Raw genomic sequence first — 69,650 nt, forward strand, 5'->3', positions numbered from 1 at the left:
GCTGACCATTTGAGGGAGGACTCTCGAGTAGTTTACTGAGGACCCCTTGGGTGCAGGGTGCTGGCATTTGACCTGCCAGACATTCTCCCTTCCCTGGTGGAACTTACAGTCTGGAGGGGAGAGACACATGAAATAAATTGCAGGTGGGCAGTGAGCTACTAAAAAGGAAGAATAGGGCATAATGGGTTAGGGAAAGCCAACCCAGTTGCGGGAACTAGTCGGGGGTGGGCGTTATGGTTCTTAAAGGGCTCCATTAGGACAGAGCATTTTAGTGGAGATTGCAAGGACTAGAAAAGTCACCTAGGGGAAGAAGGGAGGGAGAGGATTCCCGAGAGGAAAACACTGTTCAAGGCCATCGTGAGAAAGCAGTACATCTGTGCTGGAAGGAGGCCAGTGTGGCTGCAGCACAGGGCGCAGGGGAGAAGGGGAGGCCAGGTGGGGAGAGAGAAGGCTGCAGGGCTGCACAGGGTGCGGGCCAAGTGTGGACTTAATTTTGAGGGCAGCGCAGAGCCACTGAAAGGGTCCAGGCAGGGCATTGCTCCCTCTGCCCCAAACGCCCTCCCCACCATCTGAGTGTTTCCAGTACTCTTTTGACTGCCTGTCACTGGCCCGGCTCCCCTGCCAGTAGGCTGTGAGGTCAGCCCAAGGCAGACCCTTGGTCTTCAACTCAGTATTTCCACGCCCGACCTGGAAGGCGCTCAATGCACGTTTGTTGCATGGAAGGTAGACTGTGGAGTGGTGGGTGTGGTGCAGGGGGAGGCATCAGCTCAGGGGCCTGTGTGGACAGGGCTGGTGGATGGGTGGATGGGTATCCGTGGAAGCCTGGGGTCGGCGGCTCACCGATGTCCCAAAGCAGCGGGTCATTGGCCTCCATCTCCCGGCGCCCGATGACGTACCAGACGCAGGCCATCCAGTGAGCGAGGAGAGCGAAGACGGACATGAGCAGTGTGAGCACCACCGCGCTGCACTGAGAGTAGCGTTCCAGCTTCTGCAGCAGCCGCAGCAGCCGCAGCAGCCGCACGGTCTTCAGCAGGTGCACCAGCGAAGTCTGCGGGAGTGTGGCGGGGGAGGCTGTCAGCAGGCACACCTCCTCAGAGCCCCACGGCCCCTCCCAGAGCCTTGTCACCAGATGCCCTGGAGCCAGGAAGCTGCAGCAGGAAAAATGGCCCTGCTGTCCTGAGAAAGTGGCCAGGGAATGCAGCGGGGAGAGAGTAATACTAAAGCTCATAAAGGCTAATACATAACTATGTGCGTACTTATATATGTACTTGCCCTATGTGTCAGGCACTGGGCTAAACATTTATAATCCTCATGAAAAACTCGTGCCTTCAGTTCAATTATCATCATCGTTCCCAGTTTGCAGATGAGGAAACTAAGGCTCAGAGAAGCTAGTGATTTGCTTAAGGTCAGACACCAAGGAAATGATAGAGCTGGGACTGCCATCTGAGCGGCTACCCAAGTCCATTTTGTGCTGTGCTGCCTCTAGCACCGTGCATGGGCTGGTGAAAAAGCAAGTCCTGGTCAGAGGTAGAGAATGAGCTCTGGCCCTGCTGGACACCCCCGGAGTCCTAGGCGCAATCAGCTGTGGACAAGAGCTGGTTGTCGGCGATGCCAGCATCTGTGAAGGGAGCCATCCCTTGAGACACAGAGAAGCAAGGGAGAGTGGGAACAGGCAGGGCCCTGGGGACCGGGGAAAGTTAGGGGCTGTTCCCAGGCTGGATCAGCTGCAAATGAGAGGGGCATGCTGGAATGTTGAGGAAAGGAGACCAGGAATTGAGGGAGCCTCGGCTTTGGGCTTGAGGTCTTAGCCCTTGTGGAGCTGGGTTGGGGGGTGATTACTCGTGGCACTAATAAACAGCTTGTAAGTGTTACCAATATTACCACTATGACTGTTTTCACTGTGGTCTTTAATGCTTCAATTAGCCCTCCAAATTTTAGAGATGAGGAGCAGGTACTCTGGGTGGGGGCAACTTGGAAGCAAGGGCTGGGGGCTCTAGGGCAGCACCTGGGGAACTTAGTATGAAGGCCCTTCCAGAAGCCTCTAGCAACGTCCCCCTAGTCTTGGCCCTACCCGGCTCCTGAGCCACCTCCTGTCCTTTTCTCTAATTTTAGGTGAAGGAGCTGGGAAGGAGGTGGCCCTGCTTCCCCCACATGGACCGTCTCCAGGGCTTAACGCCTGCCCCCAGCTCCCAGAGCTTCTGCCTCCAGACTTGAATCCTTCAGGGCTGCATCTAGTCACCTGGCCCTGCGCCTCACTCTCCTGGGGCCCTCGTCTCCTTTTCCTTGTGTCCCGGGCTCGGCTCCTTCCAGTCCACAGCTCTGCCCACTCATCCTCTCTCTTCGCCCTACCTCCCCCCAGCCCAGCACTGCTCCTGATCTCCCCTTATGCTACATCATCCACTCGGGGGCCTTGTGTTCCTGGGAAGCGGGGCGGTGTCATGGAACAAGGAATAGACTAGGAGTCTGGAGACCTGGTTCCAGTCTCCTGCCTGCTACTGCTAGCTGTGTGGCCTGTGGCAAGCTGCTTAACCTCTCTGAGCCTTCGTGTCTACCTCTGAAAAAGAGAATCTGCCCTGAGGGGTTACTGGGAGACACCTATGAGATGATGTGCGAGAAAGGACTTAGTACATGAAAAGTGTTCCTGAAGGTACCAGAGGAGGGGGACTGCCGGGGAAGAGGGACAGGAGCCCATCTGCTGCTCTCCCACTCCCCAGAGACAGTTGTTTGCCTGCTGACACAGCCTCGTGGGCATGGGATGGGAGAGTGCGCTCCTAGGGAGGGGTGGGTTGCTCTGCTCCGAGTGGCCGGAGTCCCGGGGCAGACACACACACATGCACGTGTGTGGGAGCGTGCACACACGTGTACACAGCCAGGAGAAGAGGCCCACAGCCCGTTGGCGGCTAGTTAAATCCGGCTGCGTGTAGGTGGTTTCCTGCTATAGCTGAGTGTGGCAGAGAGAGGAGCGCACAGGGAAACTGCTTTCCACCTCCCCACCCAACAGCCAAGGGAGTCTGGGGACACAGGGTGGGACTCCCTCACCCTGGACTTGAGATCACCTACGATCTACCGGCTGAGGGCAGAGCTGACCACCCAAGGTACCTCCAGACAGTCCCCGGGGAGATGGGAGGACCCAGGTCCTGGCACTCTCTGCCTCCAAACCCACCCCACAGCCTCTACCTCCTTGTCTTGGCTTGCTATGTTCCCCCCAGATGCTCTCTCCCCATCCCCTGCCAGCCAAATCCTGCTCTCTGTCTAGGGTCTAGCCCTGATCTATCTCCCGCAGGAACACTTCCCAGATCACCTGAGCCTTTTTTCCAGCTGGAGTGCTTTGGACTCCCAGGTGCTGGAGCATCAGATCACTTTCACGCATGCCCACTTTCCTGCCTGGAACTCCAAGATCAGCTAGCTCCATGCCCAGCCCCCAGCAATACCTGGGCCGCGTCTTCCTCTCCATTCACCTCTTCTGTTCCTGCTGTCCCCTCCAACAGTCCTGCCCCCTCACCAGCTTAGCTGCCTGGAGGCTGAATCCTTGTCCCTTTTCCGCACAGTGACCATGCTCCACACAGTGCTTTGCAGACAGCTAAATGCTCATCAGTTGTTTGTTAAATAAAAATGTGAAAAGTACCACTCATTTGGCATCAGACCAACGCCGCCCTGGTAGCCCTAGTTAGCTTTTCATTTGTCTCAGCTTCCCTCAGTGATTGTGAGCTGAGCTCCCTGAGAGCACAGACCCTCCCAGCTTCTTCTGAGCAGCTAGCACGGGGCTTGGCCCACAGCAGGTGCCTGACAACTATTTGCAGCTGGACGGATGGGTAGGGCTGAGTCTTGGTTGGAGTTGGTCCCTTAGTGGGAGATGCTGTGCTGAATTTGGGAGGCTGGGCTGCAGGGTGGGACAGGGGTCACTCACCACGGTGATGTTGAAGACATAAAGCAGGTCAAATGGCAGAGCAGCAATAAGGTCAACAAAGAACCAGGTGGCCAGGTAGTGAAGACCAATGGAACGAGGAGCAGAGACCACCTGGCCGGACTGGGACACATAGGTGGTGCGGAAGTTCAGGATGATATCTGGGGGTACAAGAGGCTGTTACTAAGGGGCTTTGAGTAAGCTGAGAATAATCCTGAGACCCAGAATGGAGTTGGAGGCAGAAATGGGGAAGGCAGATTGGGTTTCTGGCTGCTCCTCAGGAAGGAGTGGTCTAAAGGCTGAAGGGGTCGGGGCTCAAGGGATATGGACCATTAGGACTTAAAGACCCAGAAGAGGTTGGGCTCTGAATACCAGGGTCCTGCAGGCTCAGGATGGAGCAAAGCTTAGATGAGTGGGTTCCCCCAGCCCACCCGCCAGGGTATGCAGGGCAGAGGATCTGACCCAGGATGAAGAGCATCTCCACGGCGATGTCGCTGACAAGGGTGTGTCGGGAAGTGATGGGGGTGTCGTCGTCGCCCAAGAAGCAGACATTGTAGGGGACGGTGATCGCGACGTAGAAGGTGGCGAGGAGGATGAGGCCGTCCCACACGGCCTTGGGGACGCTGTAGTGGAGGAGGAGGCAGCGGGACCCCCCCACGGAGGCCACCTTGTACTCGGGCACTGATGGCTTTGGCTCAAACACGTTCTAGGGGGAGAGGGGTGGCGGTTGGGGACATTTAAGGGAAAGGGGAACCAAAGCTTAGGGAAGGAAGAGGCAGGGAAGGGGGCAGGGGGGAGGGGGTGCTCCAGGCATGATCACGAGAGGAGATGGAAAGTGTGGGAGAGGGGTTCAGGGGCTGGCACCTGACACTTCCTTCTGCCAACCTACTGCTTGGGCCCCCTTTGGATCAATCATGTTTTGTGGTGGGTATTTATAAGGCTTAACCTTCACCCTGCTTAAGAAGGAGATTATGACAAGTCAGACACATGCTTTAGACCTCCCTAGGGGTCATTAACTTCTCCCTCAAGTTTCACTTGGAATCTAGGGTCCCTGTGGAGGATAAGGATATCCCAGAGATGAAGGGAGGCTGACACAGCACATCCCATCCCCTGTTGCCCCCACAAACTACACAGAGGATGGGAGAATTGATCCCGTGGCTTTATCAGGGTCTTAGGGCTAGATACCAGGACCCCAATGGGGGCTCTCTCCCTAGAATTACAATTTGTGATTTCACCCCCACCGTGAGATAACACTGTCACTCAGAGGTAGCTAATATATTTGAGCCTAGATCCCTGCCCTTATGACATCATCAGAGTAAAGTAATATCAATCATAAGGAAGCAAGGGAGATGGGGTTGGAAGATGTGAGAGCACATGGAACACAGCAGAAAGTCATACATGAGAAATGCATGGACAGAGGAATAAGTCTACTGGAGGGATATCAGAGAGACAGGGAGACATTAGCAAGGATGCCTCAGAATCACAGCTGGGAGATGTTGGGATGGAGATGTTGGGACTCACATTATTGGTTTTCATGCCTCCCTGGCGCCGGCGGCCAAAGTGGCCAGCCAGGCGGTGTAGGACAGTGCGGCTTTGCCTCCTGGCAGATCGAAGTCTCGAGCCAGCTCCCCTCCTGCCAAGGGAGTTTTCTGTTGGAAAGAAGGGTGCAGAGATAAGTGGGGGCACCTCCCATGAAGCCAGATTGAGAGACATCTTGTGTGACCCTCAGCAAGGACCTCTGACCATTCATGCCTCCTTCCCAGACCTGCAGTTACCATGATTACTGTCCCCATGGCCTCCTGGGGAGCCAAGTCCTGGGCCTCCACTCTGAGTGATGTCCTTGAAGGAAAAGAGGAAAAGCACGACTTCTCCCATCTCATTCTTGATTGGCATCATGTCCAAGAGGCACCAAAAGGCCGAGCCTGTAGATGTGAAGAGATGGAGGGGAAGGGTGAGCGGCCCATTGCACCCCTTCCCTTTATCACCCAAGGTTCCTGGGCATGATCAAAGGGCTTGATGGAAAGAACCCCAGAGATTATGTCAGACTCTTTCCCTTCCTGATAGGAGAAGCAAGGCCTAGAGAGGACCAGGGATGCACTCAGGATCACATAGTCAGCTTGTGGCAGTATGGGGCCAGCATCCAGTCTTCCACTGTGCCAAGTGGACTCTGTGTATGGCCCAGGATCTGCGCAGGCCTGCAGGGCGGGCCACGACCCCTTACCATCCTTTCGGTAGAAGCAGATTTCAGCCCGGTGCTCTTGATGGCCCTCCAGGGCCTTGTGCAGCCTCTGCAGGGCTGGTTCACTAGTCTCTGGACCATAGAGGAAACGGCAGCTGCAGGTTTTCTGCATGACCTCAGTGCGGCCGTAGCCTGTGAGCTCGCAGAATCCGTCAGAGCAGTAGACAATGGGAAAGCCCCGTGGGCCCTGTGCGTTGGCCAGCAGGAAGTTGCTGTCTGTGAGAAGAAGAGGTCAAGGTTAGGTCAAGGCCAGGAGGGGATCTTAGCTTCAAGGTGAGTAGTACCTCCCCCAAGCTGTGGTCAGAGGTCACAGAGCCAGAAGTTTCCCAGACTTCCTTGTGATTCCTGGATCCCCTTTGGGATATTCTGAAATGAGAGTAAAAAGAGGTAGAGGAAAAGGACAAGGGCTTAAGGATGGCTTGGAACCAGGACAGGGACTACTCGAAGGGTTGAAGGTCACACTGTCCTTCCCTCTCCTTTCAATCTGGTGAGCTATTACAAGGGAGCTGGGCATGGGCTCCAGCACGACACCTCTGCCACTTTCCGACTGTAACCTAGGACACTGGTTAATGAACTCTTCTGTGCCTCAACTTTCTTATCTGCAAAGTGGGACATAATACATCTTCCCTATATGGCTGTTGTGAAAGTTACATTAGTTACCATAGGGAAAAAGTTACCTAGGGAGAACAAATCCTAGCATATACTAAGTGCTACACTGAGAAGGTAAAATGACTCCCCCACGTTCCCACAGCTTTCAAAACACATGCATAGCCGCTATCCTGTCCTCCTATTAGAAAGTAGACAGGGCACAGATTCTGGTGATATAACACCCATTTTGTTGATCGAAAACCAGAAGATGGAGATTATCCAAACTCACGAATCTCCTTTGGTGGGGGAGGGAGACAGTGATGAGTAGTGTCCTTATTCCCTGCCTTCCAGGAAAGGTCTTCTTTTTAGCATCTCTTTAGGTAATTTCAGGGGGTCTGTCCCAGTGCTCAAAGTCTGACAGCATATTGAGCAAGGAAGTTTTTAGTTCAGCAACCCCAGGACCAGAACCTGATCTGGCTTCCTCTGGCTCCAATGGGTGGAAGCCACAGGGGGATTCTGTGTGCCATCAAGGGGCAGAATCTCAGCTGAGGGAAGGGGTCTGGGACACAACCAGTGCTTGATGCTAAGGGGGTGAGTGTGTAGGAGTGGAGAGGCTGATGGGGACTGAAGGTACCTGGGAGGCTCTGGGCCCTGGGCAGCAGCCTCCTTCTTCCATCCCAGGGCCCGTTGCCCCGGTGATGGGAGCTATGGAAACAAGGGAGGTGTCTGTGGGGGGTTGGGGGGGGGAGGCGGCTAGGGCCCGGGCGGCTCGATTTCCGCCCGCGGGTATCGCTCCCCCCACTTTCCAGATACTGACCAGGGAGCCCAAAGGGGGCAAAGGGAGATTGCTCTGCTCCAAAGTAGGGAAAGGGAAAGGCGGAAGAGACTGGGAGCGAGGAGTGTGGCTGTCCAAGGTGCTGAACCTGGAATCCAAACGGGGGGTGGGCGAGCAGAGAGTTCCCTCCGTCACACGGACCACCCCCTTCCGCCTGCCTCACCTCCCTCAGACTCAGACGCGCCAAGATTTGGGGGCGAGTGACCTTAATCCAAGCTAGGTGCTGCTGAAGTCTGATCTTTTTCTTTTTTTCTTTTTCTTTCTTTCTTTTCTTTTCTTTTCTTTTTTTTTTTTTTCTTCTGAGGGAAGGAGATGCTGGAGCCTTCTGGAAGTAGACTCCAGAGCGCCTGACCACTTCGTTCCACCTCTGCGTCTCAGATACCCACACACTCCCCCAGCAGAGCTCTGCCCGGGAGCGGGCAGCTGACAAGGCCTCTCCTCCGTTTTGCGGCACAAAGAGCCTTTCCTGACTCAAGTCACACCCCCAACCTTAGCCCCCCGCACTCTTAGCCCTTTCCCCGCCCCCCTTCGCAGTGCACTCCCAGTCCTGTTCCTTTCCCGCGGCTTCGGGAGTTCCTAGACCATCAACTCCACTCTCGCCGCCTCGGGTCTCAACACATCCAGTAGACCCGCGCCGGTGCCGAAGCTGACTTGGCCCCAGCTCGAACACCCAGCCCCAGCCTCTCCCCACTCACGCGTGCCGTCGAAGCGGGTGGCGATGGTGTCCAAAAAGGTGTTTTGCGGGGCCAGCAACCCCTTCATGACCGGCATGGCCTCGGGGCTGGGGTTCGAGGAGCGGCGCTGGGGGGCGTTCAGCGCGGCGGGGCGGGAGGGGGCGCGCTGCCGGCGGGGCCGGGGCGCCCCATGCGCCCGCCTGCCTCCTCCCCTCCTCTCGGCGCGGCCGCCGCCGCTGCCTCTCTGCTCTGAACCCCGCAGCTCTCGGCTCAGCTTGGCGCCGCCTCGGTCCCCCCACCTCCCCACGGGCCAAGTTCTTTCCCCCGGGCTCGGCCCGCGCCCGCCACGTGGCCCGCACGGGGAGGGGCCGCCAGCGACACCCTCACCCTTCTCAGCTGCCCTCCTCCCAGAGGGGAGCGGCCCACGCGTGTCTCTCCCAGAGAGAATTCGGGACACGCCCACCTGGAGCCGAGACCCAAGAGGTAGGGCGGGGCTTGGGTGGCAGGCACGCCCTCCTCCCGGGTGGCCACGCCCCCACGAGTGGTTCCCGGGCGACTCCTTTGTGGCTCCGCCCCACGGGTTTCCCCGCGCGCCGCCCACGCTGGAAATGGTGTTTGGATCACAGTGCCGCCTGCTGGAGTTGAGATATTTCGCAGCATCCCAGTTTCCTGCGCTCCAGTATGTGACAGCAAGGGTTAAAGAGACTAGTTTCGTTGGTGGAGGATCGGCAGGAAGGCTGAGAACTCAACTTCTAGAGTGGCTTAACCCTCCATCGTGTCGCATTTTGGATAGTGCACCCTGGCGAGTTTTGCCTCTGAGTGCAGCTGAATGGATGAAAAGAGCTTTGGAGTACATGGGGTAAAAATGCCAGTTCGGCTACTCACTGCTTGTGTGACTTAGCCTCTTCAAGCTTCACTTTCCTTATCTGTAAAATGGAGCTAATAATTTTCACCTCATGCGGTTGTGAGAATTTAATATAATCAAACATGTTTTTGGTACACAGTGAGTGTGTTGGAGAGCAATTTCTCTTCCTGTAGTCTTGATTTAACCCCCCTTCTCTCTGCTGCCATTAAAGAGGGGGAAAGAGGCTGGAGGCAAAATCGAAGACAAGAAAGATAGTTTCAAGGTGGGCAGAAGCAGTTTGCAAATCTCCAAAGGAGTAATGATGGTCTTTGATCTCCATTATCTCCCAGAGGGAACCAGTGCAGCAGCAAGAAGGACCCATGTGAGACCAGCCATGGGACTTTTTCACTACAAAAGCAGAAAATGACAGGGACAAATGAGTGTGGTGGCTTAGAGGGGCTGCTTCTCAGGGCGAAGGAGCTGGAGCCAGTGAGAATGGGAAGATAGTCGAAACTCATCTCGGGCCAGTGCTCCTCACCCTCACCCCCAGAGTCTGAGCTGGGTATTATCTGGGCTGTTACATTGCTTAAAAGTGCTACATCCTTCTGTGTCTCTATTTTGGTGTTATAATTGTTTCCTAGGGCTACTATAACAAAGTACCACAAACCGACTTAAACAAGATAAATTTATTGTCTCAGTTCTGGAGGATAGAAGTCCAATATCAAGAGAAGGTAGGGTTGGTTTCCTCTGAAGGCTGTGAAGGAGAATCTGTTCCATACCTCTCTCGTAGCTTCTGGTGGTTGCTGATAATCTCTGGTGTTCCTTGGCTCATAGATGCATCACCCCACCTCTGTCTTTATGTTCACATTGTTTCTCCCTGTGTGCGTTTTTGTGCATCCAAATCCCCCTTTTTATAAGAACACTAGTCATATCAGATTAGAGGTCCACTCTCCCCCAGGATGACGTCATCTTACTTACATATACAATGACTCTATTTCTACATAAGGTCATCTTATGAAGTGCGGTGGAGGGAGTTAGGACTTCAACCTGTGAATTGGGGGTGGAGGGTGCATTCAGCTAAAGTTGCAGGAAAATCTTACCCCATCTCTAATTAAGAACTTCTCCTGACTCCCAGGTACCTACAGAATGAAATGTAAAACCTGATGATTTGCGAAGGCCTTCACAACCCAGGCTGCAGGAACCTGACAGCCTCCCCTCCGGCGCTTCCCCGTTCCCCACACCATCAACTCTCATGCAGCAGCCATTCTGGAAGATTCATGTTGAACCTTATATTCTTGGCCTTTGCGGCAAGCTCCGCTCCTATCCCTTCCCAGGCCAGACTCCGCTCCTCTGTGCAACCTTCCTTGCTCTCCCTCCCTTCCCTGTCTGTAAAGGCACAGATACAGAGACCAGCAGAGCGTCGAGAGCCATGTCTGTTCCCCATCCTCCCCTCCAAGTATGCACATGTCCTCTCCGTGCCACGCAGCTTCCTTCCACGATTCCTTGCAGTATTTAGAGCTCCAAAACGCCAGAGCAGAGGTGCCCCAGCTCGAGGCTTCTAGGCCCTCGGGCTCTTTATAGTTCGAAGTACTCTCACGCCCCCTGCAGGACGGGATGCGACCATACAGAACAGAGACTAGCCACACTAAGAGATTCGTCTTTATTGCCCTTTTTTGGGGGCTGACACCCGGCGGGCAACGAGGAGAGGGTAGGGCCAGGACAGGGCACGGCCAGGACAGGGCACTGTCAGGAGCTCAGACCCCGGACCGCCCTCCAGGCGCTGTAGAAGGGGCGGCGCCGGCCGCGGAACAGCGGCGCCCCGGGCAGGGGCGCGGCGCTGGCTCTGCGCCTGCGCGGCGGCCCATGGTCAGGATGCCGGCCGCATGATTGCCGCTGGCCTGCAGGAGGCGCTGCAGCCGGCCCTGGAGGCCGGGGGGCCCGGGCCGCCGCTTGCCCAGCGTGAGTATACCCGCCGCGTGGTTGCCCGCGCCGTGCAGCAGCTCGTAGAGGCGGCAGGAACACGTCTTCTGGCGGCAGCAGTCGGGCAGGGGCTGCGCGGCCGCCCCGGGCGACAGCAGCGCGGGCGGCAGCAACAGCAGCAGCAGCAGCGTCACGGCGGCCCAGGGGACCTAGGTAGATCCGAGGCCAGGCGCTGGGGGTCTTCCCGCCGCGCCCGCCTCCAGCCCCTACGCCCAGGCCCGGCCCATCTGGCTCGGCGCCCCTCCCCGCCTGCGCTCCTACTGTGTTCGCTGGTTTCTCCGCCGCTGAGCAAGGCTGCCTGCCGGGGGCGGAGGGGGGCTCCTCTCTGGCTGCTTTACCTGCTCATCTCTCAAGCCCCCACACGGCATCTCTTCCAGGAAGCCCTTTGAGACCCCCTGAGCAGAGTGAATCCCTCTTTTCTGGGTACTCTTAGTCCCGCGTACCCCCATTAAAGCGCTTACCACTATACCTGAAAACAAGATGTGTAAGTCTGTCTGCACCAGAACTTTGTTCATAAGGGGAGACAGAGGCCCTGTATAGTCCCTCCCTGGACAAACACGTGCAAGTCAACGACTGGCAGGTTCCACGTGGCGTTGCCACGTCTGCCTCCTCCCTTTCCGGGGAAACTGCACTCTGTCTCTTCGCACTTGTTCCCTAAGGGGGCACAACTTCCTCCCTTGTGAACCGGTATTAAATCATTTCTACAGTGCAGGCTTCGGGAGGGGGACATGAGACAGGTGCAAACAGCCTGGGAGGCACGAGCTCTCAGACCCCTGCTAGCACCCGGCTCTCCGCTGAGACCACCCAGTCCCCTGCCTCAGAGCCCTCAGTCTTCTTTCCAGCCCCCTGAATAAGCATTCTCATTGCCCATCTGGTATGATGAGTCACCCCTCTCTCCCTCGGTCTTTACCTTCGTAGAGGGAGGGTTCATGGTGTCTGGAGCTCAGAGTGGGGTAGCCAGGAGAGGTGGTGTCAGCAGTGGTCCGAATAGCCAGTAACTTTGAGGCCGTTGACTGTGACCCCTGATCAAGGGCCTAGGGTTTATAGTGCTCTGAGGTGGTGGGGGACAGACGGGTACTTGCGTCCACTCTGGGGCCAGACAAAGGCATGTCTAAGATTAGCCTCCTGCAGGGGGGCCGTCTCCAGGTTGGACCCAAAGAATGGCTGCCAAGGTTCTCAGAAGCGGGAGTTTGATCACTGTTCCCCTGGCACCCCCCTTGTCTGTCCGCCTGCTCCCTGGAGATGGGGCGGTCTCCGGGCACTAATGAGGCCACCTTGCACCCAGGAATCTGGGAGCACAAAAGAGGCCTTGCCTGGGGCAGTGGCCTGGGACAATGAGGGGGGTGCTGGGCAGCTGCTAATTAGGGCAGGAGAAAAGGCAGCTGTGAGCCCCGCAATCCACGTGGCATGTGTATGGGGGTGGGCAGCCAGGCAGCTAGCCTCCCCCTTCTGCTCCTTGTTGCTGTCCCTGGGGTCTATCAGGCTCCTTGGCCCTCTTCCTTCATGGAAAAGACTTCTTACCCGCCTCTCCCTTCTCTCCAGCTTTCTTCTTCCCTCTACCCCTTCCACCAACCTCCAAGGTGGAAAATCTTGGAAACTAAACCTGGGCAGGGGAAGGACAGCAGCCAAACCTGGTGCTGTCCTCTGACCTGCCCAGTTTCCTTCCTGGTCAGGCTGCTTGGAGTCGAAGATGGGTCCCATCTCACTATCAGCCAGGAGTGAGCCACCCTGGGGAAGGACCATGCCAGCTCCGAAGTAGAGTCTCTCTTTGATAAGGGGCATGTCTGTTGAAGACCTGCTCCCTGCCAGGCCCTGCACTGGGCGCTGGAGGGGCAGTGTGCATTGGACATGACCCAGTTTTCCTGGAGCTCCAAAGTTCAGGTGGCGAGGCAACCCAGCGTAGTGATAGCTCAGTGGAAGAAAAGGCCCCAGAAAGGCCTGGCATGCAAAGTGGATTTCCATCAGGGAAGGTTGGGAGAAGGCATTGCACGGGAGGCACAAGTTGAGCAAAGAATTAGAGGTGATGGTGCTTAGCTCATGCGGGATAGTAGGGTGTGGTTGTTAGAGCTGCAGCTTCAGTCCTGGGCGGGGGAGGGGGCTGGACAGGTGAGTGAGGCCCAGGGTGGGTCAAAGAGTCTTACAGGCTTGGCTGTTTGGTCTCAGTCCTGTGGACACTAGGAAGCTATGGGAAGTTTTAGTAGGAAGGAGTCGTGGGGCTGATGGGGGTGCATGGAATCCAGAAATAATTCAGAGGCAGGGCTGAAGACTTAGCAACTGAGGCCATGTTAATTAGGAGGTGCTGCGGGCCCTTGGGCCAGCTTCATTCACAGCCTCAGGAAGCTTCAGTTTCCCCACAGGTTATGATGCACAGTTAAGCCCCATGGTCTTTGGGACTGCTTCTTGGTGGGATCCTTCATGATCTATAGTACAGCCCCCAGCCAGGGAAGTGATTTGTGGGTGTGGGGCCAGACAGGACCTGTGCTAAGCCAGGGCAAGGGAAGTTGGGGAGCAGTCCCTCCACATTTCAGATCAGCTTGGAGTGGAAAGAGGTGCACACACACCGGGGCCTACCCCAACCTGCAGTGGGGAGTGGGAGGAGAGCCCTGGTGTCCAGAGCAGAAGGTGGGCGGGGGTGCAGGGAGCCAGGCGGCCGCAGAAACAGAGCCAAGAGGACTCTTACAGTTTCTCCATAAGCAGACCCTGAGTCAAGAATAGGGTGTGAGCCGTTTATTTGGGAGGTGATCTTAGAAAGCAGATAAGGGAGTGGGGATGGAAGGGATGGAAGGAAACCAGGAGGAGCTGTGTTACTGAGAGGGTTATCAGGGTAGGCAACCCGAGCAGAATACACTTCAGAATTGTCGCATAAGGGACAATGATGCTGGGCTCTTTTCTCCCACTCCTGTTTCTTGCAGAGGGCCGCTCCCAGGGGTCTGAACTGCCAACACTTGTGGCCTGCACAGTGCACTGGGCTGGAGACACGGGAGCGTGGTGTGTGCGGGACTTCTAGCAGTGTCCTCTGGAGGGGGTCTCCAGGCTCCGGGCATCCCCCTGCAGGCATCCGCTGACGTCAGCTGCTCAGCACAGGCTGACTAGGTCGCACATCCCTAAGGCCTGGCAGCTCTGATGAGCCACTGTCAGGTGACACAGTGTCGAAGACCCTGTCGGAGGGTTCCCATCCAGAGAGGCCGCAGAGGAAGGAGCGAGGTGGCTTATGAAGGGGGATGGGCCAGCAGGAGGCCTCAGCTCAGGACAACACCCTCCTCTGCAGACACTCAGCCAGATGCCTGTGCCTGAGGACCCGGGGCATCTCGGGAGGAAAGCGGGATGAGGGGCAGGCTGCAAGGGCGGCCCGGAGTTCTCTGAAGGCCTCGCGCCCCACCAAGTGAACTCTGGCAGGGCCCACGCTGCCCCGGAACCGCAGGGACTTGTATCGGGGAGAGACTTCTTGAAGGCAGTGGTCAAGCTGGGAACAGAAGGGCCTGAGTGAGGCTGGTGCGTGGCTCTGTGGCCCGTGGCTGAGGGGTGCCTGATGGTGGCCGCAGCTGAGTGGCAGGCGTTTCATGCGTACACATGTGTCCGAGGACCTCATCCCTTCCCTCCCCGAGTCCCCAGGGAGGTTCTCCTGCCCAGCTCCCTTGTCCCCCTCATCCCCCTCCCTGCACTGTGCCCAGGGCACCTGTGGGCATGCAGAGTGAAAGGGACACGCAGTTCCGTCCCATCCCTGTGTCGTTTACCTTGTCTCGATTTTCCTCTGACAGGTTCCTTAGCCCCCTTAGCGCCACAAACACCTCATAGTGGGGAGCAGAGCCCTGGGAGGAATCTGAGGACAAAGTCCCACGCACACACACTTTAGTGAACGGGGCAGCTTCCAACACCAATGCCTGCGCCCCCAATCTGTTGTACCCCACTCTGAGGCTCATGGGAGAAAAGGACTTTCTTGGCCGAGAAGGAGGTAAATGGAGAGGAACCCTAAGCCTAATCGTAACGATGAAAGAGGTCAGGAGGGATGGGAGTCAGACATGAGGGAAGGACCTTTGTTAGGAGCAGCAAAAGAGGCTGGGTCTTACCTCTTTCCTAGAGCTCTTCCTTCAGGATGGGTATGGTATTGGGGGGGGCAGCCAACTCAAGAATGGGGGGCAGGGGCTGACGAAGCAGCTTACCCAGAATGCTGCTCTCCACACAGCTGTGGTCTAACAGTTTGGCCCCCGGCCACTGCCCTACAGCCCGGCCCAGGGCCTCAGTGAACACGTCCTCTTGAATGTCTTCTCCTCGCACATTCAGGGCCTGGCCCAGCCTAGGGAGGTGGAAGGGGGAGGCAGAGGAGCCTAGGGCACAAGGATGGCCCCTCAGCTCCCCTAGGGAGTCGCCTACCTGCGGACGAACCTGATGACCGGGCACTGATTGTAGGCCCCGACCACCTGCACCACGTCGCCCAGGCGGCACCTGACAGGGTAGCGGTGGTGGTGAGCTCATGTCCCTGGCCCTCGGTAAGGTCGCAGAGGGCTTGAGGTGACCTGGGGGAGGCAGGTGATCACCTGGCAAGGCCAGCGTGGTTGGTCAGCACCAGCTCGTACTCCTTGCCCTTCTGGGCCTCGGCCAGCAGGACGGTGGAGGCTGCCTCTTCCTGGGCTCCTTCCTTGACTGGGAGCAGCTCAATAAAAGGAGCTCCAGGGGGCAGAAGGTAGCGTCCATGGGCTTGCTCCGGCCACAAGTTTAGGCCCACTACCCCTGTGGGGAGCAAGCAGCCCTCTTGCTGGGGGTGCTGTGGCCGTCTGCTAGGGAATAGCCCCTCGGCCTAGACCCCAGCCCCGATTCTCTGAGCAACTGAGCCCACTGCTGCCCTTCCACCCCTCCTTCCTGGCTCCCGCAGGCTAGGTGGCCTGCCTCTGAGGCCCTGATTGCGAAGGGGAAGTGGCTCTGGGGGAGGAGGACCCTTGGGTAAGTGCTGATGCTGGGGCCATCTGTGCAAGTCTCCTGACCTCCCCAAGCCCCGGTTTCTGCACCTGTAAAATGGAGCTGCTGGGGTTGGGGGTGTTAAATGAGGTGACCATGCAGGGCTCACTACTTGGCAGCTAGCCATGCGGCCTCTGCCCCCTGCCCCGCAGCTCACTAGCCCTGACTCCTGCTGACCTCCAGAGGTGGCATAAGCAGGCGAGAAGAAGGCGAGCCCGTGGCACCACAAGGCCTCCAGGGCAGCCACTGCCTCGGTCTGGCCTCCTGCGTCTAAAGTCACCACCACCTGTAGTTTTGGCCAGAGTCGGAGGGCCAGTCCTCGGGGCCCCAGGTCTAGGGCCTCCCGCAGCTCCGCTGCCCGGCTGGGAAGAGGAGACCCCGGGTTCCCAGCAGCCATTGCCTCAGCCAGCTCTTCACCATTGGCCTCCAGGCCGGAAAAGACATCCAGGAGTTCGGTGGCCGTCCCAGCTTCCAGTGCCCGAAGCCCTGGGGACCTCAGTGCCTCTAGCAGTAGGGCCCCAGGGTGCTTGGCCCCAGGAGCACTAACAACCTGGTCCAGGATGCGCCAAGGCCAGGGGAGAGGACGAGGCCAGGGAGATGTAGGGGTCACACAGGCAATGCCTCCTGGAGTCAGCACTTCTGGGAAGGCCTTGCTTAGGGCTGCCAGACCCAGCAAGGTAGCCTGAGGGGGAGACAAAGGAGGGTGTTGGCCTCTGAGCCCCCAGGTTGGGGGTTCTTTGCCCACACTGATGGGAAGGTTTGGCTGCAAGTAGGGGTCTCTGGCGGAGCTAGGCTCCAGCCTTCTGTTTACCTGCAAGGATGCTTCCCCGTAGCACTGGGTTGACGTAGGGGGCAGCAGCTGCCCCCCACTTTCCTCCTCCTGGGCCTGGGTGGCCTTGATCAGAGGGAGATGGTTCCGGAAGGTGCTTGTATCTGTAGCTCCAAAGACATCATAAACTCGTCCTGAAGCCACAGTTTCCCAAGAAGTTTCAGGCAAGATTGGTAAGACCCTTTGGGAAGGAACCCAGCACAGGCCTGGGGCAAGGCTACTAGGGCCCATGTTCCCAATGGAACATGCATCTCGAACGATCCTGAGCCTGGGTAGGGTCTTTGGGTTGGGCCCCTTGGTGCTGGCAGTAGAAGGGGAGAAGGGAGGTCCTCAGGTTCTGGAATCTGACTGTCCAGTGGCATTTCTATCTGCTCGGGGCACCTCCCCAGACCCTTGGAAACACACCTGTGGTCCCCTGGAGGGGACCGAGGGGCCTTCCAGCTTCTCGCAGACACCACATCAGGGCCTGCTGCTGGCTCTGGCCTGCGTGCAGTGTGCTCTGCTCTAGTCTCCTTTGCTGCCAGGCGGCTGCCCAGCACAGGGCACCCCCTGCCATACGGTGCTGGAGGCCAGCAAGCCAGGACAGCCAGGATGGCCTGGCATCCTGGGGCTGCCGGAGCAGGGCCAGGGGTGGCAGCAGCAGCAGGAGAAGGAGGGGGAGGGGGAGCAGCAGCAGCAGCAGCAGCATCTCCAAGCAGCTCCTGGGAGGAGGAAGGGACCCAAGTTCTGGTAATGGGGGAGGAGGGGATAACCCATCTCCCCCCCACTTAACACCACTCTACCACACAAGGGGAAAGGAAGTCTGGGAAGAAGCCAGGAGCCGTCAGCCAGGTGATGCCGAGGAGAAGACACCAAGGCTCTGAAGTCACATTGACCTGAGTTTGGACCCTGGCGCTGCCACTTGGTTAGCGGTAGGGCCCCGGGTAAGTCAGCTTGCTGCTCTGGGCTCCGTTGCCCTATCTGTAAAATGGGAACACTAATAGCTCCGCAGAAGCTACAGAAAGGGTTTGCCATGGTGCCTGGCACACAGAGACTGCTGCCCCACGAATGCCCCGTCCAGCCCACTCCCACCTCCGAGTGGCTCGGCCTCAGCCCAGGACCCTCCCCGTCCCAGCTTCAGGTCCCTCCTGAGCCCCTGGTGGTGGTTCCATGTCCCACATGCACCTGTCACAGCCCACGTGTGCCCAATCTCAGCACCCAGGAACCCCTGGGCCCTCCGGTTTGCGTACACAGCCAGCCAGGAAGATGGAGCCGTGGCTTTAAAGGGTGGGGCCCTGATGGGGAAATCCGGCCGCAGGCCCGAGGGAGGAGCTGGGTGGGGGGGCTCTTAAAGGGGCAGTTTGCCTTGGGGCCCACATGCTGGCAGCCAGCCCAAGCTGGCAGATGGGAGGAAACTCCCCGCCAGAGAAGTGTGGTCTTGAAACTCCTGCAGGTGAAGGAATAGAAAGCTGAGTGTGGAAAAGAGTGCCACGAAGCAGCTTGTGTTGGGAGAAGGGCGCACCCCATAGGAGCAGATTCAAGCCCGAGAACTGTTTGAAAAACAAAATTTTCTTCCAATCCAATCCAATCCTGGGATCCAGCCCCAGACGGGGTAGGGGGTGTGTGCATATGTGTGTCTTCCCGCTCCAGGAAGATCCCTTCCCCTGATCTCAAGCTCTCTCTCTCTCTCTCCCTCTCAAATAAATAAATAAAATCTTAAATTTTTTTTTTTAGGTAAACATTAACTAGTTCTCAAGGAAGGGGACTTGACAGTACCATTTGTCACCGGTAGCTCATCCCAACTTTACCTGGTAACTGGGGTCACCACTGGTGTTAGCTAATAGGGTTTATGCCCAAGAAAAACAAACTTCTCCCATCTTTAAGACATGACGACTTTTTGCAACTTGGAACGAGGGGCCCACCTCGGTTAGGCTCCTACCCTCCCACTGTGAAGTTTGAGAACTTCTGTTCTAGAATGAGGTTCTTCTGCAGCCCGTGGTTAATTAAGCCTTCCCTGCTCCTGCGCTCTGGAACCAGGCTCTTGAACACTAAAATCCCTCCCATCAACCCCTCATCATCTTCCAGGGGCTCTCGCTCCCTTTCACAGTGGAGGAGGGCCTTCGCTCAGGTGGCACAGTTCACCTCTCGCTGTCAGGATGCCCCACCTTGATCTCACCCCTTTTAATTCCTTGTTTAGGTCTTTTACTTGATTTTTTTTATTTTTTATTTTTTAAAGAACAGCTTTATTAGGTATAATTCACATACCATACAAGTCACCCATTTAATGCAGACAATTCTATGGTTTCTACTGTATTCACAGATCTGTGGAACACCAACAGTCAATTTCATAACATTTTCATCACCTTGAAAGAAACCCCCTACCCTTTAGCTATCACCCCCCAGTCCCTTCCCACCTCCCCACCCCCACCATAAACAACCACAAATCTACTTTCTCTCTATATAGATTTGCCTATTCTGGGCATTTCATACAAGCGGAATTGTGTAACACGTGGTCTCCTGTGTCTGGCTTCTTCCACTTAACATGTTTTCCAGTTTCTGTCACGTAGTGCTGAGGAGGAGTAGTTCATTCCTTTTTATGGCCAAATACTATTTGATTGTATGGATAGGTCATATCACATATATTTACCCATTCATCAGGTGATGGGCATTTGGGTCATTTCTGGCTTTTGGCTATCATGTATAATGCTGTTATGGACATTTGTGTACAAGTTTTTCCTCGGACATATGTTTTTATTTTTCTTGCATAAAAATGTAATGAATGCAAGGGAATTATCACATTCCAATGAATGGAATAGCTGTTTAACTGTTTAAGGAACTTTGTTTAACTCTTTAAGGAATTGCTGAACTGGTTTGCATAGTGGGTGTACCATTTTACATCCCCACCAGCAGTATATGAGGGTTCCAATTTCTTTACAGCATTGATGACACTTGTTATTACTTGACTTTCTGATTATAGCCATCCTGGTGGGGTGTGAAGTAACTTGATTCTGGTGGGTTTGTTTGTTTTTTGTTTTAACTAAGCTCCACACCCAACATGGAGAGAGTCACACACTCCACCAACTGAGCCAGCCAGGCACCCCTTGTGTCTGTTTTAATTTGCATGGTCCCCAGGGACCAATGATCCAGCATTTTTTCATGTATCTACTGGCCATTTGTATACTTCTGAGAAGAAATGTCTTTTCAGATCCCTTACCCATTTTTTATTGGGCTATTTGTCTTTTTTTTTTTTTTTCAAGATTTTATTTATTTATGAGAGAGAGAGAGAGGGAGAAAGTTCAAACAGGGTGAACAGCAGAGAGAGAGGGAGAAGCAGACTCCCCGCTGAACAGAGAGCCCAATGCAGGGCTCAATCCCAGGACCCCAGGATTATGACCTGAGCCGAAGGCAGCAGCTTAACCGACTAGGCCACCCAGGCGCCCCTAGTTGTACTTTTATTATTAAGCTGTAAGAGTTCTTTATATATTTTACAGTCAAGTTCCCTATCAGATAGATGATTTGCCAAATATTTTCTTCCATTTTGTGGGTTGTCTTTTCATTTTCTTTACAGTGTCCTTTGAAGTACAAAATTTAAAAAAAATTTTTTTTTAAGATTTTATTTATTTATTTGACAGAGAGAGAGAGATCACAAGTAGGCAGAGAGGCAGGCAGAGAGAGGGAGAAGCAGACTCCCCACCAAGCAAAGAGCCCGATGTGGGGCTCGATCCCAGGACCCTGAGATCATGACCCGGGCTAAAGGCAGAGGCCCAACCCACTGAGCCATCCAGGCACCCCTCTTTTTTTTTTTTTTAAGATTTTATTTATTTGACAGAGAGAGACACAACGAGAGAGGGGAACACAAGCAGGAAAAGTAGGAGAGGGAGAAGCAGGCTTCCCGCCGTGCAGGGAGCCCAATGCAGGGCTGGATCCCAGGACCCCAGGATCATGACCTGAGCTGTAGGCAGATGCTTAACGACTGAGCCATCCAGGTGCCCCCCAAATTTTAAATTTGACATTTATTTATTTACTTTATCTACTTTTTCTTTTGTTGCTTGTGCTTTTGGTGTCATAACTAGGGATCCATCGTTAAATCTGGGGTCATGGGGCCGCCTGGGTGGCTCACTTGTTAAGTGTCTTCCTTCGGCTCAGGTCATGATCCCAGGGTCCTGGAATTGAGCCCCGCATTGGGCTCCCTGCTCAGCGGGAAGCCTGCTTCTCCCTCTCTCACTCTTCCTGCTTCTGTTCCCTCTCTCGTTGTGCCTCTGTCAAAAAAATATATATATATATTAAAAAAAAAATCTGGGGTCGTGAAGATTTACTCGTATGTTTTCTTCTAATTTTATAGTCTTAGCTCTTACATATAGGTCTTTATTTTTTGTGGTGATGAAATACACATAAAGTTTACCATTTTAACCGTATCAGTCATCACCACCATTCATCTCCAGAACTTTTTCATCTTCTTAAACTGAAACTCTACTCATTAAACAAAAACCCCCCTTTCTCTTCCCCCACCCCAGCTTCTGATGACCCTGATTCTATTTTCTGTCTTTATGAATCTAACTACTCCTAGTACCTAATATAAGGGCAACCGTACAATAATTGTCCCTTAGCGTCTAATTCATTCAGCATAATGTCTTCAAGATTCATCCACGTCGTAGCATGTATCAGAATTTCCTTCCTTTTTAAAAACTAAGTGATATTCCATTATGTCTAGGCCACATTTAGTTTATCCATTCATTCATTGATGGACATTTGTGTTGTTTTCATCTTTTAGCTATTCCTGCTATGAACACGGAGGCACAAATATCTGTTTGAGTCCCTGATTTCCATTTTTTTTCTGAGAAAATACCCAGAAGTAGAAGTGCTGGATCACATGGTAATTCTGTTTAATTTTTCAAGGAATATCCATGCTGTCCTCACAGCAGCTGCCTACCAGCAGTGCACACAGGTTCCAACTTCTCCACATGCCCTACCAGCTTTTTGTTTTGTTTTGTTCTGACAATGGCCAATCCAATGGTTAAGAAGTGGTATCTCATTGTGGGTTTGCATTTCTACCGACTGAGCATCTCTTGCCTGCTTATTGTCCACGTGTGGACTATGTCTTTAGAGAAATGTCTGTTCACATTCTTTCCATTTAAAAGTTCTTCCTATTGTAGAGTTCTTTATATATTCTGGGTATTAATCCCTTATCAGACATATGATTTATACATATTTTCTCCCAGTCTGTGGGGTGACTAGTCACTCTGCTAAGTGTCCTTTGATGCAAAGTTTTCTTTTTTTAAAGATTTTATTTATTTGACAGATATCACAAGTAGGCAGAGAGGCTGGCAGAGAGAGAGAGGGAAGCAGGCTCCCCGCCGAGCAGAGAGCCCGATGCAGGGCTCAATCCCAGGACCCTGAGATCATGCCCCGAGCTGAGGGCAGAGGCTTAACCCACTGAGCCACCCAGGCACCCCGCAAAGTTTTCATTTTGATGAGGCCCAATACATCTTACATTGCTCATGGTGTCATGGCCAAGAAATCATTGCCAAATCTAACGTCATGAAGCTATCTATGTTTTTTTTTCTAAGAGTTTTATAGTTTTAGCTCTTACGTTTAGGCCTTTAATCCACTTTGAGTTAATTTTTGTATGTGATGTCAGGCTCCAACTTCATTCTTCGGCATGTGGTTATCCAGCATCTCAGTACTGCTTGTTGAAAGGACTATTCTTACTCCATTGCATGGTCTTGGCACCCTTGTCAAAAATCAGTTGACCATAGACACATGGGTTTCCTTCTGGACTCTGAATTCTATTCCACTGGTCCATATGTCTATCCTTATGCCAGTATCACACTATGTTGATTATTGTTACTTTGTGGTAAGTTTTGACTTGCTTATTGTGAAATGTGACTATTTCAACTTAAATCTTCTTTCTCAGTTGGTTATTTAGGAGTATGTTGTTTAACTTCCATGTATTTGTGAATTTTCCAGGGCTTGTTCTTGTTATTTGTTTAATGAGCGGCTGGATCATTTTAGGGAGTCTGTCTACTTCCCACACACCACTCCAGAGTGTGAAGCCTGATACTGGTCTGTAAGGCGGGACAGACTTGAGAATGCCCACAGTCACCCTAGCACAACTAGGGCGATTTTCACAGATGGGTCTCCTTGACCACACCCTACTGTTAAGCCACAGGCACTGTTAGCTGATTGTTACCTATTTTTCAACAATGCTTTGGGGAGTAAGTTGCTCCAGAAATTGATCCAATCAAGTTCAGGCTTCTTTGAAGGGACAGTTTGACAGCCAGGGTTTGAGATATGTTCTGACCCCAAGAGAGCACCTCCCCGCTGTCTTTCCCCATCCCTCTGTAGCACACTAACTGGCCCCATTTCAGGCTCTATCTCCGATAAAGCTATTGTTCTCCTGCCATTTGCCTTTCATCACAAACCTCCAGTGTTTTCGAGAGCACTCTTAAGCTTGAATTTCTCTTGCAAAGGAAGTCAGTTCCTTGGAGGATTCGAAGTTCTCTGTTCTAAAGCCTACTCTGCATACACATCTCCTAGACCTGATCATTTAAAAAAAAATATCTTGAGTGAATGAGAAAACGTGAGTGGGTAGTGGGGGCAGAAGCAGAGGGAGAGAGAATTTCAAGCAGGCTCCACTCTGAGCCCAACACTGGGCTTGATCTCACGACCCGGAGATGATCCCGCCCTCCTTCATCTCCAGCGGCTGCTTGCTCTTGTCTCTCTGGCCAAATGCCTCTCTTTTCTTAATTCTATGTGTTCTTTAGAGGAGTCAGCTCAAGTTAATTGGTGCCTTTTCTCCGTGTTCTCTGGTATTCAGTAACGGCCTCAGGATAACTTTACTATAGCACAAGCCAATATCCTATCACGATTGGTTGTGTGGCTGTCTTTTCTCAGCCAAAATCCTCAAGAATGATTTCTTGTCCCTACATACCATGCCCCGTGCAGGGTGGACACTTGAAATGTGCTGAAGTTTAAGGACAAACTTTCTTTCATTTTAAAGATCTTATTCATTTGAGACAGAGAGAGCACGTGCAGGGGGAGCAGCAGAGGGAGAGGGAAAAGCAGGCTCCCTGTTGAGCCGGAAACCCAATGCCATAGGACTCGATCCCAGGACCCCAGGATCATGACCCAAGTCGAAGGGAGATACTTAATTGACTGAGCCATCCAGGCGCCCCAAGGATCAGCTCTCTAAAAGGAAGAGTGTGGAATCAGGAGGCAAGAGATAACAGACTATCATTCTAATTTTTAAAACATCTTATGTATGAACAGGCAGTTCAGAAATGCCCCCTCTGCCATCAAAGCTGAAGACATTCTCTCTGAGGCCAATTCCCAACTAGTTCTGCTTTTCACAGTCACACTGATGATTTTGAATATTTCCCTACCAAAACTACCCTCTTTCACCACCTGATGGGAAAAAATAAAAACAGAACTCAGTATTGTCCCTTCAGAGGAAGAAGTCTTTATTATAACATAAAATACACAATTTTGTGACTGCCCCAAATTGTACACAATACTTTTTTGGTGGCTATATACTAATCTGCCTCAACACTAAAATATATATTTGAAATAATTTCACAAAGTTTTAAAAAGAAAAATTATAAAAAGTATACTTCTACTTTGTTATATTCACTTTTAGTCTCCCCATCCCCCTATAAAACCCTGCACATTCCACACATTGAAATATTTTGATGACGTGTGTGTGTGTGTGAGAGTGAGAGAGAGCAAGTGAGAGGCAGAGGTGTACAACTTGCCCCTGCCTCTTTTGTGGTTTGCAGGAATAGGGAGAAAAGAGAAAATATAACGCAGATAGCAAGCACACCTTTTCAGTCAAAAATCTCTCCCATCTCTAGGCACCACCTCAGGAAAACTGAGGACAGCTTAGCAATTGTACAAGCACAGGACCCCTACGCTCGGGGCAGCCACACTTTTCAGTACCCGCAACCCCAGTGCCAACTGTAAAGGGCAAACTCTGCCCTCAGCATTCCTGGGGGCTGGGTCCGGTCCAGGCTGAAGGGGTGTCAGGCCCCACCTGTCAGGGTCCCCTGAACTCCCAGCGCAGCACTCACAGGCCAGTGTTGGTGAAGCCCGTGGGACAGGCAGGTCAGGGTCCGAGAGCGGTCCGGCTTCCTTTTCTCCTCTCCCCACCGCTCTGATCCTCACGGTAGAATTTTAATCAAATCTTGAGGGGCATGTAAAGGGCTTAGCCGCATCCTATGTCAATGCTGGTATCATGGAGGGGTCGGCCTGCTCCTCAGAGGCAGAGAGATTCTACTGCCTGGCATAGAAAAATAAATCAGTGTATGAAACCAAGCCAGGGCAAACAGCAGCTTTTAAAAAGTCATCTTCCAATAAATAATTTACTACAGAGGAATATTTTCCTTTAACATCAAAACACTGATAAATTCAGAAGTCATTTTTGTAAAAAAAATATGTTTATTTACTCACATGTATAAAAATAAGGTTTTTAGGATCATTCTCTCCTGGGTGCAGTCATTGATTCTTGGGGGGGGGGGCAGGGGTGAGTGGCCTTGTAGGCCTACCCCAAAAGCTATATCTGTTTCCCTCTCTTCCCACCTGACTGCCATAGCCCATTCCTTCCATCTGATATAAAGCTATGGAAGAAATTGTGGACATTATACTGAAGCTGTTTTCATTTTGTTTTTTGCAGCTTACCAAACATCCCAGGAAATCCACTGACTGCATTTCCCCAAATTACCAATGCCCGGCACCTGGCAGCCCATACCAAGTGGGCAATGACACCGAGGAACATGTTGGCCCTGGGTTCAGACTGCACTCCTGCCACCCCCTCCCCAAGACAGCCCATGTGAACAGTGAAGGGAAACAAGGTGACTTGGGTATGAATGGCACAGGACCTGCCACAGGAAGAAAGAATTGTGATGTCTGATGAGGGTGGGAAGAGGAAAATAAGAAGTCTCAATTTAGAAATAAAACACCACCATGTGCAAACAGCTGTCATCAGTAAGCTCGCAGTACCCCACTTGGGCAGAAGGATGGGCAGACTGGAGGGCAGATGTCCCAGGGAGCAAGGCAACTTTCTCAGCACCTATGGGTCACAGCTGGGCCTTCCACTCTAGCCACGACACAAAGGACGTCAATGTCGTAAGCTGCAGTTACATGACCCTCTCTCCTCTAATTTATCAAACATGTGGGTGCGTGTATACACACACAGAGCTGAGTAGAATTCCACAGAGTGGAAGGAAGGAGGGGTGAGGGAGAGAACATGTAGATGGGTTAAGTGTTATTTAAAAAGCCACTACCCATCGGACAACCCATGACCTCCCTTGCCCCAACAATCACCATACGTTCCCTCTTTACCCATCCCTACCCAGGAAAACAGGGGTGGAAGAGAGGGAAGGCTTTCTTTCTCAAAAGGCAGTTTATACGTTTCAAAGGAAAGCAGAGAGGATCACGGTTATATATCAATTGCTTGGCAGACACAGTGACAAACCTCACAGAGAGGAGGTGCTTTCTCCTCCCTATGTCCTTCTCTTACTTGAGCGGACACATGGCCAAGTTCCAAGGTTTGTGGAACTACTGCCTTTTTGCACAAGGTTGAAACAACCACAGCCTCTGTTTGTGGCCCCAATGCTGCAACTGAACTCTGCACAGCAAGGGGGAGAAACAGTCCAACATGCAAACTCACACACGCACGTGTGCGCACGCACACACACACACACTCACACACTCCCTTCACTGGTGCCACCATGCACAGAAACACTAAAGTCACAACTAGTATTAACACTTCACATTATGAGTATTGTTTCCAAAGAGAAGCGATTCATGGAATTAAAACATCCACAAGAGTAACTCCTCTGGCGAGGACGAAGAAGCTGCAGACGGAGATGGGGTGGGGGGGTCACGACTGCGCATGAGGGATCCACTGACTGTCCATAGGTCGGCCTAAGAGCTCCTCCACACGCCGTGCCACATCCATTGTGTCATCCAGATCAAAGTCCCCGTCATTGTCAAGAACAGGGTCAGGGCTTCGAAGGAAAACAGAAAAGATGACAGAAAGGGAAAGGCTGTCAGAGGCTCGATGATGAGCAGCAGAGACCAACCCAAGCCCCAAACCCCACCAGGTGAATGGCCCAAGCTTGCCTATACCCCCTGCCTAGGCTTTGTGGGAAAAGACACTCATGATCTAAACAGTGGTGAGTAGAATCCTTTGCTATCTGGACAGAGAAACTCAAACTACAATAACCACCCAGCTGTCCCTAACCCTGGCTGTCCATACACCTAAAGCCCATCTGGCCCTCACACAGAACAAGAAAAATCTCCACTTTGGGAGAGGAGAGTATAAGACATTTGCCCAAATCCACTCTAAATTACCAATATCTTCTGGTCAAATCTCTCTCCCACCTGGGGACATGCTAGAGCCCAGACTGGGTGATCTCAGACCCACAGGAGATCTGGGGCCTTTCGCCTACTAGCCTTCAGGATGCCCAGCCTGAGACCAGGTGCCCAGTACCTTCCCGCAAAGCCCCATCAGAACACAACCTACTTCTGGGGGTACATGTTATAATGAGCCGGGGGGCACACGGCTGGGGAGGGGGCCTGGTCCATGTAGGTGGCACTGGCCCCGGCAGAGTCTGCAGACGCATTCACAAACCTGCAGGAGAAACATGGCAGAGCCTTAGCAGCCTCCGGGCAACAGCTGACCTGGGGAGGGCTTGGGGGGACATTTTTACACCTTTTTTGGGGGTGTGGAAGGACAAAGTGCCCACTGGGACTGGGACTCCAGCTGTGGGAGTGGGGCCCTGGGTCCTGGTCCCACTGAGACTAAGCCCAGTTCCCTCTCCAGAGCTAAGCCAGGTTTTAGGGGGGAAGGAAGGGCTGGGTCATGTAGTGCCGGTGAGTGGGAGGAGCAGGGCTGAGGGGTGAGGGGGGCTGGGGGAGAGAGAAAGGAGGCAGCAGGAGACCAGGGTACTTACTCAGGGACCACTTGCTTGATCTGTGGCTTCACGTATCCATCTACTGCTTTAGCTGCCGAGGGGGAAACAGTGATGAGAAGTAAAGTTCTCAATGAAATAAAAATGCAACCTCCCTTAAGAATCACATCTTTTCTCAGCATAGTACACAACTACATCATTCTATCTTAAGATCTGATACAAGCACTTAATATTTTAATTTGTTAGGAGGACCTGGTCTAGAAGCCTTAATACTAAAAGTGTAAATTAAAATATCTTCTGAGTTGGCTTGGATGTGTTAATAAATTCTTCAAACCACAGAAAACATGTACTTCAGCACAAATCCAAACCAAGCATTAATTGTACACTAAGTATAAAAAGAAAATATATTTTAAAAGTTTAAAGTTATAGACGCAGCAGAGTGATAGGATTTGCTTTGTGTCCCAGGGAATAAATTGAGGCGAGCAGAAGAGGACAAATTTTCAATCACAGAAAGGATGTTGTCATAATTAGAACTGCCCACAAAAGAAAGGGGCTGTCTTGGGAAGAACTGATTTCCCATCACTGAAAAGCTTTAAGCAGAAGACGTACAAAGACTTGTCAGGGGTTGTACCGAGAAATCAGAGGAATGAATCTGACTTGATGGTCCCCAGAGTCATTCTGAGTATCTCCTCTTTTAGGAAAGGGAGTATCAGTCAAGTATCTGTGTGCTCTTTTGTTTCCCTGCACTTTCTGTGTTTGGGGTTAATCAGATGGTCACTCAACCTGTACTGTCCATGCCGTGTGGCTGGTTAAGAAGAATGCTGGTGTGGGGGCGCCTGGGTGGTTCAGTGGGTTAAGCATCGACTATTTCTTTTTCTTCTTAAACATTTTATTTATTTATGTGACAGAGAGAGAGATCACAAGTAGGCAGAGAGGCGGGCAGAGAGGGAGAGGGAGAAACAGGCTCTCTGCTGAGCAGGTCTGTAAATACAATCTTATAACATCACTTTAATGACTGCATAGAATTCCACTGTATGTTGATTTGAGGTTATTTGAGAGACTTACAGTTTAGGTTATTCACAGTTTTCTGTTGTGAATTAATATCGAGAGAACCTGGGGTACCTGGCTGACTCATTCATTAGAGCATGCAACTCTTGATGTCAAGATCCAGTGTTCAAGCCCCACATTGGTGGTAGCTTACTACATACATTCGTACGTACATATGTACATGTGCACGTACATAAACAAACTCACTGAGATAACCTGGTGCATGCATCCTGTTTGACTATTTCCCTAGGATAAATGCCTTATCTGTTCCAAACTTTTCTGGAAATTTTACAATTAATACAGAATACTTTTATGAACAGAAACACTAAAACCATCTGTTTTGAAAAACAAGTTTTATCTTTTTAAAAAAATTTTATTTATTTATTTGAGAGAGAGAGAAAGAGAGAGAGAGAGAGAGCGCAAGCAGGAAAAGCAGCAGAGAGGGGAAGCAGACTCCGCACTGAGCAGGGAGCCCGACATGGGGCTCAATCCCAGGACCCTGAGATCATGACCTAAGCCGAAGGCAGATGCTTAACTGACTGGGCCACTCATGTGCCCCATATTTTATCTTTCTAATTTTACTGGGTCTAAGCTTGTTTTAAAAACAATTTGAAAAAAATAATAATAAAAGCAATTTGTTCCCTTCCATTTGATATTTGGGTTAGCAGCAGATATGATCGAAGAATATAGTCTGGGATTTACAGCTCTCCTGAATAATGCTTGAACACCAATAACTAAATACTAATTGTGTACGTGTTTTTGCAAGACAGACACACATACACACATAAAACTAAAAGAAAACAAAAATCACAACAAAACCCAATCAGAGCACGAACACCGTTACCAGTGGCAGGCTCGCATGGAACTGGTGTGTAGTATCTGGAGTACACTTCATCTTTTGGCCGATCAGGAAACACGTAGATGAGGTAATTCAGGTCCCCCAAGCGGTCGGCCAGGGACCGGATGGAGAAGTCTCTGGTGGTAAAAGGCATCAGGTTCCAAAACATCCTTTCCTCTAGAACAATAAACAGAATAATCATATTCTAAGCAGATTTCTAAACAGAAAATCTTAAAACCCAAATATACTACAAATCAAAGCTCTATATTAGAACTGTCCCAATAAAGATCTCCATTTAAAAACAGCCACAGGTTGTAGGTCACCTCGTTGGCTCAGTCTTAACAGTTAAGCATCTGACTTTTGATTTCTGGCTCACGTCGTGACCTCAGGGTTGTGGGATGCATCCCCATGTTGGGCTCCACCTGCAGCAGGGAGTCTGCTTGTGGGTCTCTCTCTCTCTCCCTCTGCCCCTACCCCTCTCCACTCTCTCTTAAGTATGTGAATAAATCTTAAAAAAAAAAAAAAAGACCAAATGAGGTTGTGGCTCAATTATTTAAGAAAGCCACGGGGAGATAAGCTGGTAAGCACTTCCCTAGAGATCCATGATCTCAGGTAGTTTCATTCAAATGGTTTTCAGTTCCTCTGTAGAAGAAATAGTTCTTATTGACTCCAAGCCTTGATCCCTGTACAAAAGTACATGAGAGACCCAGGAAGCATGTCCACGTCATGCAGAGGCTGCATGAGAGCTATGAAAAGCTGCTAGTATCTTTAAGTTGCAAAAAAACGAGTGAGCTACCCTTAACTTATTGTGAGGATCAGAGAAAAGAATTGTTCTTGGATGGAAATAGTCAGTGGCCATGCCTTTATGTTGATTAGGATAAAGGAATAATTAAAATAGCATATTACTCTGGGGCACCTGGGTGGCTCAGTTGGTCAAGCATAGCCTTTAGCTCAGGTCATGATCCCAGGGTTCTGGGATCGAGCCCTGTATCAGGCTCGCTGCTCAGCGAGGAGCCTGCTTCTCCCTCTCCTCCCTGCTCTTGCTCTCTCGCTATCTCTTTCTCTCAGACAAAATCTTTAAAAAAATAAAATAAAATAGCACATTACTTCCAGTCTAACGACTCCCTAAATATCCAAGTAATTCTTCACTGAAATAAGCTCTGGTTCAGTAGTAAGAAGGCAGACATTTCAAAAGGGAAGCAGCTCAGATTGCGGACAGAATGCTGTGTGACAGGTAGCCACTTCACCGTTACACATCTGTCTCTCAGAATTAGTAACTGTGTTTCCCGTGGTATGATTTTATGATTTTATGTGGCCCCAGCTGCATCATGGTGACCCATTCGCAGGCCCTTCATCAGAACTGACCCCATAATTAGTGCTCAGTAAGTCATTTGTTGAAGAAATTTTACAACAAAAGCAGCTAACTAGAACCATATTTTAAAGATTTTTTATTTATTCACTTGAGATGGGGGAGGGTAAAGGGAGAAGCAGACTCCCTGCTGAGCCAGGAGACTGATGTGGGGCTGGATCCCAGAACCCAGAGATCATGACCTGAGCCAAAGGCAGATGCTTAACCATCTGAGCCACCCAGGCACCCCCAAAATATGTTCTAAAAAGGGAGGGAACTCACGAGAATCAAACTTCCAAGCAATGGTGATGCCACCAATTTCAGAGTCGCTGAATCTCAGCAGGAAGGTCCCATCAGGCTTGTTAATGAGTAGGTCATGGGCCTGTTGCTTGTTCACGAAACCCAAAATAGCCCTGGATCACAGAGGCCAAAGAGGAGAAACAGATGTGATGTTTTAACAGCGGAAAGAAGAGCTTCATACTCTATTGGCTGACTTAGGAAATGACAATTCTCACCCATCATTCCAATGAGGCTTGAGATGTTTTTTTAATACTTCCATCACACCGTCGAACCACTGCCAGAATGTGTAATTTCGTCCTGGTAAATTCTCCTGGTTGGAGATACAACAATGAGCACAAGAAGGCCAAGTGTAACACCTAGAATATTGCCTGCGGATACTTAAATTGAAAAAAATTAAATGAAAAACAAACATCTACACTGTCAGAATCATACAAATACACATGCTTATCCAAGTTTTACCAAATGGTCCTACCATCAAAAAACCGGACAGAGAGGAAGACAGAAGGGAAAACAGAGAAGTTACCAACACCCAGTGGCCCCTGCTACAAACACCTTCACTTGGATTTGGGCTGACTCGTTCTTTGCTTTTATGAATTAGGACATTTAAAACACCTGGGGATGGAGGTGTACGCAAAGAGAAACAAAAGGTGGACTGAAAGTCAAAGATGTGACAGGTGACATCTCAATTACCCGATGCTGGGGGAGACGCTTCCTCCCTCAGCATTCCCTCTGGTGGGCTGAGGGCCCCACGGTAGCCTGGCTCTGCAGGATTATGCATCAGGGAGCATCAGAGAGTCCATGGGAAAGACCCATGGACTTCTGATCACAAAAGCTTTACTTCTTGTGAGACATGCTCTCATTTGCTTTGCTCTATTTCCTTTATAAAGGGAAAAAAATCCACTAGCTGCACACAAAGCCCAGTTTACTTAAATATTCAAAGACCGAATTTTCTACATAAAAAATTATGTGCTTATCCATCTGTTCAGGAGCTTCCTATTACGTGGGGCCCATTTTATTTTATTTTATTTTTTTTTAATTTTAAAGATTTTATTTATTTATTTGACAGACAGAGATCACAAGTAGGCAGAGAGGCAGGTAGAGAGAGAGAGAGAGGAGGAAGCAGGCCCCCCTCCGAGCAGAGAGCCCAATGTGGGGCTCGATCCCAGGACCCCGAGACCATGACCCGAGCCGAAAGCAGAGGCTTTAACCCACTGAGCCACCCAGGCGCCTACGTGGGGTCCATTTTATTAAGAGTCATGAAGAACAAACGCCCCGGGCTGGAAGCCTCCGGAAGGCATCTAGTTTGGAGGGACTGATCCAAGGGCAGCTGGCGGCGGGTCCCTCACCCTGTTGAACTGGGACCAGGACACGGACATGCCATTATAGTCTTCAAGGTGGCTGCTGCTGCCGTTGAACAGTTTCTGGGCCAGGAACACAAGGTTCTCCTTGGTCAGGCCGCGGTTGCTCTGCACTTCGGCCTTGAATTTCATGTTGAGCGCCTCACACAGCTGCGGCCACAGCACTTTGTCGGGCACGGCGAATGGCACCCTGCCCTGAGGCGGAGGGAAGCCAGAATCTTATGAGAAAACAGTTGCATGATTTATTCACTCAACCCGCAAAATGAAAACACTGATGGCTCAATGCAGTTACAAACATTTGTCTCGCTGAGCTTGAGGATAAATTCTAACTTTTTTGACACAGGCAGCTCTGTGAGACAACTTAGGAGGTACCCTCAAGCTCTCTATGGTGTTCTGTAAATGAGCTGCTGAACCTCCAGTCCCATCCTATATTCTAAGAGCCACAGAACCAAAACGAGAACCAAAACGGGAACGGGACTCAGACTGGTTCTCTAGCAGCAGGCAGAGAGAATTGTGTGCGTACTCACGCGCACGTGTGCGTAACTGTGATCCTTGAACCCAGCTCAATGTGAAAAAATTTTATGTGGAAGAATGGAAACTGAGTTGGACCACTTGTAATTGAGAAGCAGGTTATAATATGGATTTTTAATAAACTGTTTTTCATCCCATTCAGCCATGGTACTTCATTTTATTTTTCCATTATTACAACATTTTTTGGGAATAGGCAACAGAATCACATAATATAAAATTTTAAAAGTACGGAAGGGCATACAGTGATGTGTCTTTTTTTTTTCTTTTTCTTTTTAAGGCTTTATTTGAGAGAGAAGGAGAGCAGCAGAAGGAAAGGGAGAAGCAGACTCCCTGCTGGGCAGGAAGGTGGATGTGGGGCTCGATCCCAGGACCCTGGGAACATGACCTGAGCTTAAGGCAGATTATTAACAGGCTGAGCCACCCAGGCGCCCCGTGAAGTCACTTTCTTAACCCTGTGTCCCAGCAGCCCAGTTCCTCTGCCCAGAATATATAATCTAGTTTATTGCGTATGCCTCCAAAGATATTCTATGCATATTCTATGCATGCCTTTTTAAAAATATAAATGGGGGCACCTGGGTGGCTCTCTCAGTTAAGCACCCAACTCTTGATTTTTGGCTCAGGTCATGATCTCAGGGTTGTGAGACTGAAACCTGCATTGGGTTCCATGCTCAGCAGGGAGTCCGCCTGAGAATCTCTCTCTCCCTTTCCTGCTATCCCTGACTCTGCTCATGCACTCTCTCTCTAAATAAAAACAAAATAAATAAATAAATGATTGAATATATATATTCACCTATTTTATATATTATTTATTTATATATATTATATATATTACATATATATAATAGCATATAATCCACACGTTCTACCTGTCCCTTTTCTCACTTAATATCTGTAAGACCTTACATTAGCACATAAACACATGTTTTTCTGTGGCTGCTAAATATTCCACAGTATGGAAGAACAATACTATAGTTAGCCAGGCCCCCATAGATGGACATCTATGTATCAGCCCAGTGATCTTTAGCTATTATAAACAATTCTGCAACGTACTTATGTCATTTGACACAGATGGAAATATATCTGTAGAATAAATCCCCACAAGTATATATTTATTTTAAAAGAGCATAAGATGTACACTAGTCATTAACACAACTGAAAATGCTAAAAATGCTTATTTATTTAGGTATTGCCTAAATTTAGGCAATTTATTTAGCAATATCATGTTGCAAGAGCGGCCAACGTGACATGAGGAATGAGCTCGGTGGACGGGGCAGGGAGGGGAATGAGAGGAGAGGCGGCAACCCTATTCAGGAGGCTTATCAGGACTTGCTGCACGCAATTTTAAGAGAAGCCTCAAACTCGATCTATAGAATGGGCATGGGAGAATTTCTGCTATAAATCTCACCTTTGCAGCAAAAATACTGTTCTATAAAGAGGACTGTTTTTTTTTTTTTAGATTTTTAAAAATTTGTTTGAGAGAGAGAGCATGAGAGGGGAGAGGGTCAGAGGGAGAAGCAGACTCCTGCTGAGCAGGCAGCCCCATGTGGGACTTGATCCCGGGACTGTAGGATCATGACCTGAGCTGAAGGCAGTTGCCCAACCGAGCCACCCAGGGGCCCCTGTAAAGAGGACTGTTGAGAGAACTCACTGAGACTCATGTTAGAGTATGTGAGAGAAGGACATAATTCTATATCCTGAATGCCAACCAGAACCTTTTTTCAGGCTTTCATGGAGTACTTGCTGCTGGAAATGTGTGATACCTAGAGCTCTTCCTGAGAAATGTTTTGAAGACGCTCATCAAGCGCACACGAGTGGTCAGAGAGTGTTTGACGCACAGACCCACAAAACCACATTCCTGCCCTTAGACAAAGCATCTCATTCTTTGTGAGAGTTGGTATGAATCACAGAACCTCAAGTTTGGAAAAGACATTAAACGGCACCCTCATCGACTGGAGGGAAGAGGGCAGGAAGCAACTGCTAAACTGTAAGTAACGCTCTGAGAGGGCCACCTTCCGGAGTTCCGAACTCCACTCACAGTCTGACCCAAGGATTTAAAACACTATTCGCTAAACAGTGACTACGTGACAAACATTTTGTATTTTGTATGTTACCTAATTTCATTTATTATTTTTTTAAGTAAACTCTGCCCAAAATGGGACCTGAACTCATGATCCCCAGATCAAGACTTGCATGCTCTCCTGACTGAGCCAGCCAGGTGCCCCTGAATGTTACCTAATTTCATCTTTCTACCAGCACTATGGACCACTACTATCCCTGTGGTACAGACACTTGGGGAAACTTAGACTCAAAGAGAGAAAGTGAATTCCGTGTGGTCACAACGTGAGGAAATGGCGGGGCGTGAGTTTAACCCTTGGCCAGATTCCAAGCCCACGCTCTTTCCATTCTCCACATACTCTCTACTCTGCCTCCCACTACAGAAATCTGCGCTTTTCTATGCTTTTCTGGGAGAGAACACATGAAAGAGATTCATGACACCAGCATCAGGATCTTGAGACCCACAGGCTCAGGGAATCCACTCACAGGCTCTGCAAAAGCATTGTCCCAGAGGACGGTAGCCGTCGCATTGTTGTCCTGGCTGCCATGGACGATCACCACCACTGGGAGGGACAGGGTCTAGAAACACAAAAGAGAAAGGCTGAGTGCCAAGAGCGACACTTTCCTCTCTTGCTCTTCTTTTTCTTTATGACAACACATTCATTCCCTCTTCAGTTTCAGTAAATGTCGCACTCAAATAGAGAACCTGATTGGCTCCAGGAATCACAGGACTCTTCACAGTGGTGCAATCTTAGAAATTTTAGATATTTTAAGAAGTGTTGGCTTAGATACTTCTGAAGGAGGCAGTAAGGTTCTCAAAAGGAGAACAAGAGAGAAAAGAGAACGAGTATGGAGTATTTCTAGAAGAAAATAGCAAGTAACAAATGTCTAAAACTTACTACAACTGTTACTCAAAGTCATCTGGAGTGAGGTTTCCCTGATTCATTCCTACCTATACCTCCAGCTATTTCTTCTTCTTCTTCTTTTTTTTTTTAAAGATTTATTTATTTATTTGACAGAGAGATCACAAGTAGGCAGACAGGCAGGCAGAGAGAGAGGGGGAAGCAGGCTCCCCGCCAAGCAGAGAGCCCGATGTGGGGCTCGATCCCAGGACCCCGAGATCATGACCTGAGTCGAAGGCAGAAGCTTAACCCACTGAGCCACCCAGGCACCCTCCAGCTATTTCAACTTGCTATTTCCTGTTACTGCACATCTTAAGAGAATCTAAGACACACAATTTTAAGGATGAGGTCTCTCCACTTACTGTCCACTGAAGGTTAAGACACTATGTGAGCAAAACAATTCTTTTATAATACAAAGTACACACACACACACCACACAGCTGAGGGAGGGCTTTACCTTGACTTGAAAAACCAGCTCATTTCCACCAACACTGAACTGTGATTCAAACAGGATTGTAAATTTTTCTTCTGTTACTGACTCTGCTCCACGACGGTCAGACCTCTTAATTCGTTTCAGGGACTGCAAAGGAGACAAATGAAAAAGGTCAGAGCGCTCACACAACTAGGGAAGATTTGTTCTTTTCCTTCTCCCACGCTCACCATGTTCCTGAAGTGCGCGCTGAGGGTGCCGGTGGCCTGGTGATACTCCATCACACAGCAGTTGTTCAGGATCTCGCCACTGTAGTCACTGCAGAGCAGACAGAGACTTGACACAATACCCTCGCAGTATGTCAGTAAATGTAGGGTAGAAAATATACTGGGTGGGACCCAAAAAGAAGGTTGTAAAAATGGATATCATTTAAAGGAAATGTTAGCTCCATAAAATATATAAGATATAAACATACATTAACATAAAAGAAATGTTCTTGGATATATTCCTACTAAATGAATGAAAATCATGTACTTTTTCCACAGAAGGAAAGCCTGTATGCTTTCTCTGAGCCAGAAGAGGCCAGAGGGCTCACAGGGCTCCTAAAACGACTGGCAGCATCCAGAGTGCTGACTTGGATGCTGGAGCACATTATTCCTGTTGTAAAGCCTTGAAAGAGCCAGACGTGAGGGGGAGGGCACGCGTACTTGCGGGTGTTCTCATTCTTGAGCAGCGACTTGGCCTGCTGCTCGCTGATGATGGTGGCCTTCACCTGCGGGGGGTTCATGTGCACGTTCAGCTTCCCGCCCACCAGCAGGCGCACCGTCGCTGCAAACTTGGTCTGGGTCTTTAGGACCTGAGGGGGCTGCTTCTCAATGATGAACGTGCTGCGGGGACACAAGGGACCAGACCACACATGATGCTGACTCAGGGGACAGGGCCCGCCCACTGACGCGGGGAGGCTACCAGGGCTCGGCAGGCAAAGGAAGGGCACACGGCACAGCTCCTGTTCCCGGGGAGGCCACCGAGAGTCAGAGGAGGTGGTGGGAGGGGAGGCAGTGACAGGACTCAGCAGCTGGCCCAGGCTTGGGGGCGGGGGGACAAGGGCAGTCCACGGAGCGTCCACAACAGAGACTGGGCAAGGTCAACACCAAGCAGCCACTGCAACTGAGGACAGAGAGGGATGCAGGCCCAAGGGAAAAGAGACAAGGACTCCAACGAGAGCCCCCCTACCGCAACCCCGGTGGGCAAAGCACCCCGGCCTGCTCCACGCCAACCACCCAGGGGCTGGGCGTACTGGAGGCGGCAATCACCTGGTCACCAGGGCTGAGATGATGTCTGTGATGGTGGCGTTGACCTCAGCCAGCATCTCCTCCACTGGGCCGGGGATGGGCAGCTGCTGGCAGAGGTGCTCAGCCCTGCGGATCTGCTGCCGGTTCTGCCAGATGATCTCGGCCAACTTCTCACACCTGCAAGGGAGCCCCGGCCACCGGGAGGACAATGGTATCACCCCACGCCCCAGGCTCGAGGCCGAGAGGCCCCAGTCTGGGGAGAACGCCCCAAGACCCAGCTCCTCGCTCGTGCTGGAAGGTTCTGCACCTCAGCCACCACTCCTGGCCCCGGAGCAGAGTGCCCCCCGCCTTTCAGACACACAGAGCTGCGCGGGACCAGCGCCCCGGAACCGGTCCACTCCGCCTGAGGCTCACTCTGCACACGCAGCCCTGTCCCCCTCCCCAGCACGGGAACTCCCTTCCTGGCCACGGGGCACATGACGGGGGCCCCAAAGCCGGCATCAGGAGCCAGAAGCCCCGGTGAACTAAGCCCTGCTGCAGCACAGAGAGAGCTGGCTGCCCAAGGAGACGCCAGAAGCAGCGCCCCTGCCCCCAGCCACCCCCAAACACCATTACCAGGACTGCAGCACGTCCAGGCTGCCCTCGGGGGGCCCTCCGTTCCCTGCCAGCTGTTGCCGCCGCTTCCACTGGATCAGCTCATCGTCCAGAATGATGGTCTGCTGCTTCCGCAGCAGCTGCAGGGTCTTCTGGTGCTTCTCGGCCAGCTCCTGAAGGCAGGTGGGGACAGCAGGCCCTTCTGGGCTCCCACAGAACAGCCCGCACTCGGGAGGCAGGGCTGGGAACCAGGCCCCGGGCACAGGCCCTCCCCTCTCCCAAACCCGCTCTCCCTCACACGCTCCCCACAGGAAAGAAGGTTCTGGCCTCCAGCTCTCCAGGGTCCCCTCTCCTCCCGGCCCTAGCCCTCTCTCGGGCTCCCCGGATGGCCCGGGATGTGGGCCTCCGCGCTTGGGAGCAGAGGACGCAGACCGCACTTACCACGCGGTACTGCTGCAGCGTCTGGGCCTCATGCTGCAGCCAGGCCTCCAGGGACACCTGCTTCTGCTGGAGGGCTGTCTCCCGGCTCAGACGCTCCTGCGGACTCAGCTGGGCCAGCCCGGCAAACTGAGCTAGAAGAGGCGATGGGACACCCGCGACCATCATTTTCTGGCTTCCTGCAGGAAGCCCAGTAGAACACCAACAGCTGTTCTGGAGGCAAGGCCCTGAGGGTCTGCCCAACATCGCACCGATGGCAACTTGGGGCTCCAGCAGCCAAGGGAGCCAGACTTGAGCGGACTCTGGGCCCTGGCCTCTCGACTTTGATCTCCCCTTTAGGGACTGTGCAGATGGATGCCTGCGGGCACAGCCCCCCGAGGCCTCCCTTCCCATCTTAGTCTACACAGCTGCCTGCCCAGACCTCCTCACGCCACACGGGGGTCCAGCGTGGAGCCTTGCTGCCTGGTTCGATGTGTGCCCTCACCGTTTACTAACTGGGGAACCTCGGGCAAATCATTTCTCTCTTCTGGGCCTCAGTTTACCCACGTGCAAAATGGCAGAATCTTGGCCCCTGCCTCAGTGAGTCGACAAGGAATAAGTAAGTGATGATCCACCAAAGGCTCATGGAACCTCCCGGCTCGTGGGCCCTGAAGGTCAGAGCTGGTTCTTCCTGGGCAGTGGCTTCCAGTGCAGGTTACAGGGTGCCAGAGACAAGCGGCTGCTCAGTCCCACCCCACACAGAAGGACCGCCTAGGGAAGCCCCTGCCCCACGGGCTCTGTCCCGCCCCAGGAGCCCAGCAGCCTCTCCTCTGGAACAAGGGGTTTCTCCGGGTGCTGGCAGGGGCCTAACATGTTGGTTTGTCCAGGCTGGGTGACCGTGAGCTCAGCGCACCAACCAGAAGGAGATGGAGAGGCACAGACAGGCACACACAGGGACAGAAGGAGAAGGTGGCGAGAGGGAGGGAATCTTGCTTAGAGAATTTAACAGTGCTCACTGGCAGCAACACAGAAACAGCAAGATTCTCTCAGGACAGGGAGGCAGCTTCTCTCCACGCTAGCGTGGGGATCTCATCCATGGCACGAAGGGAGAGTCAGGGAGGCCTCCTTACCGTTTTACCAAAAATCTATTATGAAATACTTCAGACCCAGGGAAGGTAGAAAGAGTGATGCAAGGAACACCTGCTTATTGATAACCCAGCTGAAGAAACCACAGGGAAAGCCACCTGTACGTCCTTCCCTGCTTGCAAACCCATCCCGGCCTCCAAAGGTAACCACTGTCCTCCACACTGGGATTATCACGGCCTGCCCAACGTCTTGCTGAGTATCCCTGTGTCCTCACTTGGGCTGAGACAAGGAGATGGGAGCATCAGCATATCGTGGTCGAGGGCCATGTCACACTGACCGAGGCCCTGCCTCGTGGACACACAAGCTGGGACAGACAAAAGGAACTCGAGACAGCCCGGGAAAGCCCTAGCACTGGAAGAGAACTGGAAATACGGTTCTGAACCCTCGTGGACACACAAGCTGGGACAGACGAAAGCAACTCGAGACAGCCCAGGAAAACCCCAGCACTGGAGGAGAACTGGATATTCGGTTCTGATCCCATGACTGGGGACTGAGAGAGAAGACTACTGTCCAGCCGTGGCACACAGCAGAGTAGTCCTGAGGCCACCTCAGAAATCCTGCCATCCACGAGGGGTGCTGGTGATCCCCACACCTGGGTCCAACCTCCCTAAGTGAGTGATCCACTTAGGTCTCTCCTGGCACTTTGTGGAAGCTTCTGGAAGGGAGGTCAGGAGATGGGAGGCAATTCTCTGCTTCACTGGAGGGAGCTGAGCCTTCTCTTGCACAAACAGAGCAATAGTCTGCGTTTCTGATGAGTCAACTTGATAAATGAGATTGAACTGACATTGCATGGTGAGTAGAAACCCAAAGCAGAATCTAATGCAAACCCATAAATAGGAAACAGAAAACCCAAGAAGAGGACTGGAAGAACTATCAACCATCAAAGGCTGGGGTAGAACTGACAGCCTGAATTTTCCTGTTCCCCAGTCTAGGAAGAGGGCCACCCTTTCCCTGAGGTCAGTCTGAGATGGATTCAGATGGAGGAAGACATGCTGGAACAATCCCACCAACATTTACTCAACACCTGGTATGGTGCAGGCAATGTGCGTGCCTGAGGGTACAGAGGTATAAGACACAATACCTTCTCAAAGACTATATTCTACTGAGGGAGATGGAGTTATTAATAAATAATATCAAGACAGCTGTAAGACTGACCCACATGCAGAGTCTTAGAGAAGCACTGGATAGGGACGGCTATGCGTCTGTATAGCCGGGTTGATCAAGCAGAGGCTTTTCGGAAATTCTCTGTGGGGCCTGCTTGCAGGTAGAGGGAAATTAAAGTCACCCTGTCAAATTCCTACACGGTCAGTAGGGGGCCCCAGTGGGGACCCAGGACCTACTGCTGAAGTTTGCAGTACCCAGGTACCTAGCAGGATTTACACAAGGAAGGGGAGCTTTGTCCTTCAGGTGCCAGGACAGCCTCTGAATAGCCGCACAAAACAGCATTAAACATTTGTCATTACAAACACAGCTCTTAGCCCTTATACTTTCCTTGCTTAGAGAATTTAACATTTCAGTAAAGCAGCATTTATGAAACATCAATTATACACAAAACTTTTTTTACTAGACTGTGAACTTCTTCCCACAGGTGGAAATGTCTTCCCCAACAGACCAGGAAGAACATGGGTGCGGGAAACCTGAGTGAGGCCCACACTTCCTGAAGGCAAGCTTGTGACTTCTCTTCCTTCCTAAGCCTCCTCCTCCCTGCCCCAACCTTAGGGCAAATCCCTGCTACTCGAGAGAAAGGAGATGCCTCTAAATGGAAACCTGGTTCTCTTCCAATCTGACCTGAATTTCCTTCTAGCCCTCGTGACATACACCGCCCTGGCCGTGCGGGCCTCACCCTGGATCCGCAGGCTCTCCTGATACTGGATGATGAAGTACTCCTGGGTCTGCTGTAGCTTCTTCAGTTCATTCTCTGTGTCCTGTGTGACCAGCCGCAGCTCCTCAAACGTCTGGTTGATCTGGAGGTGTTTCTGGGACATGGTGTCAGCAAGACTTCCAACTGGGGAAGTACCCTGGAGACAGAATGGGGAGAGTGCAGGCCACAGTGAGGATGGAAGAAAACCTTATGAAGGAAAAGCCAATGCTAGAACCTCAAACCTGGCTGAAATCCCAAAAGTAGAATTTTGAGTCAGAGGAACTGCACACATCATTTGTGAGAACCAATGAGGAGGAGGGGAGAAAAGGAGGGAAAATAGGTGATCTGGCCAACTGTGACACCTTCTTAAGCCACAGTAGAAATTTCGGGGCGCCTGGGTGGCTCAGTGGGTTAAAGCCTCTGCCTTTGGCTCAGGTCATGATCTCAGGGTCTTGGGATCGAGCCCCACGTCGGGCTCTCTGCTCAGCGGGGAGCCTGCTTCCTCCTCTCTCTCTGCCTGCCTCTCTGCCTACCTGTGATCTGTCAAATAAATAAATAAAATCTTAAAAAAAAAAAATTTCTGTGACAGTCTGGCCTCCACCAGAGTCACCCAAACAGGGTCCACCTAAGCCCTCTTTGGAGAGAGTAGAACTCAGCACAGCCAGGAGTTATCTGGGTTTGCAGACTAATGATGGTGACCCCTCATTCCACATTCCTTCACCGACCCGATGCCATGGACCGTGTGGGGTGCTGGAGACACAGCGGGGAACAAGGCTGTGTGAACACACAGCATCTGTGTCCTCACTCAAGACCTTCTTGTAACTGGGGGAAGAGGCTAAGCCTCTCACAGACAGCATCCTAGAGACCCCCAAAATGAACTTACAGGGGAGGCATCAATAAGGCTTTTATGGATCCAGCCATTTAGGTGACCTGGTCTTGGCCATTCCTTCAACACTTGGTTGAAAGGGGGCTCAGCAAAAATCCTTCTTAAGTAATCTCACCTGAATATGAGCATGCTTTACTCAAAAACCATTCAGTTGGGATTAAACTATTTTACACCTGTCCACATTGTTTTGTGGTGATAATCTCATCAAGATTATGGATCAGTTATGATGAGACCATTCTACTACTTTTGTGCCCCTTAGGACAGTGCTCTGGTTATACAGATACCAATAGATGCACACCAAATTATGTTAAGAAATCTGCGTCCAGAGAGAAGTGGGCAAGGAAGGACTTCCCAGCTCCTCTCCCCACACCCACGGGACACTCACATTGTTGGCTTCTCGTACCAGCCTCTGTTCATTGTACAGAATATGTCGGATGCAGCGGACCAGCTCCATGGGACAGCGGTCGTACGTGTTCTAAAAGAATCCAACAGCAGACATCACTTTGTTCCACACCATGTTATGGGGCCTAACACTACCTCAGTGCAGGGGTGAGATTTTATAAAGGAGGAGACTCCTGGAGACATGATGGCATAATCACAAGCAATGCTGCTCCTCTAATACTACTGGGGGAGGAGAAAAGTATGTCGTAGGAAACCCAATTACAATGAGAAGGCAAGATTATTTTATTTCTTGCCTCTTAATTTGCCTAAAGTGCTAGGGCATCATTCCTGGAAAAAGGATACATAAATTTCAAGAGGACCACGTCAGAGGAGAAACTGGACACCACCTTGACTGAGTAATTAAAATTCCAATGCAGGAAACATGGATGGTGTATGTCTCTAGATGTGATATCCTGAGAGGGACAGAACATCACTTAATCTAATTTAAACATCACTGAATCTAATGAGGAGGAGACATCACACAAACCCAAAAGGAGGTCCATTTTATCTTTAAAAATAGATGAGGCGTGCCCGGGTGGCTCAGTGGATTAAAGCCTCTACCTCCAGCTCAGGTCATGATTCCAGGATCCTAGGATCGAGCCCTGCATCGGGCTCTCTGCTCAGCAGGGAGCCTGCTCCCCACCCCACCGCCTGCCTCTATGCCTACTTATGATCTCTCTGTCAAATAAACAAATAAAATCTTAAAAAAAAAATAGACGAGCCAAATTATTTTAAAAATGTCAATGCAGGGGCATCTGGCTGACTCAGTTAGTAGAGCATGCAACTCTTGATCTTGGGTTGTGAGTTCAAGCCTCATATTGGATGCAGAGTTTACTTAAAAATAAAATCTTAGGGAAAAAAAAAGGCAATGTAATGAAAGACAAAGAGGTTAAAATGGTTCCAGATTACAGGACATTAAAGAGACACGACATGGACGCCTGGGTGGCTCAGTTCGTTAAGCGGCTGCCTTTGGCTCAGGTCGGGATCCCAGGGTCCTGGTATCGAGTCCCACATCTGGCTCCTGGCTCAGCAGAGAGCCTCCTTCTCCCTCTCGCTCTACCTGTACTCTCACTCTCTGTTAAATGAGTAAATAAAATCTTTAAAAAAAAAAAAAAAAAGAGGGAGAGAGAGAGAGAGAGAGAGAGACACGACAACTGGATGCAATATGTGGTCCTGGGCCAGAGGGAAAAAAAAAAATGCCATAAAGGTTATTACTGAGTCAGTTAACAAAATGGAAATATAGATATGATTACCTAAGAGTGTTTTGTCAATGTGACATGTACTGAGGCTGATAACTGTACTACAACCAGGAAGAGAAAATGCACACTGAAGCACTTAGGGGCAAAGGGACATGATGTATGCAACTTACTCTTAAGTCACAAAAAATGTGTGTGGAGAGAGATTGAATATGATAAAACAAATATTAACAACGGGTGTTTCTGGGCATATGTAGGGGTTCTTTGTATCAATCCTGTAATCTCCTATAAATTTGAAATTGTTTTCAAATAAAAGGTTTAAAAATAAAAGGCTACAATCCCAAAATCATACAGTAAGAACTTTATACACCTAACATGTAACACTGGGTTGAAGCAGAGAAAGAAAAGCTCCATGGGAAGTACTAAATGGAGAGTCTCTCCTAGGGAAGAGAATTGAGCGTGAGCCCTCATTCACACCCACCTGGAGCTGCGTAGCATAGTGCCCCAGCTTGATCTTCAGTAAGAACCCATCCTCCCCGACTTGGTGCTCCGCCTTCTTCTGCAGCTCCTGCACCAGGCCCTCCAGGAGCTGGGTGGCCTTAATGTTCTCCTGTGGATTATCAAGATCTATTGAGTCCCTAGGGGAAAAAAATTACATACATATGTATACATACATGCAAATACAGCCTCAACGCATCACACCTTTTCTTTAGCTGAAGTGATTTCTTCATAATGCTCACGGCAAATTTCAGGAAACAGTCCAATTCAAATTGTCTAGATGCCTATATTATTAATCTATCCCTAATCCACTAATTACCTTAGTGGACTGTATATATTTCCTTTCTTTTCTTCTTTCTTCTCTCTCTCTCTTTCTTTTACAATGTACTGCCCTTTCTCCTTCCTTCTACTGACTTGCTCTGGTGCTTACACTATCGCTAGAAATGAAGGGAAAAGGAAAGTGCTTCGTGTACTCTGAAGGAAACAAGGGCTCTGATAACTTCCTATTTATAGTTACCCCTCAAGGGTGTAAGGGGGCACAAGGTCAAGAATGTTCTACATGCTTCTGCCAGCCTTGACTAGTTCTGTGTGTTGCTAATTTCACACAGTACTTCTTAAAGTAAAGACAGGTGCAGTGACACTGACTGCCATTTCTAAGGAAGCCTGGAAACGAGATATTAAGACAGAAGGTGCCTGCAAGCATTGACACAAGTCACTGGTCGCAGGTTTGGGACCTCCAGGCAATGCTAACTCTTCCAGTGACGCGGAGAAACCACTCTACAGATTTTGTACTAATTCAGAGCCGTTGAACTGGTGACAGGTTGGACAGTTTCCCGCCTTCCCTCTCTTCCTTTTCCTCTTTATTCCTTCCTTCCTCTCTCCTTCCCCCACTCCCCTCACCAACTCTCTTTTTTCAAACAATTTAGGCAACAGTTGCTATTGGGCAGCATTAAATTGCTCAACTCAGCTCGCTGAAGAAACTAAACAGCTGTGAGACTGAAGTAACGTTCAGTTACTGCTGACCGGGTCTGGAGCCAAGTTCGAGATCTGGTGGTCGCTAAAGGCTGCACCTTTACCCCCTGAAGTCAGTCAGCAACTAGTCTCAGACAAAGGCTCAAGCAGGTGTGCCCAGACGCTGATGATAACGTAGTTCAGTGAATATACCCGCATCTGTACTCTGAGAAGGCAGTAGAGAAAGCCAAATTTTAAATACGTATCCTCTCTGTACTAAGTAAAGTTTATGTATTAAATGAAAGCCTGGAAGGAATGAAGGGCAGCCTGCACCTCTGTTCCCACTGGCAATAATGCTCCTCATCTGAGGAACCCACTCTTGAGAAGATCTGGTCTCTGTGCAAAACTCACAGGAACCATGTACTGGTTCTGGCACTTGAAAACTCAATTTTCTACTTAAAAAGTGGGGGAGGGAGGGAAGCTTTCTTAGCTTAAACATGAAGAAATAAACATCTTTTTAAATTACAATCTTGGGGCGCCTGGGTCGCTCAGTGGGTTAAAGCCTCTGCCTTTGGCTCAGGTCATGATCCCAGGATCCTGGGATTGAGGCCCCGCATCGCATCACATCCCATTGGGCTCCCTGCTCGGCAGGGAGTCTGCTTCCCCCTCTCTCTCTGCCTGCCTCTCTGCCTACTTGTGATCTTTGTCTGTCAAATAAATAAATAAAATCTTTTAAAAAAATAAATTAATTAAAATCTTTATGTTCTTAAGAAAACCACGCTAAATAAAATTCAGATTTTCTTTGATATCAACACAGTCTTTTAACATTCGTTCGGTAAGAAACTACATGGGGAATCTTCTAAATGAAATTTTAAATCACCAGAAACTTCCTACTAATGTTTTTCTGAACTCTCCAAGTCATTAAAACAGAAAAGAAAATGAGAAAAATGGAAAAGCGCTAGACAAGGTGTAGCCGATGTGCTTATGTTTAGCTTGGTTTTTTTCTCACTTCATTACAAGAGGCTGAGATTTTTTAAATTGCCCAGAAAATTGCCTTCCTTTGATGCTCTCTAGCTTCTGACCAGAAATCTGCTATTAACACAGAACCGCAATTACTGCAAGGTGGCAACACTGTCAGGTACACAAGCCTGCTCGGACAGTCGCAGAGTGGCCTCTTGTCCTGGGCTCTGCAGGGGTGGACCCCGCCCTGTCCACCCTGCCACCCCCCCGCAGAGGCCTGAAGCAGCTGATGAGCCCCTCAGATCAGAAGGACAGGCTGCAGGCCACCCAACATGTCTCCCAGGCCCTGAGCAGAACAGGCCCTGAGCCTACAATAACGTCCATTCGAAAGCTCTGTTGTCAATCTACTGCATTATACTAACTCTGAAAGAATTTAAAAATAATTTTCCCTCTGAGTATGTAAACAGTAATTTGGCAAATAAGAGTAAAAACACGCCTGTTAAATCTGCCACCAAGGGATGCCTGAGTGGCTCAGTGGGTTAAGCCACTGCCTTTGGCTCAGGTCATGATCCTGGGGTCCTGGGATCCAGTCCCGCATCGGGCTCCTTGCTCAGTGGGGAGCCTGCTTCTCTCTCTGCCTCTGCCTGCCACTCTGCCTGCTTCTTAAAAAAAAAATCTGCCACCAGGAACGTAATTATTGTTAATATTTTGGTGTATTGTCTTTTGGGCTTTATGTGTATGTATATATTTAAAAACACCAATGTCGCCATTGCTAACTTTGTGAACAATACATTTTATTAAATGATATGCATATGCATACCTGAGCTGCCCCATTAAGCACTAAATTCTTTGTGGACAAACAAGGGCTTTACTCTGTTCATATGAACTCTACACCCTACAGGCACTCAAAACATATTTGTCAACTGTGGTTTATTAGCAGCAAGGATCTAATGCTTTTAGGCACAACTTACTATTTATTGATGGGAAAGAGGAAAAAATAAGATACAGGAAAAAAATCCCATTTTAAAAATCTCAAGAGTTATTCCATCTCTCTAAAATCTAAGCTAGGGCTAAATAACTTTTCATGGGTCAGTTTTTAAAAAATGTACAACTTTTAAAGTCTCCCTCATGTTCTTTCCAATCAAACTTCCACAGCCCTGTGCTTCACTAAATATGACAGAAAAAACTGGGTTCACTTACCAAGCTTGGCTTTCAATCCACTGGGATAAATAATGTCGCACCTCGATGGGGAAATGCTGGCCATATAATGCTTGCATCTGATGAAGAGCATCACCTTGGAGCTGCTGGGCCTGTATCCATACAGCCATGGTTTCAATCTGTTAAACAAGCAATCGGTGGTTCGGGTGTGTTTTTTTTTTTCTTCCCCCTTTAAATCCACTAGAATAAATAGTCACAATTAAAAAACCTAGAGATAAATGCTTTTAAGCCCTTCATGGTAGAATAGAGATCAGTATTTTGGAACTGAATTTTAGCTTTAAAATGTTTCAAAATGTACACATCCAGTGTGGCCATGAAAGGTATATAACTTGGTCTACGAAGCGCCAAGTGTAAAACATACTGAAATCCTCCAAGTGAAAGTACAAAGCCAACATTAGGAGAAGAACTGCCTATAACTTTGGTATCACAGACATAGTTACTTTTATTCCAAACTTGGAAGTAACAATAAGCAGCATTTTAACTGTAAGATAATTAGCACCTTATGTCCAGGTCGGACTCCCCTGCTCAGCGGAGAGTCTGCTTTGTTTTTTGGTTTTTTTTTTAAATCACTTGCTTTAGGGCACTTGGGTGGCTCAGTTGATTAAGGGTGTGCCTTCGGCTCAGGTCATGATCCTAGAGTCCTAGGATTGAGTCCTGCATCAGGCTCCCTCCTCAACAAGGAGCCTGCTTCTTCCTCTGCCTGTCATTTCCTCTGCTTGTGGTCCCTCTCTCAAATAAATAAATAAATAAAATAAAATAAAATAAAAAAAAAGCACTTGTTTTAGATTTGGCATTTTGACTAGAAATGCAATAAATGTGCTCCCATTTCAAAAAAGACCCAGTAAAAGAAAAGTGAAAATATCTAAAACACGAATTGAACCCTAAGTATTATTGCCAGTTACTTAAGCTGCAATGCTTTATGCAGAAAGGGCATAGATTTATCTGGAAAAATGCCCCAAGTTTTACCTTCTGAGTTACTGCTAAGGAATTTATGAAGCAATCTTCTATTAAATTACAGTATTTAAAAATCTGTGCAACAGGGACCCTAGGTGGCTCAGTCAGTTAAGCATCTGCTTTTGGTTCAGGTCATGGTACTGGGATCCAGCCCGGCACTGGGCTTGTTGTTCAGCAGGGAGCTTGCTTCTCCCTCAGCCTGCCACTCCCTCTGCTTGTGTGCTCTCTCTGACAAACAAAATCTTAAAAACAAAACAAAACAAAACTCTCCAACATAAAAACAATACATTCCAGCTAAAAGAACAAGAACCATTATATTCCAATAGTAGGTAGGTTTTTAAAACATGCCCTTGAGTCTAGAAGAAGTTTTATAAAACTACCATGATGCCTTCTCTCAGATTTACCTGAAAATTTTATTTATTGGGGTGCCTGGGTGGCTCAGTGGGTTAAGCCTCTGCCTTTGGCTCAGATCATGATCTCAGGATCCTGGCATGGAGCCCCAAGTTGGGCTCTCTGCTCGGCGGGGACCCTGCTTCCCGTTCTCCCTCTGTCTGTCTCTCTGCCTACTTGTGATCTCTCTCTCTGTCAAATAAATAAAATCTTAAAAAAAAAAAAAAGATTTTTAAAAATTTATTTGACAGAGAGACCGCAAGAGAGAACACAAGCCAGAGGAAAGGGAGAGGGGGGAAGCAGGCTTCCTGCTGAGCAGGGAGCCTGATATGGGACTGGATCCCAGGACCCTGGGATCATGACCTGGGCCACAGGCAGACAGTTAACCGCTGAGCCACCCACCCAGGCGCACCTACCTGAGAATTTTTAATTCAGTTGGCAGAAACTCTCTGGGATCAACCTAATTGGGGTGGCAACATTACTTTCATTACACAAGAGGGTACAAAAACTGAATCTTACTCTAATATCAGAGTCCATAATGTAGAATTTGGAAGGCAGGGCTAACTTGAAACCCATCCAAAATGATCTGGCTACTGATTTCCACCATTTTCTTGACTATGTTACAATTAGGGTCTAGTGAATCAGATCTTGATTTTGTTGACTACCAAAGACTACACATGTGTGTTGGGAAATAAAAATCTAGTTGTAGTTGTCCGATAGTATAACACTGAGCTATTTATGGGACAAGTCAGTTAGCCAACAATGAGGTATGGGGTGGATGCCAGTTACCTATTTTAGACTTGTGCAATGCTATAGAACACTTGAGTGGTGTACAATTTTATTTAGGGCTTTTGGACATTAAGGCTGGGATCACCGTGAGATCATCCAAAACATCAAATTTCAATGGCTGAGAGTTTATCAGAAAGGCCTGGATAAAAGCGCTCTCTCCAGAAGCAACTGCACATTATAATCTAACACCTAGAAGACATTTAATTGTACAATATAATTTTTAATTAAATTAATTGTATACCAAGATTTTGGAAAATTGGAACAGAGACCAAGACATGTTTTTTGGATAAAAGGTAAAAGGATGGATGGGTGGGTGGAGAAGCTTAAGTCGTTAAGTATATGGAAGAGCAATGAAGGAATGAAGAACATAATTTAGGTCTTCATCTCTTTTAGTGGTAAGGAATTGAAAATAAGTAGGACCTCACCATAGCTGTATTAATGATTATATGAACAATACCAATAGATACAAAAATTGTCTTGAATCCCACATTAACAAACTGACCTAAGAGACAAAAGAAGAAAAATTGTTGGAAAACGTTTATCTCCTCAGACACCTCTCTGTCCGTGCAAATAACACTGTATTCTGGTCACACTGTAACCTCTTGGTCTACTTGACTTTTTTTCACATCACTTATCACTTCCTGACATTTATCATATATTTGTTTACTGACTTCTCACTAGGGTAAAATCACCATGAACACAATGACTTTGTTTTGTTCATTATTTCTCTTGGGCCTAGAGCAGTACCTGGCACGTAAGCATTCTGTAAATTTTTTATTGTTTTTGAATTTAAAAATGTGTACACACAATTTTGTCAAGTCCATCAGCGCTTTTCAAAGTTATTATGGAACAAGGTATCAGTATGAAATACCAAGGCAAGAAAATGGAACAGATTTTATAATTTGGATGAGTCTGTATTAACAATATTCTATTTGTTCCTTAATAACACATGCCACAGGGCACCTGGGTGGCTCAGTTGGTTAAGTGGCTGCCTTTGACTCAGATCATGATTCTGGAATCTGGGGATGGAGCCTTGTGTCCAGGTCGGACTCCCCTGCTCAGCGGAGAGTCTGCTTCTTCCTCTGCCTCTGCTCCTCCCCTGACTCGTACTCCCTCACTTACTCTCTCAAATAAATAAATAATATCTTTAAAAAAAATAACATATGCTATAATTTGTAATTTTTTTCTTTTAGTTTTTGTTAATTTATTTTTATTTACCTTCCCCACTGAACTCTAAGGACAGCAAGTGAAGGGAGCACATTTATTTACCACTGTGTCCCTAATGCCTAGTATAGTGGCTTGCCATGGTAAGTAATCAAGACATAATTTGCTAGTGAATAAACAAATATTTGGTAAATATCTCAAATGTCCTGCTGGTTGAGCATATTACAGGTGTCATATTGCTTTAAGAAAGAAGTATAAAAAAAAGAGAAAGCAGTACAATGATAATATGCCATATATGTAGGCACATATACCACATATATGGGGCCCCTAGATGGCTCAGTTGGTTAAGCATCTGACTCTTTCAGCTCAGGTCATGATCTCACGGGTCATGGGACTGAGCCCCATGACAGGCTCCATGCTCAGTACAGAGTCCCCTTGGGATTCTCTCTCCCTTTCCTCCTGCTCCTCTCCCAGTACAAGCTCTCCCCCTCAAATAAATAAATCTTTAAAAAAAAAAAAAGTCACACTATTTTCTCTTTTTTTATTAGTTTCTAGTTTTTATCAGACTGGAATGCTGAATTCTTAGAATTTGTCAGAATATTTTTTATGGTTCTAAATATGAACATGTTGTAATAATTGTTTTCTAAAATGCCACTGAAGAATAACAGCTGATAAATATAAGGTGGTAACCACTTTATTTTGAAAAATACAAATTATTTTAACTTCACTACATAAAAATGCTTTGATAGAGCTGGAAAGTAGATTTTGCCTACTACTAGTCAGAAATGTATTAAAAAAAGGTATAGTAAATAGTACAGAATCATTTTGCATTTTAACTAATTATATACACACAGAACATGAAATGAGTTACTGAAATTATCACGTAACAATTGAAAACAGGCAATTTGGAGGGAAAAAACCACCCCATCCCCCACTGCATCAATAGAAGCTAGAACCTAAGTAGTACTTTCCCTCAAACATGCCCAAACTCTTCACATCCATTATTAAGCTATGCCTATCCCTGGCATGAGCTGGGTCTCTGTCCTTTCTCATCAGTATCCATCCTGCCATGGACTACTACTCCACATACATAGTAACTGCACCCTCCACATACATAGTAACGGGGTGCAGTTACTATGTATGTGGAGTAGTAGTCCTCAATACACACTTTCTTTTGCTCATTTACAGGCAACTCCATCTTCAACGCATGATGTTCTGACAAGGAAGTGGTTTGTATCTTTGGTAAATCTTCACAGGCACTTCTCTAAAGACTGGGAAATAGATGCGCAATCTTATTTTTTGCCAAAGATGAGAACCAGCTGAGCTTTGCTTAGTTGCATTCTTAATGTTCTTAAGCATTCCAAACAACCTAAACCAGCATTGGATGTAAAATGTTGTGCTTTCCGACAGCCTAAGGTGCTGAAATCAACCCTCCATATCTGGATATATCCTAGGAGTCTCAAATAAAGAAGACCTTCAGGTACTTGTTTAAAAAAAGTTCCGAAGTCTAAGCTTATAATGTTACAGGCTTATTGAAAACCATAAAAATGAATGTCTACTAACAAATAAATGATAGGAGTGGGTAGGATTGAGGAATATTCTTGTCTCAATAATAAATACCTTTTTATTAGATGCTTTCCCTTTTATTTTTTTTTTTTGAAGATTTTATTTATTTATTGGATAGACAGAGATCACAAGTAGGCAGAGAGGCAGGCAGAGAAAGGAGGAAGAAGGCTCCCCACTGAGCAGAGAGCCCAATGCAGGGCTCGATTGCAGGACCCTGGGATCATGACCCGAGCAGAAGGCAGAGGCTTTAACCCACTGAGCCACCCAGGTGCCCGTAGATGTTTTCCCATTTTAAAAGTAAAATACAAAACCCTGTCAAGAAAAACATCACTCTAGGGGCATCTAGGTGGCTCTGTCGGTTAAACATCTAACTTTGGCTCACATCATGATCTCAGAGTCCAGGGATCAAGCCCTGCATCAGGCTCCCTGCTCAGTGGTGAGTCTGCTTGACTCTCTCACTGCTCTTGCTCTCTCTCTCTCTCTCAAATAAATAAAATCTTAAAAGAAAAGAAAAACATCACTCTTTGAAGACTTCTAGAACACTGTGGCAAAAGTCATGGTATAGTTAACCTGTGGGGGAAGTATAGCGTACAAGACAATAGAAAGCTCCCAACACATATATGCTAACTGAATGAATGAATTCTAGCTTAGCGTGGGATTGGAGGGTTAAAATGTGTGTAGTGATTTGTTTCCCTGGACTCATGTGCATAATTTAAAGCATTCTGGGGCACTTGGGTGGCTCAGTCAGTTAAGCATCTGCCTTCAGCACAGGTCACGATCCCAGGGCCCTGGGATGGAGCCCGGAGCCCCAAGTCAGGCTCCCTGCTCAGCGGGAGCCTGCTTCTCCCTCTCCTCCCCGCCTGTGCTCTCTCTTACTATCTCTATCACTATCTGTCCCTTTCTCTCAAATAAATAAAATCTTTTTAAAAAAAAATAAAGCATTTTGTAACTCTTACTCTCCATTCCACCATAACCACCCCCTCATCCCATCACACCCTAGGACCAAAGTCTTTAAAATAAGGTTAGAGTTTTGAAGACAATGGTGAACTCACCTACAGAGTTCTATAAGATTTAACTTCTTACACCTTTGTGCCTCAGTTTCCTTATTTGTAAAATGGTACTAATAATATGGCCCTTGGGGAGTTGTTGTAAAAAATAAGTTCATGTATGTAAATGCTTAAAACAGTGTCTGGTTCAGAACAATATTAAGCAATTATGATATATCAGCCTACATACTGGATATTATTGTGTCAATGTTAAATTTCTTGAGACTGAAATATCCCCATCTCCAATTTTAACTCACTGCAATAAACCTTTCCAAAGTCAACCCTTCATAAAGAATTCTTGCTACCTTTCTCCTTAACCAATATCCAGCAGTATAAACTTCACCTTCCTTTTAAAAGATGGAATTCCCATTTTTTAGTCAATTTTACTGGCAGATGGACTTGTATAGATGAGAATGGAAGGATGGTGGTGGGAAAGCACTGGGAGAGCTGTTCTCCCACCTCTGAATGAGAGAGTCAAGAATTGTGAAGGGCAGTGTAACAAGAGTAAGACTAAGTATACTAAACTTTAAAAGGAAAAAAAAAAAAAAAGAACAGAACATCCATTCCAATGTACCCCAGCAGGGAGCTGTACCTTTTCCTATTCCTTCCAAGAACACATCTGACTCCTACTAATTAAATTATGAATTATTAGCAACAAATATTTTGATTCATCCAATAAATGAAAATAAATTTCAGGGGCGCCTTGGTGGCTCAGTTGGTTAAGCATCTGCTTTCAGCTCGGGTCATGATCCCAGGGTCCTGGGATCAAGTCCCACATCAGGCTCCCTGCTCAGCAGGAGTCTGCTTCTCCCTCTCCCTCTGCCTGCAGCTCCATCTACTTGTGCTCTTTCTCTGTGGCAAACAAATAAATAAAAGCTTTTAAAAAGTAATAAAAAATAAAAATTTTCAGAAATATGATTAAAAATGAATAACATTTATTAGTGTTATTTTCCACCATCCAGATTTATAATTTACTGTCATCCACTGAATATCTAACTATATTATTTACAACAGCAAGTGCTTTTATGAATCTACTCATTTAATCCTCACAAAAATACTAGAAGGTAGGCACTATTATTATCTCTATTTTATAGATGAGGAAATCGAGGCTCAGGACTGTAAAATGGTATAGGTTTGGAAAACAATCTTACAGTTCTTCAAAAGGTTAAATATGGAGTTACTATATGACCCGGTAGTTCCGCTCATAGGTATAAGCCTAAGGGAACTGAAAAAATATGTCCACAAAAATTTGCACACAAATCTTCAAAGTGGCATTATTCATGATAGTGAAAAGGTAAAAACAAGCCAAATGCCTATCAATGAATGGATGGATAATATGGAAATAAATTAAAAAACAAAATGGAGGGGCGCCTGGGCGGCTCAGGGGTTAAAGCCTCTGCCTTCAGCTCAGGTCATGGTCCTAGGGTCCTGGGATCGAGCCCCCGCATCGGGCTCTCCACTCAGCAGGGACTCTGCTTCCTCCTCTCTCTCTCTCTCTCTGCCTGCCTCTCTGCCGACTTGTGATCTGTCTGTGAAATAAATAAATAAAATCTTTAAAAATAAATAAAATGGATAAAAGGGAACATTATTCAGACACAGAAAGGAATGAGATAGTGATACATGCTAAATGAAAGAAGACAGACAAAAAAAAGCTACGTATTGTAAATTCCATTACACGGAATGTCCAGAATAGATAAACCCATAGACACAAAGTAGGCTGGTGCAATAATGTGGAGTGACTCTTAAGAAGTATGGGTTTTGGGGCTCTTGGGTTGCTCAGTCATTAAACATCTGTCTTCGGCTCAAGTCATGATCCCAGGGTTTTGGGATTGAGCCCCACATTGGGCTCCTTGCTTGGCGGGAAGCCTGCTTCTCTCTCCCCAATCGCCCCTGCTTGTGTTCCCTCTCTTGCTGTGTCTCTATTAGAAAAATAAATAAAATCTTAAAAAAAAAAAAAAAGGAAGAAGTATGGGTTTCTTTTGGGGGTGAAAACTTTGTTCCAGGTCCCATACTACTGAGGGGCACCATCCACACTGGATCTGGGCAGTCCACCACTATATAGGAGGCTTCTGTCCTAAGGACTTTGCGGTGGTTTGTCATATTATGTTTTGCATTTTTCTACATGTTTATTATATTTCATAATTTTAAAAAAGAATAAGAAATATGGCAAGGCTCTGATTTGGGCAAAGGCTTGGGCTAGTTGGCAAATGAAACAGAAGACAGATAAACATTGCTTCTGATTAAGAAAGTCTAAGGCAAGGAACCAGGATTCAAAACTATTAACCATATCAGCACCATTTAATGACTGAAGACTTTGGATAGAATATAAAGAGCAAGTTCCTTGGTTATGTTTACTGCCCTACTGTCAATACCAACATTATTACACAGACTCAGCGCTCATGGTCACCTAGTAATAGGAACTTGGAAGGATGGCAAAATATTAAATAGCAATAATAATGGATTAAGACTTTGCTCATATTAAAACTGGACTAACATCAAGTAAGAAGGTTTGAGTATAACTATCTCATCTAGAAGTAGGTCAATACCAGAGCCATCTGCTCTTTAAAAAAAAAAAAATTTCTAAACAGTACTGTATAAGGAATCAGAAAGGCAATTCTCTAACAAAATCAGATTATTAAGCAGATGGGAAGAGAACAGAAAGAATGATAGTATTTGGCTCACAAAGAAACAAACAAAGAAAAATTTGCCCAGGCAACACAGAGATGATAATATTGTGGGATGACAGTCATAAATCCTCACGTCACAGCAAAACCATTACATACTACTTTGGGAAGAAGAGAGAGGGGAAAGTGTTGGGTGGGGGGGGGGGTGGAGAAGGAGAAGTGGAGAGCAGGTAGAAAGGGGAGGAAAGGGAGAGGGGAGCTATCTCTAAGTATACAGATCAAGTGTTAGTCAGTGGATTATCATATGTTTAAAACTCTCACCTAATTATAAGATATCTTAGCCAAAAACACGATTTCAAAAATAAAGAGAGTGGACTCAGACAAGGATCATCACAGCCGCTAAAACCATCGGGTGGTACTTGCTGAGAACAGGATAGTCACACAGTATCAAAGTACTACCTCACATATTATTTATTATTCATAAAGAGGAAAAGGCAGTTTCAGTGGAAGAGGTGAAGAACAACACCTTAACAAAATAATCAAACATCCCCAATCATGGAACAAACGGACAATACATTAGTCCCCCCTTATCTGTGGGACATATGTTCCAAGACCCCTCAGTGGATGCCTGGAACCGCAGATAGTACCAAACCCTAAACAGTATGTTTTCCCTATACGTACATACCTAAGATAAAGTTTAATTTATAAATGAGGCACAGTAAGCGATTAAAAACAATCGCTAAAAATAAAATTGAACAATTGTAACAACATACACAATAAAAGTTATATGAATGTGGTCTCTTCCGCTCTTTAAACATCTCATCGCACTGCACTCATCCATCCTGTGATGGTAATGCCTACATGATGACGTGAGCTGAGGTGAATGATGTAAGCATCATGTACGCATTAGGCTACTATGAACCTTCTGACAATATGTCAGAAGGACCATGGGTAACTGAAACCTCAGAAAGCGAAACCATGGATAAGGGGGGACTCGTTGCATACGCCTCGGAATGCGATCTACTGAAAAGAATACACAAACTAAATGTTCCACCTCTACTCATGGAACAATCAGACAAATCCAAATTACAAAACTCTTATGAAAGATAGAAAAATGTGGAACTATCCTAGATTAAAGGAGACAAAAGAGACACAATAACTACCTAGAGTATAATTTAAAAAATAAAACAAACTACATCTCTAAAGGACACTCCTAGGACAATTAAAAATTAAAATTTTAAATTCAGATTAAATTTAAATACAGCCTATATACTGGATATTACTGTGTCAATGTTAAATTTCTTGAGATTGATAACGGCATTGAGGTTATACAGGACTATTCTTAGTAGATACATACTCAAGTATTTAAGGGTAAAACATGGTCATGATGGCTACAATTTACTTTCAAAGGAAAGAGAGGGGAGGGGGTGGTAGGGAGCCTGATAAAGCAAAGGCAACAATTGTTAATAACTGGTCAATGTAGACAAGGTGTACATGAGCATTTATTGTGTCATCCTTTCAATTTTTCAGTAATTTAAAAGTTTTCAAAATCAAAATCAAGGGCAAAAATTGAAAAAAAAAAAAGAAAGAAAAAGAAAAGAGAAACAAACAAACAAATAGTAAGAGCAGAGTTTTGAGTCCTATCTTGAAATTGTCCCTGGCAGTACATAAAAATCTGGGCTTCTCAGACTTTGTGCTGAAGCTGGTAGGACACTGTTATACAAATCAGGCTCCTTCATGCCACGCCGTCCTGCAGTTTGAATACACATACATTATCATTATCTCTATGTTGAAATCCATTAGGCAACTTGAACAGCCCATTTGGGAAGAAGCTACATCAGTACCATTTTCCAGATAACTAAAAACATTTGCCGTAGCCCACAAATAATGCCCATCTGCATTATGGAAAAGTAAGAAATGGTCTGAGACTGCCATGTAGCCCTGTGTTAGCCTCAGAATTTCTAATGGAAGTTTTATATCTGGACCCATTTTAGACTGTTAATCAAGACCAACTCATCTTAGAATGTGGCTTTTGTATAGTTTGAATCCTTTAGTTCAGGAAATAAAAATTCCCCAGCCACTGCAATATACTGATTTTCTATACCATTGAGATGAAAGATAATCCCTTCCTTCTTGTTTTGATTTTTTAAAGGGCACTTTATTAGTAAATCTACATATGTTCCCAATATTTTCCTCTTTCAAGTTCATAGCTTCCCTCTTGCCATTGAGAATTACAGTATTAAGTTTTCACTTAGCAAACTTTGCTTTGAAGAGCACCTTGTACTAGGTCAACTCCCAGGGACAACCATTGGTTAGATCCTGTAATATACAATAGTAAAAAACTAGAAACAACCTAAATCCAAAACAGGAGGATGGTTAAACTGTGACATATTAATTTGATAGAATATTGTGCAATTTAAATGAAATATAAAGGCAATATTGAAATATAAGGCCATGTAGACACATTCTTTAAAAACATAAAGAAAAGAATGTTAAATGAAAAGTGTATACAATACGTATGCTAGAGGACAAATAACAGAGAAAGGTCAAAGAGAACTATAAACAGTTGTTCCATTTAGGTGAAGGCATTTTGGTACAATTTTTTTATAGTTCTCGATTTACTAAATTTTGTTTAAAATGTAAAATCTGACTCTTCGACCTCAGCGCAGCAACATCTTAGGAACATCACCAAAGGGAAGGGAAGCAAGGGCAAAAATGAACTATTGGGATTTTATCAAGATCAAAAGCTTTTGCACAGCAAAGGAAACAGTTAACAAAACCAAAAGACAACTGACAGAATGGGAGAAGATATTTGCAAACAACATATCAGATAAAGGGCTAGTGTCCAAAATCTATAAAGAACTTAGCAAACTCAACACCCAAAGAATAATCCAATCAAGAAATGGGCAGAGGACATGAACAGACATTTCTGCAAAGAAGACATCCAGATGGCCAACAGACACATGAAAAAGTGCTCCATATCACTCGGCATCAGGGAAATACAAATCAAAACCACAATGAGATATCATCTCACACCAGTCAGAATGGCTAAAATTAACAAGTCAGGAAATGACAGATGTTGGCGAGGATGCGGAGAAAGGGGAACCCTCCTACACTGTTGGTGGGAATGCAAGCTGGTGCAACCACTCTGGAAAACAGCATGGAGGTTCCTCAAAATGTTGAAAATAGAACTACCCTATGACCCAGCAATTGCACTGCTGGGTATTTACCTTAAAGATACAAACATAGTGATCCAAAGGGGAACGTGCACCCGAATGTTTATAGCAGCAATGTTTACAATAGCCAAACTATGGAAAGAACCTAGATGTCCATCAACAGATGAATGGATAAAGAAGATGTGGCATATATACACAATGGAATACTATGCAGCCAGCAAAAGAAATGAAATCTTGCCATTTGCGACGACGTGGATGGAACTAGAGGGTATCATGCTTAGCGAAATAAGTCAATCGGAGAAAGACAATTATCATATGATCTCCCTGATATGAGGGAGAGGAGATGCAACATGGGGGGTTAAGGGGGTAGGAGAGAGTAAATGAAACAAGATGGGATTGGGAGGGAGACAAACCATAAGTGACTCTTAATCTCACAAAACAAACTGAGGGTTGCTGGGGGGAGGGGGGTTGGGAGAGGGGTTGGGGTTATGGACATTGGGGAGGGTATGTGCTATGGTGAGTGCTGTGAAATGTGTAAACCTGGCAATTCACAGACATGTACCCCTGGGGATAAAAATATATGTTTAAAAAAATAAATAAAATAAAATTTATTAAAAAAAAAAGTAAGATCTGAAATATAAGTTTAATGAGCATGAGCAATTAGTATAATTCATCCCATAGGATGATTCCATAAAGGGACATGCAAAAGACACAGAAACAAATATTTCCCACAAAACAATATCCAGGTTATGGCATTTTCTTTCAAATTAGGTAGTCCTGATTTAAGTAGGGCATGAAATAGTAAAAAAAAATTCAGAATGATCATTTTTTAAAAAGAAGTACAGGGGCAGGGTGCCTGGGTGACTCAGCTGGTTAAGCGTCTGCCTTCAGCTCAGGTCTTGATCCTAGGCTCCTGGGATGGAGTCCCACATCGGGCTCCCGGCTCTGGCGGGAAGCCTGCTTCTCCCTCTCCCACTTCTCCTGCTTGTGTTCCCTTTCTCACTGTATCTTTCTCTGTCAAATAAATAAATAAAATCTTTATTTAAAAAAAAAAAAAAGAAGAAGCAGGGTCCTGGGATCAAGCCCCGCATCTGGCTCCGTGACGGGTGGGAAGGCTACTTCTCCTTCTCCCTCTACTGCTCCCCCTGCTTTGTTTCCATTCTCACTCTCTGTCAAATGGATAAATTAAATATTTTTAAATTATTTTAATGGACAGAGAAAGAGGGAGAGAGCAAGCACAAGCAGGGGGAATGGCAGGCAGAGGGAGAAGTGGGTTCCTTGCTAAGCAGGGGCTGATGCGGAGCTCAATTCCAAAATTTGGGATCATGACCTGAGTTGAAGGCAGCACCTAAACCAACTAAACCACCCAGGTGCCCTGATAAATAAAATCTTAAAAAAAAAAAAAAAAGTTCACTTTTTAAAAATGATTTTTAAATTTATTTATTTTGTGATAGGGTGCACACAGGCACATGAACATGGGGAAGGGCCAAAGGGAGAAGCAGGCTCCCAGCTGAACAGGGAACCCAAAGCAGGACTCCATCCCAGGACCCTGGAATTATGACTTGAGCCAAAGGTAGATGCTTAACTGACTACCCAGGAGCCCCAATTCTATCACTTTCATATATATAGCAACATAGTATGTTTTCAAATAGTAGTTCAAGACTATTAATGGCTAAGATTAATTTGTAATTTTGCCATCTCTTTATATTTCATTTAAATCCCTTAAAATGCCTTGCATTCAATAACTGTTCATTTTATTCTTTTGTTTAGTAAAATCTTCTTTTCGAAGTAGTATAAAAGTAAATGGCACAAAAATATACTTTGAAGTATTTGCCTTTGTCCAGAAGAAACAAAAGAGTGTGTTTGTGGAGAGTAGAAGAAAAAAAATTAATAAAACTTTGGTAATTTTTGAACTTGAGGGATGAATTTATAGATATTCATTATATACTATTCTCTTATTTTGCATGTGTGTGAAAATGTTCATACCAAATGTTTGGAATACCAATAGGAGAAAAAAGGGGGGGGGTAAACCATAATTTAGACCAGGTTAGGATTAGTAATCTCAGGGGTAATGGAGTTTGAATTTAGGAGGTTTTATTGTGACTTCTAAAAGAAACATGGAAAATAGAAAAGAAAAAAAAAATGTTTAGGAAAGTTATATTTCAAGACAAGAAATAGTACATACTTAGGTTCATATTTGGCTCTTTTTTCATCCTTGATACGACTGTCTCTGTAAACTTGTACCAATTGTAAACAGAATGAAATACACAGAACACCACTCACAGCAGTGCAAGAATTGCATTTCAAAACTATACTTCCTTTAACCCTAATGATACACCTGAACACAACTGTCCTACGTAAAGGTCCTTGATAGTTCAAAGGTAACAATTCAAGGCCACTGAAGATTATAGTTAGAAGACCAGATCCCAGAAAACTTTAGCCATTGGTTCCTCACTTCGCTCCTAGGCCAAGAGAACTGCAGGATAGTCTTCCTGTTATGTTGATACCGACTTACTTTGTGCCAAGAACATATACCCAAAGCCTAAGCACTCCCTCTGGGATTCTTCACTGTCTCAGGAAGGCTGAACAGATTGGACCAGTTTCCAAAAACAGAGAAGAAATATTGTAGGGAAATCTCCCTAAGGAAACCCTGAGATAGTTCTCCCTACGCTACTCTGTATCTTTTCTGCACATCGACAATGCTCACCCAACAACCTATACTATCAACAGTAAATACTAGGAGTGAAACAAATAATACGATGGAAAAGCACACCCATCCAGTGAAACCCAACTAAATGGAGAACACAGTATTCTGCCCTCTTTTCACATAGCTGTGTTCTCTGCATTTATCAATAATCATAATCGACTTCATTTTTGCTTACAGAGAGTTACTTGAATATAAATCATTTCAAAAAACGAAATAAAAAATGAACCTAAATAGGTTTTGGTTAAAATAATGGAAGACCAAAATCCTCTCTTTAAGAGAGAGCCATCCCATCAGCTAGTTCCTTTGTTACTCACTGGCTGATATTCCATTTATGAACCCATCTGCGGCCTTCTGAAAATAATGTCAGGGTGTGGAGTGTAATACTCACTGTGTTTCAGTAAAACATGTCCTGTAGAAAAGATGGTCCAACAATGGGTAGCAGGTATATTAAGAAGCTAATTCTGGGGGCGCCTGGGTAGCTCAGTTGTTAAGCATCGGCCTTCAGCTCAGGTCAAGATCCCAGGGTCCTGGGATCAAGCCCTGCATTGGGCTCCCTGCTGGGCGGGAGGCCTGCTTCTCCCTCTCCCACTCTCCCTGCTTGTGTTCCCTCTCTCACTATGTCTCTCTCTCTGTCAAATAAATAAATATTTTTTTAAAAAGGCTAATTGTGAGGTGAAATGACATTTTTTAGAGGATTTTATTTATTTATTTGTCAGAGAGAGAGAGAACACAAGCAGGGGAGTGGCAGGCAGAGGTAGAGTAAAAGCAAGCTCCCCGCTGAGCAAGGAACCCGATGTGGGACTGGATCCCAGGACCCTGGGATCATGACCCAAGCCGAAGGCAGATGCCCAACCGACTGAGCCACTCAGGCATCCCTGAAATGACATATTTTTTAAAAGATTGCATTTATTTATTTATTTGAGAAAGAGACAGCGCATGAGTGGTGGGGGTGGGGGGAGCAGAAGGAGAGAGAGAAGCAGCCCGCTGAGCAGAGAGCCTGACATGGGGCTTGATCTTGGGTCCCCGAAATCATGAACTGAGCTGAAGGCAGACACTTAACCAACTGAGCCATCCAGACACCCCATGAAATGACATTTAAATAAGAGTTCACATCTTTGGGGCACCTGGATGGCTCAGTTGTTAAGCATCTGCCTTCGGCTCAGGTCATGATCCCAGGGTCCCAGGGATTGAGTCCCGCATCGGGCTCCCTGCTCAGCACAGAGCCTGCTTCTCCTTCTCTCACTCCCCCTGCTTATGTTCCCTCTCATTTTGTCTCTCTTTTTCAAATAAATAAATAAAATCTTAAAAAAAAAAAAAAAGAAAAAAAGAGTTCACATCTTAAAAAATCTGTTTGGCTTCTCAGGAAAAAAGACTGTACAGTATAAGAGGTACTACTGATACCAAGACGTTCAACATTGAGATGCACTAAAATTGTGCACAAAGTAATTGTCCATGTTTACCACAGCATTAACATTGGGACTCTGCAATACAATACAAATACTTTTCCTAAAACAAACTACTTTTTCCAGAGACACGTTCTCCCTTGCTACATAACGACTATGATATCTACACAACTTAGCACTGTGAACTTGAATCCTTGTTCCTACACCACAGAACAGAGGCAGTGAAAGACTCCCGCCTCTTAACCAACAGCTTGCGCCCCAAGACATCAGCCAGGATCATGGTATGTATTTTGTTTCACAGGCTGCACTGTTACAGGAAGAAGCAAAGAGCAGCGATTTCCTTCCAAAAGGTCAGCTGCCTCAGACAGACCAAACAGAAAGCAGTTAATTCTTGCCAACTTCCCCTCCCGCTTCTGCAGCTAGTACGCAAGAGCATTTGGTTTCCAGTAAAGCTCCAGAGAAAAACAAACCAAGTGTGAGACTCAGAACCAAGGCAAGCTAAAGTGTTTCACTTGACAAAAAGACAGTAAGATCACAAGCAGCTACACTTTTTAAACGGCAGTGGAACTTTTAAGAGCTACCAGATTTAATGCAGACTTAAATGGGAGGAAAAGAACAGAATTGGAACCAGTCCAGATTTTTACTAGTGCTCCAGAGTTCACCTAAAAATAAAATGGTATTTTGGCCATAATAAATGTGACAACATATGAGGTCCCCAGTTGATTGATATAAAAATAAATCTTTAGCCTTCCTCCTCTCAAACTAAAGTCCTATTAGTCGTCAAACATGCTAAGACACTGGCCAGATTCAGTGCTGACCACCAGTAGCATAAACAAGCATGCATACAATGATTATATAGTTTCTTAGATCAGACATGAAAAAAGACTATATGACTAATAACAAAAAGGAGAAGAGGATAGAAAATAAGATTTTAAATCTTCTTTAGGTAGTGACCCTGAATAGTTATAGAATAACACTGAAGATCTCCCACCCCCTCCCAAAGAAAAAACACAGCATTCTCACATAGACTTTTTTTTTTAAGTTTTTTTTTTTAATTTATTTGAGAGAGAGAGTGAGAGATCACAAGTAGGCAGAGAAGCAGGCAGAGAGAGAGAGAGAGGGGAAAGCAGGCCCCCCGCTGAGCAGAGAGCCCAATGCAGGGCTTGACCCCAGGACCCTGAGACCACGACCCGAGCTGAAGGCAGAGGCTCAACCCACTGAGCCACTCAGGCACCCCTCACACAGACTTCTTTAAATTAAGCAAGCATCCATACATTCAATCTTCCTGGAGACAACAAAATTAGTCCTTTTGAGTATAAAAGTAAAGGAAAAGGAAGGACAGATGAAGACATTGTAAATTTTCTCAACCAGATGGATTCCTGGCATAGCTATCTACATACAACTTACAAGAAAATGTGATAGGTCCTGCGGAAGGGCTCCTACAGCACGTCATAGGGCTCTGTGTGGCTTCTACCTCTTAAGTTTCAGGTTGTGGTGGCAATGGAGACAGGAGGCTTTTTCTGAGAGAAGCTCTTGTTCTAAAGATTCTAGGCTTTGATGATGGAGAGTATGTAACCCACTCTTGAGAATACCTTGCTTGAAACGAAGACAGTCTGAGGTTTAAGGAAAAACTTATTAGTTTGTTACATATGCTAAATTAACTGCTGCTACCCAACTAGAAATTATTTCGTGTTGGAAACAAAATAAACTATTAAATTCCCAAGACTTTCCTGTACTTAATCATCAAACCTTAAAAAATAAGAAAGGAATTTGCATGGGAAAGGAAAAAAAGAGGGTACAAGCCCTAGGAGGAGTAATAAGAGTAATACTAGTCATGGCAAACATTCAAGGAGCTCTTACTACACTATGTACTGTTGTATGCACGTTATATGCTTCCTCAGCTAATCCTCATGACAAATCTATTATTATCCCCCTTTTAATAGATGATGAAACAGGTTTAAGAGTTAGGGAATTTGCCTGAAGTCCTGCAGCAAGCAAGTGAAGGAGCTGGGTTGAACACGTAGGCTGCCTGCCTTCAGGGCTCATGCTCTCGAAGACCCTTCACCTAATGCATGACATGATATCTGTAACTCAAGACTGCTTTATGATAAAAGCTACAAAGTAGAATACTACAAAGTACAACTCACAAATAGATATGAAAAATTATTTGGCAATCCAAAAATGTTTTAAATGGGACTCCCCTTTCCTAAAGGTCAGAGACCATCGAGATGACCAACCTCCAAACACAATCAAAGGAAACCAGCCATATTAGGTGTTTGGTGGCTCACCTTCACTCCTCGAAATCAATCAGAAATCCACTAAACACGGGGCACCTGGCTGGCTCAGTTGTTACATGTCTGCCTTTGGCTCAGGGATCAAGCCCCACTTTGGGCTTTCTGCTGGGCAGGAAGCCTGCTTCTCCCTCTCCCACTCCACCTGCTTGTGTTCCCTCTCTCACTGTCTCTTTCTCTGTCAAATAAATAAATAAAATCTTGAAGAAAGAAAGAAAGAGAAAGAAAGAAATCAGCTAAATGCTTTAGATTGTAAAAGAGAGTGGGAGGAGAATAACAAGAACTGTTCTGGAAGTGGGTAACTTTCCAATGAGGCCAAAACCTAGATCCTGACCACCTGTGGTCAGAATTAGCACTGCAACATTTCCTATAAGAAGCAGAGTGGTTATATTTGTTCCTGAATTCCTTACTGGGTTTCCCTTAGATACACTACTATCCATCACCAGAGATCATTCTAAACTCAGGTTTTTCTGCTGGCAGGAAACATTTCTCATTAAAGGGACAATATCATTAATACAAAGGAGACTAGTGAAATGTTCTGGGGGTAAGATAGGATCTTAAAAGCTACTGAAGTCAGGGGCACCTGGGTGGCTCAGTGGTTAAGCCTCTGCCTTCAGCTCAGGTCACGATCTCAGGGTTCTGGGATCGGGTCCCACATTGGGCTCTCTGCTCTGCAGGGAGCCTGCTTCCTCCTCTCTCTCTCTCTCTCTGCTTGCCTCTCCGCCCACTTGTGATCTCTGTCAAATAAATAAAATCTTTAAAAAAAAAAAAAAAAGCTACTGAAGTCAGTTGTCTCAATATAACTGTTCACCTTACATCAATAACTAAACATCGACTTGCCTAACACCGACGCACATAGTTACAGACAAGGTGTAAATGATAAATCCCTGTGATAATTGATGCACACTAACATGAAAAATATAGAAATAATTGTTACTGTGCTCAGTGCAGAATATTAATTGAATATTAAGAAATCATGTTGGTTCACTAATCCATGCCATGAAGTAGCAGTTACTCTGATGTGGAAGACAACTTCTGAATTTAATAGTGTTGCGCAACATGTCAAGGGAGGATTTGAGACAAGGGCACTGGGCCATTCCATACTCTCATTAGAGGTGCCTCATACAATCTTTAATATCTCTAGCTAAAAAAAGAATCAACACAATACTTGTATCCCATGCCTTTTATCATTTCGATCATCCCATTTGTTTCAAGATTTATTTATTTATTTATTTATTTATTTGAGTGGCCGGGGGGGGGGGGGGGGGGAGATCGGATGAAGAGGGAGGGAGAATATCAAGCAAACTGCTCTGAGTCCAGAGCCCAACACAGGGCTCCAACTCACGATCCAAGCTGAAACCAAGAGTTGGACACTCAACCGACTGTACCACCCAGGAGCCCCTTGAACATCCCATTTTTAAAAGATGGAATGCTGGGGTGCCTGGGTGGCTCAACTGGCTAAGCAGCTGCCTTCGGCTCAGGTCATGATCCCGGGGTGCTAGGATCGAGCCCCACATCGGGCTCCCTGCTCAGCGGGGAGTCTGCTTCTCCCTGTCCCTCTGCCTGCTGCTCTGCCTACTTGTGGTCTCTCTCCATCTCTCTAATAAATAGAAAAAATCTTAAAAAAGAAAAAAAGATGGAATGCATTACCCCTCTGGAATTAGAATTTATACTACACTCTGGGCATAAGATCCAAAGCAATTTTGAGTTATCTGTTACTCAACTACTAGACTAGAAGTTATCCCAGGGCAGGAACTATTTCTCATTCATTTGGATTTCCTCAACACAATACTTGGTACATAATCAATAACTGGGTGTTAAATATAATTTTGGTAGACCCCCATGTTACAAAAAGAACTTAAATTGGAGGAAATGAATGGTAGGTCAGTTATTCTCTTCAAGATGTTATTTTCGACACTGTGGAAGTCATTAACTTGAATCCTTATTACAGGAATAATGGGACTGAATCACACTTTATAGAAACTGTGACGGAGGTTTTGACTCATCATTGTTGCTAATCAAGATAAATATAATTGCAATGTACCATTCCATAAACATCGTGACAAGTTTGTAAAATAGAGCTCACAACTCAATGCAGCAATTTCAAAGAGGAGAATTACATGAAATACGACGGTGCTAATAAAAGCTGAAATTCCAAAGAAAGCTTCTCTTTTATGCAAATTAAACTGTTTCTTTGCTTTAATTATGTCTCAAGAAAGAAGCTGAGTAAAAACGGAAAGCACAACATTTATCAACAATTTACTCCTCTGGTTACCATGCATACTACCAAATACAATCCAGAAAGATTTATTATTGTGCCAAAAAGAGATGATGAGGTTCTACATCCAGAATGTAAATTAACGTTAGAAGGATGACTCAGGAGTAATGGCATCGGTCTGATAGACACTGAACCTATTTTTTAATCTCCTGAGAGTTCTTCAATCATGGGACCAAATGCCAACTCAGGAAGATATTTCAATAAATACAGCCACCTTTGACTACAGACTATTTTTTACTTGAGATGTCTTTCCATGAAGCAAAGTAAATTTAGTAAGTGAAAATATAGTCTTGAATTGCTATGGATGTCCCCTACCCCTGCCAAAAATGACAAGCTGCTTGCTCAAAAGCTGTCACTAATTAGCAGCTGCTGCTGTAAAGAAAACCAAAGTCAGTGCCAATAAAAGCATATTGAACTGCGAGAGGGCCCTATAATAAGGAATGGGAGATATAAGAATCTATTTGTGACCAGTAAACTTTATAAATACTGGCAATGTAAATTTAGAAGTGGGGGCAGGGCAATAATGGCAATATATATCCTTTCATATTTAAAAAAAATCCATTTTTGCTATGAATTTTTTTAAAGCTTTTATTTATTTATTTGACAGGGAGAGAGACAGCGAGAGAGGGAACACAAGCAGAAGGATTATGAGAGGGAGAAGCAGGCTTCCCACAGAGCAGGGAGCCTGATATGGGACTCGATCCCAGGACTCTGGGATCATAACCCGACCTGAAGGGAGATGCTAAAGGACTGAGCCATCCAGGTGCCCCTATCCCTTCATATTTAAACAAGGAGTGGAATATTCTCCTAACATCCTGAAAGTCACAGAAATCCCAGAACACTGAGGTTACTGAATTCCATGAAAACTATTTCCACCCTTATAACAGAAACCAATCTTGGTTTTGGGTAATTTCTCATTGTCAATACTTCTGTCTCTGGCACAGTAACACCTGCATTTATATACATCAAAAAACTGAATTTAAAAACACCTTCGGGGCACCTGGCTGGGTCAGTCAGTAGAGCACACAACTTTTGGTCTCAGGGCTATGAGTTCAAGACCCACATTGGGTATAAAGATTTCTTAAAAATAAAATCTTAAAAAAATAAATAATAAAAAATGACTTTCATATTCTAATGGCTTCAGCCCAAACTCCTATGGTTAAATGGTGACCCTCCATTTTACAGGTTGAGAAAATGAAGTCAAGGATAGCAGAAATCATCTGCCCAGTGTCAGTGAGCAAGGAATACAGTGGTAGAA

General features: G+C 47.1%; 4 protein-coding genes across 9 annotated transcripts in view; all 4 read right to left on the reverse strand.

Annotated features, from left to right (window-relative positions):
• Positions 1-8,572, reverse strand: part of KCNH4 (potassium voltage-gated channel subfamily H member 4) — a 17,450-nt gene extending 8,878 nt beyond the window's left edge. The window contains exons 1-7 of one of the 2 annotated variants that reach the window (XM_032871656.1): positions 8,262-8,568; positions 6,126-6,359; positions 5,680-5,826; positions 5,426-5,553; positions 4,367-4,610; positions 3,908-4,065; positions 841-1,048 (exon numbers count right to left, since the gene is read on the reverse strand). In XM_032871656.1, coding sequence (XP_032727547.1) covers positions 841-1,048; positions 3,908-4,065; positions 4,367-4,610; positions 5,426-5,553; positions 5,680-5,826; positions 6,126-6,359; positions 8,262-8,337 — 1,195 coding nt within the window. In that variant the 5' untranslated portion in view covers positions 8,338-8,568. Of the gene's footprint in view, positions 1-840; positions 1,049-3,907; positions 4,066-4,366; positions 4,611-5,425; positions 5,554-5,679; positions 5,827-6,125; positions 6,360-8,261 lie in introns of both variants that reach the window. The other variant, XM_032871657.1, reaches the window with a different exon arrangement.
• Positions 8,573-10,838: 2,266 nt separating this feature from the next.
• On the reverse strand, positions 10,839-11,432 carry HCRT (hypocretin neuropeptide precursor). Its single transcript, XM_032871817.1, has 2 exons — positions 11,403-11,432; positions 10,839-11,213 (listed from the first exon to the last, which is right to left on the reverse strand). The coding sequence occupies exons 1-2, from the start codon at positions 11,430-11,432 to the stop codon at positions 10,839-10,841; spliced, it is 405 nt and encodes a 134-aa protein (XP_032727708.1).
• Positions 11,433-13,778: 2,346 nt separating this feature from the next.
• GHDC (GH3 domain containing) lies at positions 13,779-18,119 on the reverse strand. 3 transcript variants are annotated; one of them, XM_032871659.1, is made up of 9 exons: positions 17,722-18,119; positions 17,252-17,547; positions 16,829-16,950; positions 16,195-16,699; positions 15,600-15,792; positions 15,436-15,507; positions 15,225-15,358; positions 14,799-14,884; positions 13,779-14,527 (listed from the first exon to the last, which is right to left on the reverse strand). In XM_032871659.1, exons 2-9 carry the CDS (start codon positions 17,532-17,534, stop codon positions 14,309-14,311), a joined length of 1,614 nt encoding a protein of 537 aa, XP_032727550.1. In that variant the 5' UTR covers positions 17,535-17,547; positions 17,722-18,119; the 3' UTR covers positions 13,779-14,308. The 3 variants fall into 3 exon arrangements, with proteins under 3 accessions (XP_032727550.1, XP_032727549.1, XP_032727551.1); XM_032871658.1 differs by having other exon boundaries at positions 16,829-16,980; XM_032871660.1 differs by lacking the exon at positions 17,722-18,119 and having other exon boundaries at positions 16,829-16,956; positions 17,252-17,428.
• Positions 18,120-26,576: 8,457 nt separating this feature from the next.
• Positions 26,577-48,123, reverse strand: STAT5B (signal transducer and activator of transcription 5B). Of its 3 annotated transcripts, none has more exons than XM_032871661.1 (18): positions 47,987-48,123; positions 44,859-45,015; positions 43,126-43,215; positions 41,837-42,011; positions 38,872-39,002; positions 38,452-38,603; positions 37,858-38,013; positions 37,252-37,431; positions 36,775-36,862; positions 36,572-36,694; positions 35,699-35,791; positions 32,615-32,821; positions 31,484-31,578; positions 31,251-31,381; positions 29,627-29,797; positions 27,778-27,829; positions 27,348-27,455; positions 26,577-26,829 (listed from the first exon to the last, which is right to left on the reverse strand). In XM_032871661.1, exons 1-18 carry the CDS (start codon positions 48,112-48,114, stop codon positions 26,703-26,705), a joined length of 2,364 nt encoding a protein of 787 aa, XP_032727552.1. In that variant the 5' UTR covers positions 48,115-48,123; the 3' UTR covers positions 26,577-26,702. The 3 variants fall into 3 exon arrangements, with proteins under 3 accessions (XP_032727552.1, XP_032727554.1, XP_032727553.1); XM_032871663.1 differs by having other exon boundaries at positions 44,859-44,987; positions 47,987-48,098; XM_032871662.1 differs by lacking the exon at positions 32,615-32,821.
• Between the last annotated feature and the right edge of the window lie 21,527 nt (positions 48,124-69,650).

This window comes from Lontra canadensis, unplaced genomic scaffold (assembly GCF_010015895.1).
Source record: "Lontra canadensis isolate GAN:19392208 unplaced genomic scaffold, GSC_riverotter_1.0 scaffold43, whole genome shotgun sequence".
Taxonomy (NCBI): domain Eukaryota; kingdom Metazoa; phylum Chordata; class Mammalia; order Carnivora; family Mustelidae; genus Lontra; species Lontra canadensis.

What these genes read in the sequence shown, in the direction of transcription:
- HCRT (XM_032871817.1), bottom strand. Translation starts at nt 11,432, where the DNA reads ATGCCGTGTGGGGGCTTGAGAGATGAGCAG. An exon ending in GGGGCTTGAGAGATGAGCAG is followed by an intron (nt 11,214 to 11,402) that starts GTAAAGCAGCCA and finishes GGATCTACCTAG; the next exon opens with GTCCCCTGGGCCGCCGTGAC.
- GHDC (XM_032871658.1), bottom strand. Translation starts at nt 17,534, where the DNA reads ATGCTGCTGCTGCTGCTGCTGCTCCCCCTCCCCCTCCTTCTCCTGCTG. An exon ending in ACGGGGAAGCATCCTTGCAG is followed by an intron (nt 16,700 to 16,828) that starts GTAAACAGAAGG and finishes TCTCCCCCTCAG; the next exon opens with GCTACCTTGCTGGGTCTGGC. An exon ending in GTCATCAGGTTCGTCCGCAG is followed by an intron (nt 15,359 to 15,435) that starts GTAGGCGACTCC and finishes CCACCTCCCTAG; the next exon opens with GCTGGGCCAGGCCCTGAATG.
- STAT5B (XM_032871661.1), bottom strand. Translation starts at nt 48,114, where the DNA reads ATGGCTGTATGGATACAGGCCCAGCAGCTCCAAGGTGATGCTCTTCAT. An exon ending in GGAGAGCCTGCGGATCCAGG is followed by an intron (nt 39,003 to 41,836) that starts GTGAGGCCCGCA and finishes CGCCTCTTCTAG; the next exon opens with CTCAGTTTGCCGGGCTGGCC. An exon ending in ACAATGCTTTTGCAGAGCCT is followed by an intron (nt 32,822 to 35,698) that starts GTGAGTGGATTC and finishes CCTCCGCCTCAG; the next exon opens with GGCAGGGTGCCATTCGCCGT.